The sequence below is a fragment of the Hirundo rustica genome, chromosome 24, assembly GCF_015227805.2.
Source record: "Hirundo rustica isolate bHirRus1 chromosome 24, bHirRus1.pri.v3, whole genome shotgun sequence".
Taxonomy (NCBI): domain Eukaryota; kingdom Metazoa; phylum Chordata; class Aves; order Passeriformes; family Hirundinidae; genus Hirundo; species Hirundo rustica.
This window is the reverse complement of record NC_053473.1, coordinates 753,525-808,134: the sequence shown is the minus strand read 5'-3', so window position 1 is coordinate 808,134 and position 54,610 is coordinate 753,525. Positions and strand designations below refer to the sequence as shown.

Genomic DNA, 54,610 nt, shown 5'->3' with positions numbered 1-54,610 from the left:
GGCTCCAGGAGAGCTGGAGAGGGACCTTGGACAAGGGCCTGGAGGGACAGGACAAGGGGGAATGGCTTGCACTGCTGGAGGACAGAGTTAGATGGGATATTGCTAAGGAATTCTTCCCTCTGAGGGTGGCGTGGCCCTGGCACAGAGTGCCCAGAGGAGCTGTGGCTGCCCCTGGATCCCTGGAAGTGTCCAAAACCAGGCTGGACAGGGTTTGGAGCAACCTGGGATAGTGGAAGGTGTCCCTGCCTGTGGAAGGAGCTGGTTCTAAACCTTTCAAGCCAAACCAGTCTGTGGTTCTATGAGGTACTCACGTTTCACATGTGGTGGACCCCAGAGAGGCCAATTCTACTGGAGGCCTGGTGAAAGCCAGGAGGAAATGCTGGATTTGGATTTTGGAGGGCCACATAAAGATGTAGGTTAGAAGGGACCAGCAGAAGACTTAACTGCAAGCTCCTGCTGAAGGCAGGGCTCCGAAGGTCAGGTTGATCAGAGCATTTGGTATCCACTCAGGTATGGAACCCTCTGAGGATGGAGGTCCCACCACTGTGGATCTTGTCACAGCATTGTGCCACACAACACTTAAAAAGGTTGTTTCATCGCTGGTTGGACCCTGGCACAGCTCCCAGGGCAGTGGTGGAGTCACCATCCCTGGGGATGTTCAAGAGACCTGTGGATGTGGCACATGGGGACGGGTTAGTGGTGAACATGGCAGTGCTGGGGGAGTGGTTGGAGCTGACGATCTTGTGACCTGGGAGGGCTTTTGCAGCATTAATGATTTGTGAATCCCTAATTTTCCTGTTGTGCCCCTGTGCCTGATGTCTCGTGGCCTTTTGCCAGGCAGGGCCGTGTCTCCCTTCTCCACAGCCCTTCTCTGGACAGTGGAAAACTGAAGGCCTCTTTCCTCCTGCCTGGTGGGTCTCTGCTGAGCTCCCAGCCCCAAAGGTCCTGGGTAAACCATGTCCCAGGACAGGGATCACGCCCTGAGGGTTTGCCCTGGGTGCCACACACCTGTTGACCCTGCACTGGTCTCTCAGAGTGGCTTAGGGAGTGACAGAGACCACCGTGGGGACACCAGGATGGGATCATGGGGTTGCACATCCCAACAGAGGCACGAGGTGGGCTGGAGGAGGTGGCAGTGATGCCTAAAGAGGTGACCTGGAACAGAGGCTGGACAATGTTAAAGGAATAGTAGGTATTTGTTAAAGGCCTTCAAAGGATACACCTTGGGCAGTACAAGAGCCTGGCCAAGGCTCTACCCAAGATGGACACCCAGTCACGAGTCCTCACACTTTTATAAGTTTTTGTCTATTTACATATTGGTGTTAATTGTCCAATTACGGCTTCAGATTATGAAGTCCCTTCCTCCCAGCTCTCCTCAACTCTCTGTTGTTTGTACTTTTTGGGCCTGAAGTTGCAAAGGTGTCCTTGGGCTGGAAAAGGATTGTTTTGTCTAATTACACTGTGAAGAAAACCTGCTAACACTTTATATGAAGTTCAGAGTTACACACTAAGGCAGCACAGAATCTGGAAAATATGAATGCTAAAGGCATCAATCAGACATGGCCCAGGAGAAGCAGGGTGGGACTAGAGGTGCTTTTTGGGCATCTCCTGCCTGAGCTGCAGTGGAACAGCTCCAACCATCTGCTACCCTCTGCTGATGGGCGAGCACGGAGGGCTCAGCCACACGTGTGTGCTCACCTCTGCCCAGGTGTTGTCCAGCTCCCCCCCGAGGCAGCAGAGCCGCGCTGTGCCCAGCTGCTCCCACCCCTTGGGGACTGCAGCCTGGGAAAAGTGCTGTGGCACCCAAACTGCTCCCGGAGGGACAAACCAGGGGTGGCCAAGCACCCTGGAGCCTGGAGGTGATGACACCACTTGAGGGGTCAGACTAGGGTGACATCCCCACCGAGCCCCGTGGCCAGCAGGGCTGTGCGAGGAGATGTCATCCTGCCACTGTGGGGATGTCACCTTGGGGCAGGGCTGAGCCCAGCAGCCTGTGACCTGCCCTAAGGGCGCTGTGTGGGTGGGATGAGCCGTGGGCAGCCCACGGAGCAGAGCCCTTGGCTCACCCACAGCCTGGCACAGCAGGTCCTGCCGGGTTTGCTCAGGGTAGGAGCTGCCGTGCCCCCCCGGGCAGCCTGGCAGGGTGAGACCCCTGCCTGGTGTGTGAGAAGGACGTTGTCAAAGCTCCTTCACACACAGGGCTGCAGGACCATCACCTTCCCTCGGTGCCTAGTGCCTGGAGAAGCAGTGACTGCGGTGAGTAGAGGGGCGGGGGTCTCGGACAGAGGTTGGCAGCTCTTGGCTCTCCCCCGGGCTGTGAGGATGGCTGGCAGCTGGAGGGTGAGCCAGAACTGACATCGCGGCTTACCAGAGCAATGACAGTCCTGAAACTACTCCCCCCGAGCTCCCAGGGCTCAGCATCCCTGGAGCCGAGCGTTACCCGTGCGTGGGAAAACAGCCTTGGAGAGGAAACTCACACGTTTGCTCTGCTCCTTCTGAAGTGCTGGGGTGCTCAGGGTAACCTCCAGGGCCGCCTGACGTCAGGAGCCCGGGTCTCCTGGGACACCCGGGATCCCTGCCAGCGTGGCGAGGTTGGCCCCAGGGAGCACGAACCAGTTCCTGGCTCCGCCAGCCGCCCTGCCCTCTTAATGAGGGATAATGAGGTGCATCTCATCAGCGCTGCAGACTTGCCCCTCGGCCACGGCGGCTGCCGGCAGAACCCCGGGCAGGGAGGGGAGTGATGGAGGGGCTGGGGCAGGAGGGACTCCAGCCGGGGGCTCTGCGGGGCTGGGCTCTGCGAGGAGTGCATCAGTGGGGTGGGCACTGGGACAGCGTGCCAGGGAGCCAGGGGCTGATCCAGCCCCCAGCAGTGACTCCGGCACATTCCCGGGGGGATTTCTTCCTATTGCAGACCTCGTCTGGGTGAAGGACCCACACTCAGCGTTTGCAGGGGCACATTCAGCTGCCCAGCCGCCTGTGCCTGTCACTCGCCCTGGCAGCGCACGGCCAGCACAAGTCCCCAGATGTGTCCCCCGGCAGCCCGGCCCGGCCCGGGAACCCCTCGGTGCCAGGCGCTGGCACGGGAACAGACGGTGCTGCGGTGGCCGGGAACGAGACGGGCTGGAAAGGAGACGGTGTTTGGCTGCAGGGGGAGGGAGGATCAGGCAGTACCAGGCTGCGCTGCCCCGGCCCCGCACCACGGCTCGTTCCCCCTGCACAAGTCACACGAGGCTGGGGGATGCTGCTCCTTGCTGTGGGACAGCCCGGAGGCCTCGAGTCCCTGTCCCGGGAGCTTTGAGAGATGGGAGCTCTGTTGAGGTTGTGGCCCAGCACCCTTGGGTGGGTGGCTGAGAGGGTGGGTAGCTGTCAGGGGTGTCCCCATTGCTGCTGTCTGGCTGGTGCTGCACGCACAGCCTACCGTCCCAGCTGGCACTGCGCCCCAGAAGCTCCTGCCCTGGCACTGCGGCCCATTGTGCCTTCTTGGCTGGCACTGCAACCCCCAGCCCCACAAGCCTGGTGGCACTGCACTCTGTACCCCTGCCCGGCTGGCATTTTACGCAGTCGGCCCTGTGCCCCACAGCCTGCTGTCCCCACCAGCGCTGCACCCCATAGCCCTGTGCCCGCGGTGCCGCACCCCCAAGAGCTGCTCTCCCACCTCCAACCTCCGTCCCGGCACCCCGGGCTGTCGTGCAGAATTCCCCCAGCCCTGCCCCATCCCACACCCTGCCTGTTCACACCGAGACCCTGAGGCGACGCCCGCCCTCGGGCACCCCGAAAGCTCCTCCCGGGTGAAGCGGGGCTGCGCCGGGCCTGGCCGGGCTTCGCCTGGGCGTGAAGGGAGCCTGAGCGCAGGAGGGGCCAGGCGAGGCGGCAGGAATGCGAGTGGGAGAGCGGCCGGGCAAGTAGCGACAGCTCCTGGGAGCGCGGATCCCACACGCGGCTCGGGCAGGGAGCGGAGCCCCGGCACGGCGCTGGCGGCCGGAATGGGGCACCCCACGGTTCAGCCCCTCTGAGAGCCGGAGCGCAGGACGGCGAGTCCCCGGGCACGGCGGCAGCACGGCCGCCGCGGGGGTCCCGGCCCCGGGGAGCTCGGCTCCGGCGTGGAGCGGCTGGAATTCCCCCGGCGGGTAATGCCCGGCCGGGCCGGCACGAGGTGCTGAGCATCCCGGGCGGGCGGGGAGCCGCGATGACCCCCGAGAAGGTGCTGAGAGAGGGGGTGCTGGAGAAGCGAAGCGGGGGGCTGCTGCAGCTCTGGAAGAAGAAGCGGTGCCTGCTGACGGAGAAGGGGCTGCAGCTCTTCGAGCCCAAGGGCTCGCGGCGCAAGGAGCTGAGCTTCGCCCGCATGAAGGCCGTGGAGTGCGTGGAGTGGAAGGAGAGGCACATTTACTTCACGGTGGTGATGGACAACAGCCTCGAGATCGACTTCCGCTGCGCCCAGGAGGACCCGGGCTGGAACGCCGAGATCACCATGGGGCTCGTGCGCTTCAAGAACCAGCAGGCGATGCAGGAGGTGCGCGCCCGGCACAGCTGCCGAGCAGGTACCGGAGCCACCGTGGGTCAGGGAGCAGGCTCAGCCCAGGATGAGGTCCCTGGCTGCAGGTTCCCATCCCTGAGGAGTTTGGGGAATCACAGAGGGGGTCCCATGGACCGGGGTGGGTCTGCAGGTTGCTGTTCCGATGTCCCCCTGCACTGGCTGGGACATCCATCCCAGGGGTTTCGCCTCTCCGTGTCTCTGGGCAGGGACTTTCTAACATCCTCTCTCTGTCTGGGGTGTCCTGAGGGATACGCGGCCCTTTGCCATCCTGCCCGTGGGATGGGGTGGGGATGGTGTCCGGCCCCGCTCCCCAGTCCCCTCAGGATGCCCCATGTCCCAGCGCTGGCCGAGCGGGTGACGGGAGCCTTCTCTCTGCAGTGGTGCAGCTGGACGCCGCCCCGGTGGGACAGCCCAGGGAACCGCAGCTTCCCAGGAGTCGGATGGAGATGGCCCTCGGCTCGGCAGGCGCTGGGGAGAACGGGATCCCTGCGGGCAAGTGAGGTCACGGCTGCGCAGCCCGGGGATGACGGTGGCCCCGGGGAGGCCGGTGCTGGCGCTGGCTCCCCCCGTGCCGGGGCAGGACAGAGGCACCGCAGGAGCTGGGCTGGAGCAGCCACCTCCCCTTGGCACGGCGGGGCAAAGGACAGGGCAGGGGGTGACATCCCTGCCCGGGGCCCCACCACCCTTCATTCTGCTGACGTGTGCAGGACCTTGGTGCACTGGTGGGGACCCCAAGCCTCTCCTGCAGGACAGGGGATGGATGAGGCTATGCCCGAAGGATCCGTGCCACAGGGAGCTCTGTCCGTGTGACAGTGACACTGGGACAAACGGATGTGGCTGGGTCCCCATTTTAAAAAGGGCCCGGGGAGCTGCTGCTGCAGCAGGGACCCCTCAGCAGGGCACTGAACCAATGGTGGGGTGACACAACGTTGCTGCTGGACATTGTCTCACCCTGGGATGTCCTTGGGCTGTTCGGAAATGCTGAGGACCACAATTCTCTGTACCAAAATTTTCCTTAAACAGGACTTTCAACTTCTTACCCTAGCGTTGCTTTGATTTGTGGGACCCCACAGGGCACGGGAGAGCACGAATCCTGCACAGAGCCTTGCCAGTCATGATCCCTAAACCAGCATCCCCCAGTCGGGCTCCAAAGGCCCCCACTGGCACCCCGAGGCTCCCTGGTCACCAATCCTGCTGTGCCCGTGTCCCGAGGGCTTCCCATGGCGGTTTGTGTGCCGGTGATGTGGGAGCAGCACTGTGGCTCTAGAGCAGGGAAGGGATGGCTCTGTCCCGACAGGCAGCGCACACAGCAGCACTCGGAGCCACCGGCGCGCTCCGCAAGCCGGAGCCTGAACCCAGCCTGGGGCCGCAGGCGCTGCAGATCCTGCCGGAGATTTCCCGGCCGCGTGGGAATCACAGAGCACCGTGTCCTTATGGCCCCAGCCTGCACCCCAACCTGCACCCCAACCTGCACCCAACCTGCACCCCAACCTGCACCCCAACCTGCACCCAACCTGCACCCCAACATGCACCCCAACCTGCATTGCAACCTGCACCCCAACCTGCACCCCAACCTGCACCCAACCTGCACCCCAACATGCACCCCAACCTGCATTGCAACCTGCACCCCAGCCTGCACCCCAACCTGCACCCCAACATGCACCCCAACCTGCATTCCAACCTGCACCCCAGCCTGCACCCCAACCTGCACCCCAGCCTGCATCCCAACCTGCACCCCAACCTGCATCCCAGCCTGCACCCCAACCTGCACCCCAACCTGCACCCAACCTGCACCCCAACCTGCACCCCAACCTGCACCCAACCTGCACCCCAACCTGCACCCCAACCTGCATCCCAGCCTGCACCCCAACCTGCACCCCAACCTGCACCCAACCTGCACCCCAACCTGCACCCCAACCTGCACCCAACCTGCACCCCAACCTGCACCCCAACCTGCATCCCAGCCTGCACCCCAACCTGCACCCCAACCTGCACCCAACCTGCACCCCAACCTGCACCCCAACCTGCATCCCAGCCTGCACCCCAACCTGCACCCCAACCTGCACCCCAACCTGCACCCAACCTGCACCCCAACCTGCACCCCAACATGCACCCCAACCTGCATTCCAACCTGCACCCCAACCTGCACCCCAGCCTGCACCCAAACATGCACCCCCAGCCTGCATCCCAACCTGCACCCCAAATGCACCCCAACCTGCACCCCAGCCTGCACCCCAGCCTGCACCCCCAGCCTGCATCCCAACCTGCACCCCAACCTGCACCCCAGCCTGCACCCCCAGCCTGCATCCCAACCTGCACCCCAACCTGCACCCCAGCCTGCATTCCAACCTGCACCCCAACATGCACCCCAGCCTGCACCCCCAGCCTGCACCCCAACATGCACCCCAGCCTGCACCCCAACCTGCACCGCAACCTGCACCCCAGCCTGCACCCCAACCTGCACCCCAACCTGCATCCCAGCCTGCACCCCAACCTGCATCCCAGCCTGCATTCCAACCTGCACCCCAACCTGCATCCCAGCCTGCACCCCAACCTGCATCCCAGCCTGCACCCCAGCCTGCACCCCCAGCCTGCACCCCAACCTGCACCCCAGCCTGCACCCCAGCCTGCATCCCAGCCTGCACCCTAGCCTGCATTCCAACCTGCACCCCAACCTGCACCCAACCTGCACCCCAGCCTGCACCCCAACCTGCACCCCAGCCTGCACCCCAGCCTGCACCCCAACTTGCACCCCCAGCCTGCACCCCAACCTGCACCCCAACCTGCATTTCAGCCTGCACCCCAACCTGCACCCCAGCCTGCATTCCAACCTGCACCCCAGCCTGCACCCCAACCTGCACCCCAACCTGCATTCCAGCCTGCACCCCAACCTGCACCCCAACCTGCACCCCAACCTTCACCCCAGCCTGCACCCCAACCTGCACCCCAACCTGCACCCCAGCCTGCACCCCACGGGGCCGAGGGCAGCGCCGGGTGGCTTTGGGGACGCTGGCGTGGCCGGAGCCAGCTCACTGTGCAAGGCCAGGTTCTGCAGAAACAGGCACTGCGGGGTTTCCACCCAGCCAATGCACCTTGGCCAGCTGATCCTCGGAGCTGCATTTACCCCGACCCCCCCGGGGGACAGGGGGGGCTGGGGGTGCAGGCTGGGGGTGCAGATGAAGCCGGACCCAAACCCTGCACAGACGGAGCTCTGCACCATCCCAGTGTCATGACAGGGACAGGGGGACTCCGGGGATGGTGAGACCCTCCACAGGACATGCTGCAGGTGTGGTGCCCTGTGTGGATAAGCCCCAGACAGGTGTCAGGAGGGAATGGGGTGGCCAGGAAGGTTCTGGTGCTCATGCAGCATTTCCAGGGCAAGGATCATTGTCCTGGGGTTTCCCCTGAATCCCCAGCTCCCAGAGTCGGGGGATTCAGAGGGGCTCAGTCAAAGCCGTGTGAGCATCCCAAGCTTGTGCCGTGGTGAGTGCGAAGGTGGGGAGAACAAGGGGATTCCCAAAATTACCAGTTTTATCCAGTGTGACTCCTTTTGTTCAATTTTTTCTGCTCTCTTGCTCCCTGTAAATAGATATTTTCTGTTTTCCATCTGCCAGCAAGGAACTGGTAGAGAAAATGATCAAGGAGGGTGTGTAAGCACCAGCCCTGGCTGTGGCACATCCCCAGGCACTGATGATGAGGCAGCAGAGAGGCCACGGTACCTGAGAGCTGGGGAGAAATTCAGACAGACAGTGGAGGGAGAGGACAGTAAGAGAACACAAATCCCCATGTCAGAGTTTCAGGTCCAGGCATGGGGAAAGTCAAGCTTTTCCATCCTCATCCTGAGTACATCATCCAGGCCAACATACATCCAGGGTCCCTGCCTGGACCCCATATCCCCCAAGGACTTTAGAGCTCCCCAAGCCTCCAGGTTTGGGAATTTCTCCTGAGCAGACACTCACACCTGCCTGACCCACCCTCAGTTCCCAGCCTGACCCTGGGGCAGGGGCTGGGGGTCAGAGCCCAGGCAGCAGTGTGGGGATGGAAGTTGTGGTGGCTTCACCCCTGGAAGGGCTGAATGGAAAAGTCACCCCGAGACTGAAAACCCCATAAACAGCCCAGAGACTCGGCAGGGAGTGGGGTAGGGCCAGAGGCTGGAGCACCAGGGACGTGGTGCCGGCACATCCCAGGCTGGAAAGCAGGAGAGGACCCACGGGAAGCATTCCTAATGCCCCCGGAGGTGGGGAAAGTGAGGCACAACATGGGCATGGGGTGGGTTTGTGGCCCCTCAGCCCCTCCAGCACACAGGCTCCAGTGGTGAGGAGGGGCTGGCCAGACCCCCCGGGCCCCCAGGGAGAGCCCCAGAGAGGAGAGAGGTGCCCTGGAGCACCCAGAGTTCAAAGACAGAGCCTGAAAATCTGGCTCTGCTGCTCCCAGCCTGCCGTACCCCCGCTCCAGCAGCGCTCCCCACACTTCTCTGAGGGTGCCCTGGGGCTGAGGCTGCTCTGGGGAGCTGCCCTATGCCCCCCACCCTGAGCAGGGGCTCTGCCAGCACCCACGGGGACTGGCACCCTCCCTGCAGCACCACGAGAGTGCCTTGGGTGCAGAGGAGTTTTTTCCACCTAATGACATCCCAGATCTGGCTTTGGGATCAGTTTGGGGCTGGCTGGACACCCTGAGTGCCAGGGAGGGCATTGGGGTCACAGTGCTGAGACAGGGAGGTGCAGCCTGATGGTGCCAATGCTTTTGTCAGGTGGGACCATGTGTGGGACCTCCTCCATCCCCAGGTGCCCTGTGGAGAGCCTGGCACTGCCCTGCTTCTCCTGGGATCGTCCCTGGGCTTGTGGGTGGTGCCTCTTTAGATTTAAAAAACAAAATAAATCTCAGCTGTAGCAAGTAGCACTCTGCTTTTTGGCTTTAAGTCATCTGTCCCACTTCCTCCAGATGCTCCTAAAATGACGTCATTGTTGACCACCTTTAATTACCATTCCTAATTCACTGGATTTTGGGTTGGGACCCAGCATGTGCCCAGAGCTCTGCTATGTGTGTGTGTCCACGCTGCAGGGGAGCAGAGGCCAGGATGCCCCAGCACTGCTGTGGGGAGCTTGGCCATGTCCAGTGAATCCTCCTGCATCCAGGTGTGGAAGGAATTAACTCTCCTTGTGCCGCAGATCTTGGGGTGCCAAGGGGCAGGGGCTGCAGGGGTTACACAATAATTCCCCAACCACAGGGTCCTGCTGGAGGGTCTTGGGCTGGGTGTCCCAGGGGGCTGAGGACTGTGACTGTGACATTCCCCAGCAGCAGAGCTGAGGTGGTGGGAGCCCATGGAAGGGCAGGGACTCACCAGGAAGAAACAAAACCGGGGCCCAGACATTTCCGGAGCTGCAGGGGGAACAACCAGAACACAGAACATCCCAGTACCTGTCTGTCCCCCATCATCCCCGAGCACTGGGTGCCTCTGGGGGTGGGGGGTGGCCCAGCCCAGACCAAAGTGGATACTGAGATGTGTCTCCGAGACAGATGTAAAGCTCTGCAAACACCTTGAAAATGTCCAAAAACTCTGTCAGGGTCCCTGCCTGGGACAGAAATTTTGGATTATTTGGAATAGTCTTTTTTTTTTTTTTTTTTTTTTTTAATGTAGAATGATTTGCCTTAGGCTGGAAACCAGCCTGGGCTTTGTGATACTCAAACCGACATTGCTGCTGAGCCACAGCTGCCACTGGCACAGAACAGCCCAGATCCTGGCAAGAAGAGCCCACAGGATCAGCACCGGGAGGGTTTTATCTATCACTGGCAAAGCCATTGAAAGCTTATAGTCTTCAGCAGGTGGCTCGGCTCCATTTCAGTGATGCCTTTCCACTGGCCCAAAGCAGGTAATTCCTCCTTATTTAGCAAAGCCTTTTCCACGTGCCAGGGGCATGAGGCAGGGGCCTGTGCTGTTCCTGTGCTGCCCCTTGATTTTGGGGAGCCCTCCTCAGCTTTGGCGCCTTCTGCAAACATTTCAGGCCTCCCCAAAGTATTCAAGCAGAGAAAAACAAACTGTCCATGATATTTCTAGAAGTGGAAGGTGCTTCTTGCATTTTGGGATCATCGTCCTGCTTTGGCATCCAGTCCCAGGGTTGGCTCCAGTGGATTTGCTCTCTGAAGCCAGTGGGGAGGGTGAGTCCTGTGCCCATGGGTGAGGGGCTGGCATGGGCACTGTCCTGAGTTGCACCGGGCCCAAGGGGGTGTCCAGAGCTCGGGGTTCCCAGAATAGGGGGCTGTGTCTGCAGGAACAGGACGTGGGGCAGCACATCCCAAAGGGATGAGAAGCCTCTGCCCTGCCAGGCAGTGGGAAATGGGGCTGATGCAATGGGGTGCAGATCAGGAGGGTAGATAAACTGGAAGAGGTCTCTCAGCCCCATGGGGAATATTTGGGGTCTGGCCTGGGGCTGTGCTGGTTCCCAGGCTGGGCTGTGATGATTATCCAAGCTCTGGCCCCCTTTCCATGTCAGGCCATCCCCCAGGTTTGGTGGGGCTTGTTCACAGATGCAGCAGGGTGAGGAAATCCCACCACGGCTGCAGAAGGCATCAGCTCCTAGAGAAGCATCCCAGGAGCTTCCACTGCACTGTCACCAATCCACAGAGAATCCACGGGTGGGACTGGAGGGGTGAGAGCTGCCAGATGATCTGCAGGAGAAACACCTGGGGGGATGATTTCTCAGGAAAAGTCCCGTGGTCCTTCATGATTTCACTGCCACCTGACCCTGCAGCCTTGCAATCACCTGGCTGAGGGTGTGACCTTGCTGTCCCCTGGTCCCTGAGCTGTCCCACAGAAGGAAAACCTTCTCCCACGCCATGGTGAGTCTGTGGGGCATCATCTATCCCAGCCCTGGTGCAGCTGGGGGTCTCCTGTCACCCCCCAGTGCTGGACTCTGAGCACAGCAGTGAGGGGGGATGGATGTGAAGATGAGTCCCAAAGGACACCAGAGGCTCAGCTCTCATTTCTAAGCCTGTCCTGGATGCTCTGGGAGCTGTTGTCTTTGTGAATTCCATCGGGGTTGATGGAACGAGGAGAGTGGTTGAGAGAGGGTGAGGATAGGATGGGTGGGAAGGTTCCAGAGGAGGGGAAGAGATCCCTCCAGCATTGCTTGAAGTCCATTTCTTCAGGGAGATTGGCCTTCTGTGGGGCAGCTGAACTGCTCGCAGCAGTCAGATCCCTTTGCATTTGGAATCTAAAGACCTTGAGGAGCCAGGGATCATTGGGCAGCTCTGGCAGCCCCTGCTGTGGATGTGGGGCTGCTGCACCAACACCCTCCAGGGACTTGGAATGTCCAGAGGGGGAAAATGCCCAATCCCTCTAAACATGTGCCAGGGGCTCTCCTTGTAAGAGACTAAACACAGGTGATCTGCAGATCGCAGGGACATTCAGGGACAAGCAGCTGTCCCTGGGGACCTGGTCCTGGCTGGGTCTGACCTCCCCATACAGCTCTCTGGGAATTTTCTGTTGGCATCCACCCCCTTGGTGGCAGCCCATGGAGAACCCTTCCCTTCAAGCAGTGGCTCCCAGTAACAGGGGGATTGTAGCACTGATTTGTAGCAGCAGCAGCACATAGACAAATCACAGAATCACAGAATAGTCTGAGTTGGTAGGGAACCACAAGGATCATTGAGTCCAGCTCTTAAGTGAATGAGGATCAAACCCATGACCTGAGTGTTATCAGCACCCAGCTCTGACCAACGGAGCCAATCACAGATATATTTTTATTGTTTTGCTCTGAATTTGCCCTCAGCACTGCTCTACCCCATAGATTTCCAGCCTCATCCTTCCCCCCCCCAGCAGCTCAGAGTGGTGTCCAAGGCCCAGGCGGCACCTGATGAAACAACTCCTCACCTGAGGGCAGCTCCCTGTGGTTTGTGAGCCAGGGGTGGGGATGGGCACTCAGAACGTCCCCTCTGTGTCAGCTGGGGAGGAGGGAGGGGAGATCTCGGTCCCTTGCCAGTCGCTCTGTGCAGCCCCCATGGCAGAGCCGGGACTTTGAAACCCATGGGAAAAGCCCAAATCTATGGCTCCCGTTGCCCCATCCCTCTCCTGCCCCTTCCTCCTCCTCACTCCGGGTCCCAGCAGAGGATGAAACCTGAGACTGGAGCAAATGGCATCCCAAGCAGCCCCCGCCCCATCCCCGCAGCTGCGGGAATGCAGCGCCTTTGTCACGGGCTAATTTTGGCTCCTCTGTGCTCGGAAAACAATCCCAAGGCATCCGGGAGGAAAGATGCTGGAGGCCTGGCCCCACGGGGGCTTTTCCTTTTAAAGGTCTAACGGGGCTGGATAAAGCCTCCTCCTGCTCGGGGGTGAGAGCAGATCCTGTGCGCTGGCCTTTGGAGCCAGGGAAGGCTCCTTGCAGGGGTCCCGGGGGTGCCTGGATGCACGAGGGTTTCTCCCCTGGGACCTGGTGCAATTCACACGAGGGTGGCACTGCCACTGCCATCGCTGCTGTCACCCATCTCCCACCAGCTCCCGCTGGTGTCCAGGCAGGGGGAAGGAGCCGGGAAGGCTCTGCAGGATGGGGGCTGTCTGTGCTCCCCACCGTGGGAGCTGCCCCGCTCCTGCAGCTGTGTGTCCCTCCCGGCCATGAAAGCCCCAGGATTAACATGCCAGGCATTGTCCCTCCTGGGCCCCATGTTGGGAATTGTTTGCTCCTAATTTTGTCCCTAAAAATATCCTGGGGAACAGGTGTTGCCCGCCCTGCAGTCCTTGTCATGCAAAGGGACACTGGCCAAGGGGTGTCGTGGGGGGCAGTGGGGGCAGGCAGCGGCTTTTTAACTTTTGCTTTTCTTGGGGAAAACCTCAGGGCCTGTGAGGGGCTGGGAGTTGCTTGAGCATGCCAAGCTGCAGTGCTGTGCTGGGTGAGCGGGGCTGGTCCTTGTTAAAGAGGGGACTGCGCCCTCCTTGGTGCCCACCCCACCTGGCCTGGAGTGTGACCCCACATGTGCTGGTGTACTCCATCACCCTGCAGCAATGCAGCCCGGCCTGCTGAGGTTCACTGTCCTTCCCTGGTGGCTCTGGTGGCTCCCAGGAGACCCCTTGGCCCGTGCTGTCCTGGGTGTGCCCCATCATGCAGGGGTCAGCACGGCAGCAGCTCCCAGGCTGTTCACACCCCCTCCCCTGCCTTTTCCAGCATCGCTGGAGCTCTGGCACACTGGACAGACACAAGGCAGAGGCACCAGGAACCACCCCATCCCCATGGCATCACCAGCACTGGGCAGCCTGAGCTGTCTGTGTGTCCCAACAACCCACGTGTGAGCAGGAGCTGCCCGAGCTGGGGCATTCCAGTGCCCAAGGGGCTCCAGGAGAGCTGGGGAGGGACTTTGGACAAAGGCCTGGAGGGACAGGACACAGGGAATGGCTCCCACTGCCAGAGAGCAGGGTTAGATGGGATAGTGGGGAGAAATCCTTCCCTGTGAGGGTGCTGAGGCCCTGGCACAGGATGCCCAGAGAAGCTGTGGCTGCCCCATCCCTGGAAGTGTCCAAGGCCAGGTTGGACAGGGCTTGGAGCAACCTGGGCTAGTGGAAGGTGTCCCTGCCCATGGCAGGGGTGGGACTGGATGTGCTTTAAGGTCTCTTCCCACCCAAATCAGTCTGGGATGGTTCCCATGCAAACAGCCCTGGAATTCTCCACACTGAAGGGGGGTCGTGGGTGCTCTGGGACATGAGTGCAGTGACACATGGGTGACCTGTGTGTGTCCCTGTGCTCCAGGCGGTGCCCCAGGTGTGAGCAGCAGTCCCAGCACTCCCGGGGCTCGCAGCAGATGCCTGCAGAGGAGGGGATTTGTGCTATTTTTACCGACCACTTGCAGGCGGCGCTGGGATTCAATACCCCCCGCTCGGCTCCAGCCCCGGCAGAGCGCGGCTGTCCCAAGGCCAGGCGTCACCTCCCTCCTGCACAGCCAGGTAGGACACTGCCCCTGCCCCTGCCCCTGCCCCGTGTTCTCCTCCGGGTGTGCCGGTGGTGACACGGGCACGAGATCCCCGGCACTGGCACATGACAGAGAGGAACCCCCAGCACGTGAATTTGCCTGGATTTCTTCCCCTCTCTGAGGTGGATCAGACATTTCCTCTGCTCTTGGAGAGAGGATTGGTGGTGCTGCAATGGGGACAAAGACTTTGGAGCTGATATTTGCCTGGTTTTTTCCCAAAATGGGGCTGTTTGGGGAGCACTTGGCTGAGTGTTCCAGCCTGGCTCACTGGTGGGGGTTCAGGGTGGGAACAGCGTGGAGTTGTAGTAGCTGGGAGAGTGCTTGTGGTTTGTCTTCAGCCTCCTGGGATGGGGGAGGATGTCGGCATTCACCGTGTTTGGGTTTATGGGACTATTTCTTTTAAGGATTTCCATGTTCCAGTGGTTCAATTAGCTTTATAAGCTTTTCACAGCTGGGACAGTGCAAACAGTGCAGAATTAGCTTGTCCAGATCCTCTCGTCCCCATCAAGGTGGGACAATGCTCATGGATGCTCCAGATCCGGCTGGAATCCCAAAGTCCTGGCACTGGGGATTGCTCAGTGGCACAGCTGAGTCCTTGCTGTTGTTTGGAAGCCAATTTAGGGCTGTTTGGCCCTAAAATGTGACTGACCTTGGTAGAGGTCATGAGCTTGAGGTGTGGCGTGGATCCCACCCGAGGAATGCCGGGCTCTGCTCCAGCAGGGGACAATGGAAACGCTGAGGGTCTGCACCCAGCCCCCATCAGCTTCAGGGAGAGAAAAGCTCCTCTGCCACCCCGAAATAAACTGGGGGGCAGCAACTGGGACCCAGCCTGTTGAAGGCACCAGTGCTGCTTGGTGTCCTCTGGGATGTTCATCACAGTAAAACCCTCCAAAATGCAGGAAACAGGATCTGTCTGATGTGGTTTGAGGACAAAGAAATTCCTGTTCTTGAGATTTTTCCTTGTAAATCCAGGGATCTGGATTCGGAGGCTCTGGGGGAGAAGATTCCTGCTGGGATTTTATTACATTCCCCCCCCTCCCAACTCCATTTATTCAGGACACGTCTCTGGCTGAGCTGTGGAGGCATGGGGAGGGAACAGGGGCAAGGGGAGAGAGCCAGGAGGTGCCCTGAGATTTGCCTGGCACAGGCTCCACACAAACCTGGGAGCAGCTGTTTGACACCAGCTTTTCATTTCCCCCAGCATGAATCTTTGGGGTCTAAAGCAGTTTCCAAATTTTGGCCGATGCAAAAGGATCAAGGCAAAAAATCCCAGCTTTTCCATTTCACTCCTAAGGAAAAGGACTAAACACACACCTGGAAAATGCTGTTTGTTGGTATTCCCCCCACATTTTTCTGCTGCTTGGGCTCACAGGGTGCTCAGCACAGGAGCAGTCAGCAGGGTCAGAGCAGGGCCAGGGAGCAGCATGGGCTGGAGCAGATGCCAGGGCTTGGAATTACCAGACAACCTAAAAGAGGAAACCCTGAGTATTTCACCTGGAAGGTGGCTGCTGAAGGAACCTGCTCAGCTGTGGGCTCTGGCTCAGAGAGTCCCAGGATGGTTTGGGTTGGGAGGACCTTAAAGCCCGTCTAGTCCCACCCCTGCCATGGGCAGGGACACCTTCCAGTAGCCCAGGTTGCTCCAAGCCCTGTCCAGCCCGGCCTTGGACACTTCCAGACATGGGGCAGCCTCAGCTTCTCTGGGCATCCTGAGTCAGGGTCTCAACAGGGAAGGATTTCTCCCACTCTCCCACCTAACCCTGCCCTCCAGCAGTGGAAATACATTTTCCTTGTCCTGTCCCTCCAACCCCTTGTCCCAGAGTTCCTCTCCTGCTCTCCTGGAGCCCCTTTAGGCACTGGCAGGGGCTCTCAGGTCTCCCTGGATCCTTCTCCTCTCCAGCCTGGACACCCCCATCTCTCCCAGCCTGGCTCCAGAGCAGAGGTGCTGCCCTTTACTCGGGCACTCACCGCATGGCTTTTGGCTCTGCCGTGCCTGCCCTCGCCCACGGGAGCTGCGGTACAGGGCTCTCTGAACCGACACAGCGGGGGGACCCCCGAGGCCCCCCCATTTCTCCTGAGATTTTCAGCCTCCACCCCTTGCCTCGAGCCGGGGCGGGTGAGGCCGCCGGCGGGCGAACAGCTCGGGAAAAGCTTGGGAAAAGCCCGGAGGAGCAGGAGCCCGAGCGCTGCAGGGCCGGCTGGCGGCACGCTGGGGCTTGCCCGAGATGCGGTCAGGTTTTCCCGGAGCCCCGCGGCTCGTCCGTGTTCCACGGGGATGGAGGCGGCGGAGCCGCTCCCTCCGCCGACAGCGCGGGGCAGCAGCGCACCTCGTCACCGCTCCCTCGCTGCCTCCTGGCTCCCTGCGCCTTTGGGATTCGCTCCTTTGTCTCAGCTTCTTGCCCTTTCTTTGGCAGGGAACAGCACACGCCGCGATGCCAGAGCCGTGAGTAGCCGGAGTCCCCTCGGGTCCCGTAAAGCCTCGCCCGGCTGCGCTTGTCCTTTGGGGAGGATGGACGGGGAGACCCTGCCCTGCCCCAGGCCTCTGTGCCATTCCCCGTGCAAAAACCGTCTCTAAATGCAAACTGTTCACCCTTCCGATGTCCCAGTCCAAACCTCGGGGCTTTCCTAGATCCCAGAATGCAGAGCTGAGGTGGGGGCAGCGCCCCTGGCTTTGCTGAGGCTCTCTGGAGCGCACTGTACAAACACAACACGTTCCCTGCGAGCAGAGAAGGGAGCAGCTCCCTGTGAAGCTTTCCCGGAGCAGTGACACAGGGATGTCCCAGTGGGAGTGGGGAATGAGGGTGTCTGACCCACCTGCCACTGAGCTGGGGTTGGCACCATGGGCACGGTGCCAGCTCACCTGTCACACCCGAGTGACATTTTGGCTTTCTTAGTTGTGGCCCTGAGCTCCCACTGCATTTCCAGAGGGCACCTTCTCCTCAGAGCTGGCTCACGTGCTGGTGGCAGCTGTGAGATACAGAAATAAAGAACCCACTCCAACCACACGAGATGCTTCCCTTGACTGTCCCCTCTTTTTTACTCTCATTCATTGATGCTTCCTCTGTTCTCTTCTCTTGTTTTTTCTGCTCCTCCCTGGCTGCTCACCTGCCTGCAGGGAGGTAAGTGCCTTTCCCTTTGGGAGACACCTTGGTGCTGCTCTGCGTTTGCTGCGCGTTTGTTTTCAAAGGGTGTTTTCTTTCCCTCCCCTTTCCCCTAGAGAAAATCCAAGATCACAGCCTCACGCAAACTCTTGTTGAAGGTGAGTCCCGAGGGCTGGAAACTCCCTGGGGTTTGTCTTGCTGGGGAAAGGAGCCGGGCTGGAGCGCGTGGTCGGTGGGACAGGGGATAAGAGCAGCTCAAGGACGGGCTGTGGGGAGCAGCTCCCACCCCACCTTTCTCTTCTCACTCATGTGGGATTTGTGGTCCAAACAAACCTCCCCTGCGCCGAGGCGGGGAGAGACCCCCGCACCTTTCAGCTCTGAAGCCTTAGCCCGTTTTTGCTTGCAGCACAAGCCTGGGAGCTCCCCGGGCCCTGGCTTGGGATAAACATTCCCTGCCCCGGCAGAGCCAACTCAGCAGCACGGCCCCCACAGCCCCCGGGGCCCCACAGCAAAGCTGGGGGGAGCCTTTGATGTGTGTTTGGGGGCAGCAGGGCTGGCACTAGACTGTCCCATCCTACAGACGTGGTGAGCGGCTCAGGGGGAGCCTGGGGCCCGTTCAATTCGCACTTCTGCCATTTCCTTGTGCTCCCAGAGTTTGATGCTGGCCAAAGCCAAGGAGGAGTGGGATCAGGAGATTGTGGACAAGCAGGCGGAGAAGGAGAGGTACCTGTCTGAGAGGGTCACTCCGCTGCACACCAGTGGGCTCTCCTTGAGCCAGCTCCAGGTACTCCTCAGGCCCGAGGGTGGAGTGAGCTCCTTGGGAACATGGAGGGGCCTTGCTCACTGCTCTCCTGTTTTCCTGGTCCCCAGGACCTGTGCAGGGAGCTGCACGAGAAGGTGGAAATTGTGGATGAGGAGAGATACGACATTGAGGCGAAATGCAACCATAACACCCGGGAGGTAGGGAGGAGGACGGGCCGGTTCCTTCTGGAAACTCCCTCCCAGTGCAGCTCTGGCCTCAGTGGAGATGTGTCGTGCACCAGGCTGAGCTGGGATGTGGGACAGGCACCAGGGTTATCTCAGGGCTGGTGTTTGCTCTGCAAGGTTCATCCCTGCCCAAGGGAACTCGAGCTGTCCTTGGGGTCCACGGGGAGGTTCCTCGCTGTCCTGGTCACCCCTGTGGGTCTGAGAGCTTCTCGTGGTACAACTGCCACCTGAGCAGGCTGGGCCCAGCCCTTGGCTCTGCTCTGAGCGTGGCTGGGCAGAGCCTTGGTGGGAATGGTCCTGCAGGAGAGGTGCAGACCCCTCTGGGGTTCGCTGCTGGCAGAGTCTACTGCTTCCCACAGGGGCTCTTTGTGCAAGGCAGCCAAGCAGTGACCTCCTCCTCCTCCTCTCCTGCCCCTGCAGATCAAGGATCTGAAAATCAAAGTTCTTGATCTCCGAGGGAAGTTCAAGCGCCCTCCCCTGCGCCGGGTTCGCGTCTCGGCCGATGCCATGCTCAGGGCTCTGCTGGGCTCCAAGCACAAGGTGTCCATGGATCTCAGGGCCAACCTGAAGTCTGTCAAGAAGGAGGACACGGAGAAGGTGGGTGACTCCTCTGGAGGCTGGAGATGGACACACTTCCTAGGGCTGCCCTTGCCCTCCTCCTTGCCCTGTGTTCAGCCTTGGAAAGAGCCTCGTGAGGCCGTTCCCATTGTGGGATGTTGTGGGACCGCGCAGGACCAGTTTGGCTGGGCCAGGCAACTGGTGGATGGCAACATGCGAGATTTAGGGCTGTGTCTGCGGTGCTCTTCCTTCCCAGAGTGTGTGGGGGTCTCTCACCTGGGCCCCCTTGGCACCACTGCTGAGCTGCACATGCAGAGTCTGATCTTTGATCTTGCAGGGAGCCAGGAGAGCTCCTGTTGGGCACAATCACACCCAGAAAACTCCCTGGGAACTCCCAGGGAGCTCCCAGGCCCAGATTAGATAAAAGAGAGCAGCCCAGCACTTGGCCAAGGATAAATGCCCCACTTCCCACCAGCTTGGCAGAGGTGTGAGAAGGGGAGGTTTCGATGCCAGCGATGCCCAAAGCTGCCTGGGGTGTGCAGGAGCCCCAGCACTTGGAGCTGTGCCTCATCCCCAGCTACAACTGGGCACCCCTCTCCCCAGAGAATTTTCAGCAGCTCCTTCCAGCTCAGCAGATTGAATGAGAATTGGATGAGCAGAATTGGATGAGAATCCCAAATTTCAGCTGTTTTTCCATTGTCCCCCCATTGTGGTATAGCACTTTTCCAGCCCTTTGGACAGAAAACTGCGCTTACCGCCCTGGGCACCAGGTGGAGAACGGATCTGGGTTTGTTCTAGATGTGGTGAGACGGTGTTGGGACACAGCTTGTAATCTACAAATGCTGGGGGTTGGCAGAGCAGACACCTGGGCACACTCCCAGAGCTGCTGTCACCTGCCCAGAGCTGCTGTCACCTCCCCTGTCTGCTCTGGAAGTGTCTGCCAGGCTCCCACTGTCACCAACAACTCCAGTCCCCACCAAAGGCTCAGAGAAGGTGGAGGTGGGAGGGCGAGGCAGGAAGTGTTTTTACTTCAGTAAAAAACATTTGCCCCACTCTGCTGGTAGAAACCCAAAGTCCCACGAGGTTTCTTCCTCCTAAAGAAATCTTTCTGGGATGATTGAATGAAACTTGGCCAGGCCCTGAGGAGGGGAGTATCCACATGGGTCCTGTGGAGATCAGGTCGCTGTTTGCCACCTCCCCAGGCAGCTCCTTGTGCAGGGACACGTGGCACAGAGACAGGGACCTTGCACGGGGGCAGCTGAGCCCCCCAGCTGAGGGCTGTGTGCAGGGGGAGGGACGGGGCAGGGCTGCCAGCCCCTGATGGCCCAGCCCTGTCCCTCCCGCAGGAACGCCCCGTGGAAGTGGGCGACTGGCGCAAGAACGTGGAAGCCATGTCGGGCATGGAGGGGAGGAAGAAGATGTTCGATGCTGCCAAGTCCCCCACGGGGCAGTGAGAGGTAGGGCCGGGTCCTGCTCCCCCTGCTGCCCCTCAGCCTCCTGGGCTGTGCTTGGAGAGATGCAGGAATGCCCCCACTCCCTACAGGAAAAGGCAATTCATCCCTATGTCCCACCCCACTCCTGGGGGTGGGGATCTGTCCCACACCTCCCTGCTGTGGGGTCCCTGCCAGTCCCTCTCCTCTTCTCCTGGGTGTCCCCTCTGGGTGTGCTGCCTGTGCCCCCTCATCCCCTGGGCATTGCTGGCACCACTGTCGGGCTGCTGGCAGCGGCCAAAGCTGCCCCTCTGCCCCTCTGCTGTTTGTTTCCCACAGGAGCACTGGGAAGAAGACCATCCCCATCCCTGCTGCCAGCCTGCCCTCACTGCTCCTCTGTCCCTTTGTTCCCTTCCCTGAATTCCCACTGAGCTGAAACACAAGGACAACGGTGTGGGAAGGAGACCCGAGCTTCTTCCTTCCAGCAGTGCCCTCAGCCCCGCTCCTGCACATTGTCCTCCCTCCATCAGCCCAAGGGCCACTGGCCACCCACCCCTCCCAGCCCTCCAGAGACACCCCAGAGGCAGCTGCTGCTCCCCCATTCCCCGTGCCTGGCGGCTCAGCCTGAGATGTGTCACCCCGAGATGTCCCTGTATTAAAGGACGTGTCCTGGGCCGAGGTCGTGTGGGCTCATCACTGGGAGAACTCTGCCCAGGGCCAGCTCACCCTGCAATGTCCCCACTGGCACCCAGACACCGCACTCGGGGTCACACAGGCTTTGGGCTCATCCCTTCCAGCCCCAGGCTGCTCCTCGTGTCCCAGCGGCTCTGCTGAGCCCCCAGGGCCTCAGGGGTGCAGCAGCTCCCCAGCCACCAGGCTGGGTGGATAGACCTGCCTGTTCTCCAAGCCCACTTCTTCTCTGGTTTTGGAAAAGCCTTCAGAGCTCTGGACACCAACTCCTTCACCAGCTGGCCACCACAAGCACTGGAGCTGTGGCAATTGGGCCAGCTCCATTTCGAGGCTTAATTCCAGAGCCAAATCCATATTTCAGGCCAAACCACCCGTGCTTCCCCCCCAGCCCAACCATTTCCTGTGTCACAGCCCCCCAGACTGCAGCTGGGAATGTGTCAGCTCATTCTGGAGCAGGGCTGGAGGCGTGAATTAGGGAGAATTCAGGCTACATGGGGTCTCCTGGCTGGGGGCACTGCAGGAGACGCTCAGCCCCCACACACAGAGCCTGCTCTTGGTAGTTACAGCAGTGCCTTGCCCATGCTCCCAGGGCGTCCAGAGGAATTGAAGCATCCACAGATTCCAGCCCACACCGCCCCAGGGTGTGTTGCAGCACCCCCCATCCCTTTGGAGTCAGCCTGTAAAGTGCAGAAAATGCAATAAACTGGGAGCAAAGGGCAGGTTCCTGACAGAGCTGGGAGGAAACTGCATCAAAAAGTGCGTGGGCTCCAAGAGAGATCAACCTTCCCAGGAAAACACTGCTTCCCTAAAGAAAGAGATGGGAAAGGATGGCCCCACGCAGATGACTCCTGCAGGACTTCCCACAGCAGCCTCATGGCTGGCAGTGGGAGTGAGGGAGAGGCTTTGGGAGGTGGGTTTGGGTTTGGGTTTGGGTTTGGGTTTGGGTTTGGGTTTCGGTTTGGGTTTGGGTTTGGGTTTGGGTTTGGGTTTGGGTTTGGGTTTAGGTTTGGGTTTGGGTTTGGGTTTGTCTTCAAGCCAGCTGAATTCCTCTGGCGTCACATCCCTTCCTTTGGCCAGTTCAGTGATACTGAGCCAAGCTGCTCACTGTCCCTGGGCACAGAGGGTGAAGGAGGAGACTACTGGGGACACTTCTCTAGCCCGGCCACCCCCAGTCAAGGCTGCCACAGCACCCTGCAGCTCCTTCATGGAGGATTCAAAACTCATATGCAAACTCTTCCCCAAATCAGGAATGGATCAGAGGAGGCTGCCACTGGAACATTTGCTCCCCGGGCTCAGTCTTTGGGATGCTCAGTTCTCGTCCTTCCACCTGACCCTCCATCCTCTCAGCATCCTCCTGCAGGACTGGAGCAGTTGCATGGCACACAGAGCCTTTCCCACTCATTTTTCATATTTTCAAGCTTAATTTGTCCAAGGAGCTGCAGCCTAGCAGGGTGCCAGGACTTCTTTGTCCTCATTCCAGACACCCCAGGACAGGTCCCAGGCAGGCCCAGCGCTGGGAAGTGTCTCTGTCTCGGCCAACAGCGGTGACGCAGCTCCCAGAGGTGACCGGAGATGGTGGTGACACCCCAGGAGCTCCATGGCCCAGCCTGCCCCACACTGGAGGCAGAAGGTTTTGGTTAGCAGCTCAACCCTCCAAGCTCAGCGCCCAGGTGGGAGCAGTGCCGAGGTCTGAGATCCTGGCAGCTCTCCGGGAATCCCCAGAGGGAACTCACACAGGTCCTGGCAGAAGAAGAAAGATGTGCAGGGAGAGTTAATAACTGTGACCTGACCAACTGGTAGAGCTGGAAAATGCACGAGAGGTTTTGTGGAAACAAAGCCTTCTTCAGGCCTGGAATAGAAGCAGAAAATAGCACAGCAGGGGCTGAGAACAGTTCTCTGAGCTTAGTACAATTATGCTAATTTGGTAATTTAAAAAAAAAAGGAGCGGAGTTTGTGGGGTGGGGAGGGATGGAAGGGAGATGAAAGGCCATAGGGGTGCTCGGTGCTGTTCCCCAGGCCCTGGTCAGTGCCGGGCACTCAGGCTGTCTCTGTCCCTGTCCCTGTGCCCAGCCTGCCCTCAGATCCTGCTCACCCCAGACTGCTGCAGAGCCAAACCCGGGGGCTCCTCAGGGTGATTCTGCAGCCCCAAAGGCTGCCAGGTGTGCTCAGCAATGTCCCAGGGCTCTCATGCCCTTGTCATGGGCTGCAGGTGGCTTCGTGGGGCCACCTTGTGTTTGAGATTGAGTGGGGAGAGAAAAAGCTACTCCCAGAATTTTCCCTCCACAAGATTCCCTACTTTTTCAAGGTATAATGCTCCCCAGACACTGGGTCCCATTTTCATCCCTCTCTGGTGGGACACCACACTGACTGCCATGGGAAAACAAAACTTTACAGATTTCAGTTTTATTAGGAACACAGAAGTGTGGGGGGAAGAGCTCATTTAGTGGGACTGAATCTCCAGGGGAAGATCCAACAGTCAGCTCTGAGCTCTCCTGGCTGGATCAGGGACTGGGATCTAAGTCTTCATCTCTGCTCTGGAGCTGCTCCTGTGGCCCTGGACCGGCTGAGATCCCAGCTCTCCCAATGGCAAAGGGAAAGGCTGAGCCTTTCATCTGGGGATGCACCTGGCTTCCCTCATCCCACAGCTCTGCAGCCCCATGGTTGTTTCTCTCCCAGGTGCCAACAACCTCAGTTTCTGCTCACTGAATTAGAAAGTACATTTTTACTGAAAGTTTAGCCCCGATCAGGGACTCACAAGGCTGTTCTCAGGGAGAGAGACTGATGCTGGAGGAGTCACTGGTGTCTCTTTTGAGAAGAACTGGAAGCAAGCCCTGTCTCCTTGAGCTGAGCAGTGTCCAGTCCCCACTGTCCTGCAGTTTGTTCCACTGCAGCCTAGACTCCCACAATAAAGCAAAGCAAAGCACTAGAATCTTAAAATTACAAAATTTCATATTAAATTAGACAGCAGGAAAAAAAAAAAAAAGTGTGGACTTCGAAAACATCCCTCCTTGTTGGTTGTGACGTGGTTGCTTCCAAGTTACTGGGGCTGTGAGCTCCTTGCTGACCAGTCATGCTCAGAGACACCTGAACTGTGCCCAGATACTTCCCTGAATATCTGCAGCTCAGCTGGAGGCTGGAGGGGGTGAAGTTTATTCCACGGCCTCTGCAGCATCTTGCCCTGCACAGGCTGCAGTCCCTGAGGTGAAGGTGAAACATCACCCTGGGAGCCCTGTGGGCTCTGGATGCAGGATCAGACCTCATGGCAGGGCCATAGCACAAGCCCCTGTCACCCCTGACTCGTCAGGGCTGGTCCTGTGTGTCCCCCGTGGTAAAAAGGAAGGAATTTTCCCCTCCTGGAGCCTCCCAGGCTCAGGTGCTGCAGCTGCAGGGAGGAGCAGGGCTCAGGGTGAGCAGTGCTTATCCCTCGTGTCCAGCTTCCTTTGCTGGGCCTGAGCCCTGTCCCTCACTGCTCACAGATTCCTCTGGAATCACAACCAGTTCTGGGGTGCCCAGGGACAGGACAAGGGGCAATGGCCACAAACTCAAACAAGAAGTTCAACCTCAACATGAGGAAGAATTTCATTCCTTGGAGGGTGCAGAGCCCTGCAGCAGCTGCCCAGGGAGGGCCTTGAGTCTCCCTCTCTGGAGATATCCCAAGCCCACCTGGACATATCCCATGTGACCCCTGCTCCAGGTGACCCTCCCTGGGCAGGGGGTTGGACTGGCTGATCCCCAGAGGTCCCTGCCAGCCCCAGCCACGCTGGGGTTCTGTCACTCCCCGTGCTGTGAGGGTGCAGTTGTCGTGGGCACAGGGAGCTGTGCCTTTTCTGTCCATCACCTGGGGAGTTTGAACTGACATCACTTTGGGGGGACGTCCCTCATTTGCCGTCGTTAGATCTGGAGTGTCACAGGGGTGGCATCTCATGAGGAGGCCAATCTGCAGGGAATGGAGTGGGAACCTGAAAGACAATGAGGCACCGTGGTGGAATTTCTGAAGCAAGATTTTTGATAAAACACTAAATCCTAAAGGAAAAAAAAGCCCTCTGGTAGCTGGTGCTAGGCAGTTCAGACAGTGAATATTCCTTTCCTAGGAATATTTCCTTTCCTAGAAAAGGCCGTGGTTTTGTTGGTTCAATTTCTGAGCAAGGATCAATTCCAGACCCTTCTACAGAGCTCTGTGTACCATCACACACACCTCCCGAAAAGCTGAATACATTTTAGAGGGAAGGAGAGCCCTGCACCATTCCAGAGCCTACAGAGCACCATCCCAGGGATGCAGGGAGACCTCCAGCTCCTCCCAGAGCTTTTAAATGCTGGTGGGACCTCTGGGAGCTGTAGCATCTCTGCAGTGCTGGGATGGAGGCGAGCAAGAGTGAAAACCTCTTTTCCTGGCCGTGGAGCCCCAAGTCCCAGCTAAGGAGGGAGACCTGGAGAGAAAATGCTGCTCCACCATGGCAGAGGAGCAGGGATGAGCCTCAGAGACAGGGAGGAGCTGAGCCTTGGCTGAGGGACCGCACAGCACAAGGGATGGAGGTGGAGGGTTCATGGCTGGGCCCTGGGAGAAGCTGAGGAATGCCATAATTGCAGCACAGTTGTGGAAACTGGGAGCTCTCCACCACCCCATAGCCAAAGAAACAGGCTCTGCACTGTGATGAGGCACAGGACCCTGTTCCCAAGGGAAAAAACAGCCCTGCTGAAACTGGTCCAGCTCCTTAGAGGGTATTAATGAGTTCTGCTGCTCACACCAGGGAAGCTCTGGGCTCCTCCTCAGGCTGCTGCAGCTCCCCTGGGCAGAAGGGGAAAGAAAGGGAGAAGAGTTTGGCCCTGGAGCTTCCCTGCTCAGGGCACATCCTGCAGCTCTGCTCCCTTGGCCATGAGCACAGAGCCTTCCCCTCGGGGCTGTGGGTCTGGAACAGCAGATGGGATAGCCTGGAGAATGGGGCAGGTCTGGATGAACAGCAGCCTGGTTCTCTGGGCATCCCTTCGCTCACAGACTCATCTCTGCCTGATTTCATCACCCTCAGCTCTGGGCACCTGCAGCTTGGGCTGTGCTCTGAGGATGAGCACAGGGTGGCCTAAATAACTTTGTTAAAGGAAATCCGGTCTGACAAAGTGACTCTTGTTTGCTAAGGACATCAATGAGCCTGTGGATAAGAGTGACCTGGGAGACAAGTATTTTGCTGGGTTTCCAGAAGCAAAGACCTTAAGGTCAAGCACAGCTCAGAGGGAAAGTCCAAACAGAGCTAAATAATCAACCAGCAGAGAGAGAACACTAGTGAGCTAGCAAACTGCTGCTAATTCCTGTGATTTTGTGACAGCAGAGGGAAAGATTGGTGATGCAGACGTTCAGACAGATCTGGCAGCACTTGGAGTTTGGGGACAAAGTGGCCAAAGGAGGTTTAGAAGGGTATGAAGTGACATACAGGGGAAAAATGCAGCATGACTTCATCTGTGAGATGAGGGGCTCTGGGCTGGCTTTCCTTGGGAGTGAAATTTTGGGGTTATGGTGGACATGAAAAGACGTGAGGAACATCAGGGAAAACAGGAGTTCCATGGCAGCCCAGCAGGACCCATCCAAGACAAAGGAGGATATTTCCAGCAGCGGGGAATGAGCCTTGGGAACTTCCTGCTGAAGGATATTTTCTCTGCTGACCATTTTCCTGGGCATGAGGGAAACAGGGCAAAACCACGGAGGAGAAACCCTCCGATGGATTTTGAATAAAGAGGAAACTCTGTTCCGCTCCAAAGGTTTCTGAGCTGCAAATAAAGGCCCAGGAAGGGGCAAGTGTCAGCGAGGCTCATCCTCTGCCTAATCCCCAGGCACTAAATGCCCATCTAGAATTTCTTCAACTTAATAACCAGAGGAATTGCAGACTGGGAGGTTTTATATTCCTTTGCCGTGTAGATCCTAGCTGGGGGTGTTCTTTCACTGCCACGTTCAGCCTAATCCTTTGGAAAACCCTGCTAAGTCCTGTGCTCCAGTGCTATCCTTTGGCAATGAGTTTTGCGAGTGCCCTGCTCGCTGTGCATTAATCACAGGGCTTTTATTGCTCTAGAGGAGCTGCTGATGCTGGACTGCTATATATAGTCTGTCAGCAATTAGCAGGATGCTTGCAAGGTTATTTAAATATTTTTTTTTCCCCTTATGCCACAACTAACTGGATTCTCTGTATATATGAAAACACTTGAAAGACGAGTGATTACTGCAAGAAGAAAGAAAAGCAGAGAGCCAGCCCTGCTCGGAGCGGGCGGCTCTTTTGACGGGGCTATCTTCTAGAAATGGGATTTTAATCAGGAACCTTTGATTAAAATAGTTTCTCAGGTCATGGCACACCCCTGTGGGCTGGAGGCGTGCAGGGCCCAGCCCAGCCTCACAACCAGTTCCTGGGGATGGATCTCACTGGGAGCAGAGGTTGGACTCAAGGGGTCCTGGATGAGATTTCCCGCAGGGAATAGTGCCTGGCTGCCCGAGCAGTGGGAGCACTGGGCTCGTGGCCATGCCGTGGGGAAGTCCAGGCTGGGACCCGTCTCTGCTGTGCCTGGGACCCCGTCCAGCCCTAGGACAACCCCCATTCCCCCCCTAAAGGCAGCTCCCCCTTGGCTTCACACCTGCCCTTGGCAGGAGGGGCTGCCCTGTGTAAGGGTGGGGGTCTCCGGGCACAGCCAGAGGGGGTGATGGGTTTGATGGGCTGGGTCCAGGTGCGGGATGAGCCTGGGCACACAGCTCCTCTCCGGCACGGGGCTTCAGCACAAAAGAATTGGATCCCCCCGTGCTCCAGACCCCTCCCCGTGACTCTGTGAGTGCTGACTGCTGCAGCAAAACTCATAGGAGTGGGAAGACCTCGACAGCTCCATCCGAGACATCTAGAAAGGTCTGGAAGGATCGGGGGACCCCTCCCAAGCTCTTTGGAAAGCGCTGGACTGCGCCCAGCCGGAGGTGTTTTAATGACTGTTTTGGATCCCCGGGAGCCAACCTCCTCCCACTCAGCCCGGGGTAATTCACCTCCTCCGCCGGGCTGCAGGAGTTGTTGACTGGTGGATTGTGGCTGGTAGAACAGGTTCTCTGCAGGGAGTTGTCTCCGAAACCCTGGGAGACGTGGATGGCCCGAGCCGCGGGTCCCGGCTCGGAGCCTGGCAGCGAGGAGAGCTCTGGTTTTGCGTGGCACTGCTGGGCAGGGCGGCTCTCGCCCCGCGCCGCTGGCACACAAATCACAGCCCTGCCTGTGTCAGGTAGATAAGGAACCATGTGATGCAGCTGGTGGCAGGCAGGGTAAAGGTGCACAGGGAAATAACCTTGCAGGGAGTTCCTCCCTCTTCTCGGGGAGCAGAGTCTCCGGCAGCGCCGATCCCCGCGGCTCCCAGGGCACCTCGGCCTGGATGCCTGCTCAGGTTCTGGGGGCTCTCTGAAACTCCCGGGAAGCAGGAATGTCCTTCAGCAGAAGGAACTGGTCCGATCTCTCCAGGTAAGAGCTGTGGATTAATGCTTAACCCTTTCCACTGCCGGCAGGGAGGGGTGAGGGGGGGCTGCTGGTGGCCGAAGGGGTTTGGGGAGGATGGGAAGAGAGGGCGGCTGCCTTGGGAGTGTTGGTTGTTGTTTGCAAAGGTGTATGTCAGCCCCACGGAGAGCTCAGCGCCGCCGGAGTTTCTTGTGGCTGGGCAAGATCAGAGGCGTTTTTGTTTCTGCTGCCAGGGGAAGCCGAGCCGGGCACAGGAGAATTGCCCGGATAAACATTCTCACCCCACGCCGGATACATTTTGGGACTGTTTCGCCTTTCTTTGGGGAATAGACTGTCCGGGCTGTGCCTCCAGATTTGCTCTGAGCTGTCTGGGGGCGTTTCCAGTCCCCCCGTGCCCATGCAGCCCCCGGGTGCGTGTCCTGCTCTGCCCTGCGGCCGCTGCAGCCCCTGCAGTGCTGAGCAAGCCCTGATTCAGCGGCAGTGACGGAGCAATGCCTGAGCCATCCCCGCAGCACCGCCAACTCCCTCGGCCCTCCCAAAGAGTGATCCAGAGCAGGGGAGGCTCCTGGGCATCCTGGGGTGGGGCAGGGTTTCACACGAGGCTGGAGCAAGGTGGGAGCAGCCCTGACCCCCTGCAGACCCCAGGGCAGTCCTGCCAGCTTCAGCCATGCAGGAGCAGTGATGGAAACTCAAACAGAGCCACGCTGTCCCACAAATCAGAGCAGGAATCCTGGTCCAAGACTTAATCTGGCTCTGAGACTTAATTGCAAATCTCAGTACTGGGTGTAAGAACGGGGAATTCACAGAATCGCAGAATGGTTTGGGTGGGAAGGACCTTAAAGCTCATCCCGTTCCACCCCCTGCCACGGTCTGGGACACCTTCCATTATCCCAGCTTGCTCCAAACCCCAGCCAGCCTGGCCTTGGGCACTTCCAGGGATCCAGAGGCAGCCATGACTTGGCAGCCTGTGGCAGAGCCTCCCCACCCTCACTGTGAAAAACTTCCTTATTTTAGTTGAGACCCCACTACTTGGAGGCCACCAGCTCTCAGCTGGCTCTGCTGTGGGTGGGACAGATCCAGAGGCCATTCCAGTCCCGTCCAGATCCATCTCCTCTGAGCCACGGACCTACCCCAACACCAGCCCGGCTGGGTCCTGCACCCTGTGTGCTTCACAGCCCTGGGAGGCATTTCCTGAGCTCCCCTGAGATGAGGCAGCACTGAAACAGCAGAAATGTCAGAAAGCTCTGCACTAATCATCGACAGGGCAGGAGAGGACAAGGCAGGGACACTCGCCAAAGTTTTTTTAGCTATTCCTTTGTGTTAAAAAACGTAAGATGGCGAAAAATAAATCCCTCTTTGAAAAGAGGAGGGAAAGATTGGCAGAGCATATCCATAGCCTGGTGGGTGGATCACTTAATTACAAATCACTGCCTGTGGAGGAGCTGCCTGTGGATGGTGCCAGGTTTTGTGCTGCCTCAGAAGGAGCCGCGGTAATTCAAGGCAGGAAAATCCCATTTTCACTTTGAAGGAGACTGCCCGTGAAAAATCAAAGCAGTTCCCAGTCATCACGAGGATTTAGCCTGGCATTAGCACTCTGTGCTGTCACCGCGCGAGGGACAGGAGCACGGTGGCACCGGGATCTGCATCCCCCAGCCAGTAACAGTGCGGCTGGGAATGGGCGTGCAGGGATCGATGTGTGTGCAGGGATCGATGTGTGTGTGCAGGGATCGATGTGTGTGCAGGGATTGCAGGGATCCCTGTGCATGCAGGGATCGCTGTGTGTGTGCAGGGATCGCTGTGTGTGTGCAGGGATCGCTGTGTGTACAGGGATTGCAGGGATCGCTGTGTGTGCAGGGATCGCTGTGTGTGTGCAGGGATCGATGTGTGTGTGCAGGGATCGATGTGTGTGTGCAGGGATCGCTGTGTGTGCAGGGATCGCTGTGTGTGCAGGGATGGCTCTGTGTGTGCAGGGATCGCTGTGTGTGCAGGGATCGCTGTGTGTGTGCAGGGATCGCTGTGTGTGCAGGGATCGCTGTGTGTGTGCAGGGATTGCTCTGTGTGTGCAGGGATCGCTGTGTGTGCAGGGATCGCTGTGTGTGTGCAGGGATCGCTGTGTGTGTGCAGGGATCGCTGTGTGTGCAGGGATCGCTGTGTGTGCAGGGATCGCTGTGTGTGTGCAGGGATTGCTCTGTGTGTGCAGGGATCGCTGTGTGTGTGCAGGGATCGATGTGTGTGTGCAGGGATCGCTGTGTGCATGCAGGGATCGCTGTGTGTGTGCAGGGATCGCTGTGTGTGTGCAGGGATCGCTGTGTGTGCAGGGATTGCAGGGATCCCTGTGCACGCAGGGATCACTGTGTGTGTGCAGGGATCGCTGTGTGTGTGCAGGGATCGCTGTGTGTGCAGGGATCGCTGTGTGTGCAGGGATCGCTCTGTGTGTGCAGGGATCGCTGTGTGTGCAGGGATCGCTGTGTGTGTGCAGGGATCGCTGTGTGTGCAGGGATCGCTGTGTGTGCAGGGCTCGCTGTGTGTGCAGGGATCGCTGTGTGTGTGCAGGGATCGATGTGTGTGTGCAGGGATCGATGTGTGTGCAGGGCTCGCTGTGTGTGCAGGGATCGATGTGTGTGCAGGGATCGCTGTGCATGTGCAGGGATCGCTGTGTGTGCAGGGATCGCTGTGTGTGTGCAGGGATCGATGTGCGTGCAGGGATCGCTGTGTGTGTGTAGGGCTCGCTGTGTGTGCAGGGATCGCTGTGTGTGCAGGGATCACTGTGTGTGCAGGGATCGCTGTGTGTGCAGGGATTACTGTGTGTGCAGGGATCGCTGTGTGTGCAGGGATCGCTGTGTGTGCAGGGCTCGCTGTGTGTGTGCAGGGATCGCTGTGTGTGCAGGGATCGCTGTGCGTGCAGGGATCGCTGTGTGTGCAGGGATCGCTGTGTGTGTGCAGGGATCGCTCTGTGTGTGCAGGGATCGCTGTGTGTGCAGGGATCGCTGTGTGTGTGCAGGGATCGCTGTGTGTGTGCAGGGATCGCTGTGTGTGCAGGGATCGCTGTGTGTGCAGGGATCGCTGTGTGTGTGCAGGGATCGCTGTGTGTGCAGGGCTCGCTGTGTGTGCAGGGCTCGCTGTGTGTGCAGGGATCGCTCTGTGTGTGCAGGGATCGCTGTGTGTGCAGGGATCGCTGTGTGTGTGCAGGGATCGCTGTGTGTGCAGGGATCGCTGTGTGTGCAGGGCTCGCTGTGTGTGCAGGGATCGCTGTGTGTGTGCAGGGATCGATGTGTGTGTGCAGGGATCGATGTGTGTGCAGGGCTCGCTGTGTGTGCAGGGATCGATGTGTGTGCAGGGATCGCTGTGCATGTGCAGGGATCGCTGTGTGTGCAGGGATCGCTGTGTGTGTGCAGGGATCGATGTGCGTGCAGGGATCGCTGTGTGTGTGTAGGGCTCGCTGTGTGTGCAGGGATCGCTGTGTGTGCAGGGATCACTGTGTGTGCAGGGATCGCTGTGTGTGCAGGGATTACTGTGTGTGCAGGGATCGCTGTGTGTGCAGGGATCGCTGTGTGTGCAGGGCTCGCTGTGTGTGCAGGGATCGCTGTGTGTGTGCAGGGATCGATGTGTGTGTGCAGGGATCGATGTGTGTGCAGGGCTCGCTGTGTGTGCAGGGATCGATGTGTGTGCAGGGATCGCTGTGCATGTGCAGGGATCGCTGTGTGTGCAGGGATCGCTGTGTGTGTGCAGGGATCGATGTGCGTGCAGGGATCGCTGTGTGTGTGTAGGGCTCGCTGTGTGTGCAGGGATCGCTGTGTGTGCAGGGATCACTGTGTGTGCAGGGATCGCTGTGTGTGCAGGGATTACTGTGTGTGCAGGGATCGCTGTGTGTGCAGGGATCGCTGTGTGTGCAGGGCTCGCTGTGTGTGCAGGGATCGATGTGCGTGCAGGGATCGCTGTGTGCGTGCAGGGATCGCTGTGTGTGCAGGGCTCGCTGTGTGTGCAGGGATCGCTCTGTGTGTGCAGGGATCGCTGTGTGTGCCAGCACGGCCGGGCTGTCCCACCCGGGGATGCTCCCCGGCCGCTCCCCGGCCTTCCCCAGCCCCGTCTCTGCCGGAACCAAGCGAGGCATCGCAGCTGCCCAGCCGCGGGTCCGATCGCCGTGGAGGCTGCTCGGCTGCGGGGTCAGCGGGAGGGAAGGGCAGCACTGCCCTGTCCCTGTCCTGTCCCCAGCCCTGGGCTCCCAGCCGGGCTCTGTTCCCCCGCCGCGCTCCCCTGCCCCGAGCAGGAAGAACAGAAGCCGCAAACGCTGGCGGGGGGTAAAGCGGATTAATTTATGACCGGCTGTGATTACTCAGTAACTCGGAACCAGCCGCGAGTCCTCGCCGTAACGCGGCTCTACCGCTCTGACTTTGGCTAAAAGTCAAATTCACGGCAGAGCCTGAGCCTGCGTGACGCTGGACGGAGCTGGGATGAGCTCCCGGGATGGATCCTGCGCAGAGAGGCTCTGTTGGGGTGCCGGGAGCTCCAGGGGGTTCCCTGCAGTGTTTGTGGCTGATCAAGGGATCGTGTTGGGGGAGATGAACCTGGCTCTGAAAAGCTAGATCCAGCCAATGAAAGTATTTTCCAACACAGTTCATGCGCCGGCACAGCGGGTGGGCAGGTTTGGCACAGAGAAAGGATGGCAGAGCTGGTGTTTTCCAGACAACTTTTTATTCCAAGTGGCGTTTTATTTAAAAAACAAAACAAGCAAAACAAAACAAACAACCCCCCCCAAACAACAACAACGAACCCCGCCCCCCCCCCCAAAACAAACAAACAACCCCAAAACAAAAAGCCATCAACAACCCACATTTGGCTTGTGAAAAATAAAATGCTCAAAGATTATTCCAAACCTTGTCTTTTTGGCTCAGTCTGTGATTATAAACAATTCCCAGTCCAGGCACACGCAGGGGGGAAGAGGAGCCCTGCCAGCCCCATCCTCAGGCACAGCCTCTCAGCAGTTGCCTCCAGCCTCTCATACTTTTGCATTTGAGGCTTTTTGCTCTATAAAAATTAAATTGCCATCTCCACAACTTGGTTTTGGCCTAAAATCTTGTTTCATAGTGGTTACCCTTCCAGTTTGTGTGGTTGAGGTCTGTGTGCTAGCTCAAGGGTCCTGGCCCGGCTCAGTTAGGTTCAATATCCTTCTCCCTGAAGGTTAATTTAATATAGGGATTCCTTTGAAATGAGTGCTCCCTCCAGCAAAAGAAAATGAGAGTTGGGAAGTGAAGCGCTTGCTTTGGGAAGGGCCTGCATCAGCTGGGTGGAGTGAGAGCAGTTTGGGACACTTGGCTCATGCTGGCAACCCTCTCCTCCAGCAAGGTGACTTCTGTCAGCCCTTTGTCCTTGCCCAGGGTGTAGCAGCTTGTTTCTTGTCTGGCACCAGGGCTTCAGGGTGCCCATGCAGGGCACAGCCTCTCCATGTCCTTGTGTTTTGTCCCAAACAGCCTGGCCAGGCAGAGGACCCTGGAGGATGAGGAGGAGCAGCAAAGAGAGCGCCGGCGAAGGCACCGCAACCTGCTGTCGTCCACATCCACGGATGAGGAACCTGCCAGCCCTGCCAAAGACACCAGCCCAGCTTCCAGCAGGTCTGTGGGGTCCTGCTGGCATTGGCCTCACCCCTGACACCGAGCCCTGGCAGCTGCTGCTGCGCGTGGTGGGAATGGCTCCTGGCTGAGGAAGGGTTCAGCTGTGGGAAGAGCTGTGCTCCAACCAACAGCCCTTGGGAGGAGGGACGGGCTCCCCGGGAGGAGCACGAGTGGGGCTGTCTCAGGTGGGCTCCCCCTGGCACAGGAACAGGAGTGCTGGGGGTGGGCTGGTGCCAGGGCCGAGCTGGGGTGGGATCTGCAGCAGGTGCCCAGCTCAGCAGGGCAGGAGAGCAGAGCAGGCAGAGCTGGCTGTGCTGCCCCTCCGGACCTCACAGTGACGCTGTGGGACCTTTGCTCAAGTGGGCATCTGACCCAAAGGGTTTTCCAGCGGTGCTTCCAAAGTCCCTGGCTGCAGGGAGCTGGGATTTGACGTGCTCTGGGATCAGGCTGCCCTTACACAACCTGACCCACTCTCTAAATTTATCCTGGAAGTGTCCAGTATGGTTTGTGTCCACAAGGAGACTCCCACTCCAGAGGTGTTTCTGTGTTTCAGACAGGATGGAGTTAGGATTGGGGTGGATCGGGCTGGGCATGACTAAAATGAACCAGGTGGGAAGGACTAGTTCCTCTTCCCTGGTGCTGACACAGGCTGGCCATGAGGTGACTGCAATTCAGGAGGAGGGAAAGTGTTATCCCATCTGCTTCCCAGTCCTGGCACAGCCTGCCAGGAGCCCTTCTGCCCCTTCCCAGACCTTGTGCCTGTTTGCCCAGGGGAAGGAGGGGAAACAGCTTTTCACAGGTCGTGTTGGGACTGTGGGTGGACCTGCCAGAGCAGATTGACTTCCAGCCAACACTTCCCACTTAAAGCTGGTGGGATTTTTCCTAGTCCAGTGAAGAGACACAGCCACACTTCTTATCCAGCACATTGCCCTGAGCCTGGATCTCCTTGGCACAGGACTTGGTGGGTGCTGGTGTCCTGGGACAGGGCTGCGGAAATGTTTCATCTCTACATCAAAAAGGAAAAAAGAATTTTAATGCAAACTTTTTCTCACACAGCTGATCTGGGGTGATTGGGATGAGAGTGGCTGCAAGCCCTGGTCTGCAGAGGACCCCAGGATGTTTGTGGGGTTTTTATGTCCCTCCCCAGAGCCTTTTGCTTCACTTGCAGCATGAAATCCACCCCTCTAGCCCCAGATGCTGAGGTTGTCATCCCATATTATCCCTATCCCTAGACCTCCATCCCTGGTGAAGCCGCAGTCTCCGGAGGATGGGGAGGAGCGAAAGCTCTCGGAAGGGATGAAGACACAAGAAGGGAGAAGGACAAGATGCCTCCCACCCACGTCTGAAAAGCTGAGGCAGGAGAAGGAGCAGAAGGAGCCAGGGGAGGGAGAAAGCTGCCTGGAGACAGGGTCACAGCCCCGCGGGAGGCAGGAGAGCAGCCGGGCTGCAGAGCCGGCCCAGGAGACAGCCAAGGGCAGAGGGGCCCCAGCAGGAGACAAGAACCTGGAGCCAGCCTCTGAGAGGAAGGTGGTGGTGAGGGCACGGCTCCAAGACAAAGACCAAGGAGTGTGGACTCCTCGGGGGGAGCAGAGGAAGGAGGTGAAGGAGCCGCCGGAGGTGGGGAGCTGCCGGCTCCGGGAGGTGAAGATCCTCACCAGGGTGGGAAACCGCTGCACCGAGGAGAAAACCTCAGCAGTGACCTCATCTCTGGAGCAGCAGGTGAGAAGGAACGGATGGGGCACCAGGCTTTGGGGAGAGAGCTCCTGGATGCTGGGAGGACCAGAGAGAGGGACAGCCCAGCAGTACCAAAAGGAGGGAAATCAGACTTGAAGGATTTGGAGGGATGTTTTTCTGAGGGCTGCAAAGCACTAGGTGGTGGACAGGGTCCCACTGCCCCCCTCCCCTCCCTGGTCTGTGCTGTCCTGATCAACTTCTCCAGCAAGTCCCTCTGACTGTCATCATGGTGACACTGAAGGGCCATTTGGGACTCTGTATGCCCAATTGAGACAGGAAAGATCTGGAGGATTTTGATCTCAAACTCAGTTCCCATCCTCACTGCTCAGCTTCTGCACTTCAGTCTTCCCTGCAGGCTCTGCAGGGATGCATCTGATGTCTCCTTTTTCCTCAGCAGCCATCCAGGAACCCCTCAAAGCAGGTAATCCAGCTGTCCCCTCCCCGAGATGAACCTACAGAAAAGCCAGATCCTTCTCCCACTCACGTCACCTTCAGCAGCTCCATCCGACGGGCCAGCCCAAGAACCGTCTCCTTTCGGGTAAGAGCTAAAGCAGGTGGGGAAAGGATTCCATTGAGGCGGTGGAGGCTGGGGGGAAGGAAGGATTGCTTTGGCCTCTGGGTTACGTGAGCAGAGCCTGTTCCCAGAAGTGTGTTCAAAATTTACCTTTGGTTTGGGTTTGGGCAGTTCTGCTTCCTTCTCCCTGTTCTCCTTCTCCGTGTCAGACTGAAGGCGTGTGAGGATGAACATGTCCAGTTCATCTACCTTGTGCTGGCCAGAAAACTCATGGGAAGTGACAAGAAAACAGGGAGCTCATTGTCCTCAGAATTTCCAGTGTCACAGGAATTACCATCCACCTTCCAGCCTTTCCAGTCTTATGTGAAAGCACAGGATAAAAATAACATCCATCCTCTCTCTCATCCCATGTTACAGTCTGAGAATATATTTCATTTCAAAAGAGGTCTCTGGAATAAAGTAATTGAAGAGGCTGGGAAAACCAAGAACTGCCAAGATCCTCCCTGCTGTGAGTCAGGGCTGACTGGCTACACTTGATTGACTTCCATGAGCTTTTATTGGGAATAAAACTGTTATCACCATAGAGTGTCTGGGGAGCTTTGAGATATGAAATAAGCTCTGGTGTGGGTGCAAATGCAGCTTTCCTGGGGGAGATCAGTGAGATAGTGCTTATCTTGGATAACCAAAGTTCACTGCAGGATCTCCTCTCCTTGTGTCTTGCAGATCATCTCCAGGAAGCAGAAAGAAGAGAGCCAAAGCCCTCTCACAAGGAGGTCAGCCCCTCTCATCATGTTGGGTGTTTTTGGTCCTGCTGGGCAGGAATTGCCACCCTTTGTTTTCCAAGGGAGGAGGAGGTGATGGGTCTGGCAGGCCTGGCATAGATCTGCTGGACATTGGTCCCCAGGGTGCTGGACTGGGCAGGCAGTGATGCTTGGCAAGGGACAGGACAATGTCCAACGTGCAGCATGCATCTGAATGAGATCCTGGAATCACAGAATGATTTCAGTTCCAAGGGAGCCTGAATATCTTGTTCCAACCCCTGCAATGGGCAGGAACATCTGCTGCTCTCCCAGGTTATTCCAATATCCCCCAGCAAGCCCCAACTCTCTCCTGTCACGTAGTTCCATGTTGGTGCCTGTGTCTGCACAGGTCCCATCCGTGGGACATCAAAACAGGTCTGTGAGCAACCTGACGTGGCTTTGGTGACCAGATCCGAGATGTGTCAGTGTTCAGTGTGGCCCTGGAGGGGGGGTGGCACACAGAGATCTCGGTCACTAGCAGGGAATGGACTGCTTGGTTCGCCTGGCAGAGAGATGCAGCAGTGCCTGGGTGGGATGGGGCCTTCTCCTGCCAAGTGCAGCTCCCCAGGACCATGAGCTGAGTCCCAGGAGATGCTGATGGGGCTGGTTTTAACTCTTCCCTCGTCTTCACCAGCGCGAGTCTGAGGGTCCCAGGCAGCAGCAACACCATTGGGGAGAAGCTGGAAAAGTACAACTCGGCTGTGCAGGTACCACAGACCCTCGGAGGGATGTGTGGGGAGATAGAGGGGGTGGCCTGGAGCCGAGTGGGGAGGGGAGGGCCTGAGCTGCACCAAGTACCAGAGCTGATGGGGATGAAGGAGATGGTCTCAGGTGGGAAAAAGGGGTTGGCCTCAGGGTTTTAGGAGCAGGGGCCCTTGGAGGGGGTGTGGGGATGCTGCCTGGCCCTGCAGGGAGGGGATGTCCTTTGGAGAGGGTCTGGGGGCGCTGTGCTCTCTTGGGGGAAGCGCACAAGGCTGTGAGCCGGTGATGGGCGGGGGGACCCACGGGGCTCAGGGTGCGAACCAGAAGCTGGACTTTGCTTTTCACCCCTCGGGGTGCAGCACAGCCCTGCCGACGTGCCTCTCTCTCCCAGCGCTCGGAGGGGGTGAAATCCTCCGTGCCTGTCCAGAAGAGTCGCCTGCTCTCCTCGGAGGGGGTGGCGAGCAAGCGCAACTTCTTCGAGGGAAGCGCTCCCAGCAAGGCGGAGCCGGCTGCTGCCCGGAAGGTGAGGCAGGAGCTGCGCTGAGCTCCCGGCGGGTCTGTGCCGGGCCAGGCACCGGCTTTGGGGCAGATCTGCCCCTCTTCGGACACCGGGCTCAGCCTGGCAGGCTGCCGCTGGGATTGGTGGGAGCCGGGTCCCAGGGCTGCGCTCGGGCACCGGAGCTGCCCCGGCGCTGTGCGGGTTCCTGCCGAGCGCTGGAATTTGAGGAGCTGGGATGGAGCCAGGGTGTGGGCCGGGCTCTGTCTGCTGCAGCTCCGCTCAGTCTCCCTGTGCCCTGGGGACCGGGCCGGGTTACATTCGTGCAGAGGGAGAGCTGCTGCTGTAACCCTGGTGTCCCTCCGTGTGCCACAGGACAGCCTGAAGATCCCAGGATCGGTGACATCCCGCATTAATCTGTGGATCAGCCGAGCTCAGGAGCCTGCCAAGGAGGAAAACAGCAAGGTACCACCTTGTGTCAACTTCAAGTGAGAGCCCTGAGACCAGGCAGTCCCGCTGCGCCTCAGGGCGGGGTTGGAGGGTGAATTAACCCTTGGCTGGACCTGTTAAAGGGTTTGAGAGTAGTTTAGCCAGGTTTGGAGGTCTCAGAGCTGCAGGGCCACCATAACGAGATATCAGGGCTCTACTTGTTGCTGTGTCCTGACTGTGAACCCCAAATTCCTAAGACAGCCAATTCCAGCCCGTAGTGGGTTGAGAGGGAGCAGGAGGCAGCGGGGTGCATGTCCCAGGACACGCAGGGGTCCCTGACCCTGCCCCCCCAGCATGATCCTATCTCTGCCATCCCATCTGCTCTGTCTGGAAGAGCAGCTCTGCCTGGAGGCCAAGGGAGAGGAGCTGTGTGCTCGGCCCCTCAGCTCCGAGGGGCTTGGAGACCTGTGTGTGCTTGGAGAGGTCCTGGAGCCATCTGCACCCCCACATGAAACCAGCCTCCAAAAAGAGGGGGGCTGGTGGCTGTAGGTGCAAAGTGCCCAGGGGGACTCAATGGTCATCACTTGGCCACTGTGGCTACTTTCTGGACATGTGCAGGAGAGGGACAAGAGAGCTTTTGGCCCCAGGGTGGTTTGGTGTCTGTGGAAAGGAGGGGCTCAGCAGGTCCTGGGCAGGTCTCACTGCTCACAGCAATGGAGGGCTTTGGCCACTGCTTGTGGCAGCCAGCTGGCCCAGGAGCACAGCTCCAGCCTGGCCCTGCAGCCAGGGAGATCAACACTGCCCAGACATGTCCATGCAGCTGTGCCAGCAAAGGGTTTGCTCCTGGAGTCACTCCTGCAGCTTCTTGATCAGTTCTCCTTTAACTGTACCTGCTTCACTTCTGTGGCTGGAGCTGCACTTGGCTCTGGGGGTCTCACAGGTACAGGATCCCAAAGCTGGTGGTTTTACCTGGGCATTGTGTGCTTCAGGGTTTGGATACAGTCAGACCAAGGCAACGCTGCACATGATGCATGGGGAGAACTTTCTCATGTCACTTCTGACTCTTCTGTTTGCAGGAAATCCGGAGAATCAACAGCTTGGCAAAGCGAGACGTCTGGATAAAGCAGCCTGGAGACACCTCTGGAGATACCAAAGTAATTATGGAGCTGCTCTGAAACCTGGTGCAGCCTCTGAGGCAGGGGCAGAGCCAGGAGACTGGGGGGAGAGGGGATGTGGGGGTCATCAGGACCCTGTGACTTTGGGGAGTCAGCAGGAGGGGACAACTGGAGGCATCTGTAAGGGAAAGAAGAACTCTGGTCTGGGAGGAGAAGGGAATTGGCCTGTGATGGGATTTTGGGGATGCCTGCCTGCCCCTTCCCCTGCTGGGGACAGCCGCTTCCTGGTTAAAGAGCTGCCTCTGGGGTGACTGCAGCCTCGGGCACAGCCTCAGTAGTTCCCACTTTCTTTTCCAGTTGCAGTGATACCAGCTGTGGTATCAGACCATCTGGGAAAAACTGGTTTGCTCCAAAGATCGAAGCCCAGCCCAACCCAACCGTCCAGCAGCCACTGCCACGAGTCCCCCGTGCCATGTGTGGGTGCAGCCCAGGTCATGGGGTCCTCTGCTTGTGGCATGGGAAGGAAGAAGCCTGGAAGAGTCTCCCTGTGCCCCTCGTCCCCACTCACTGCCTGTCTGGGGGTGTCCAGGCCTGCAGGCTCCCTGCAGATGCTGAAGGCAAACTCCTGCCTTGTTTGCCCACCACATTTTGCTGTTCTGTTCCTGATCTCTGCCTGTGCCCCGGAACTGCCCTGGCAGAGGGGATCCCCCACACAGCTCCCTGGCAGCTGGAAGATGCCAGTGGGGCAAGAACCTGTCTGGCCAAGGGAGTTCCAGCTGCACATCCAGGGACCAGGTCCGTCCCTGCTACCTGGGGCAGGTGGGGCAGGCAGGTGTCACTGCCCTGCCAGGCTGTCACTGCCAGAGTGACCCAAGTAGGGGCTGATGTTAATGAAGTCACACGAGCGCTCGGAGATGTCCCATGGAAGAAGGGAGGACTTGGCCCTGGTGTTTCCTTCCACATGCAGTTGAACCAGAGACTTGTCCCTGTCCCTGCCATGCCCTGCCCCTGCAAGCAGTGACCCTGGATCCAGTGACCCAGGGAGGGTGAGCTGGCCCTGGCCATGGGCACAGCCCTGTTGGGGGTTTCGTGGAGCTGAGTGCCCTGTGCTGGGCCTCATTTCCCTCTTGTGTTTCCTTCTGAGCCCTTTGCTGTGCAGCCCCTGATCCTGCATTCCCTGGGCTGCTGAGCCCACCCAGCAGGAGTGGGGGATGCTCTCTTGAGGCATTTAGGGTGGCTTTAGGGTGCCAAGGGCAAAGGGCTCAAACTCTCCTATTGGGGCCATTCTTAGGGTTTGGGTTGTGCCTTTAGCAGCCGCTGTGGTGACGAATTCAGTGTGGGAATCTGCTGCTGCCCCTGGAGCTGCTCCTGCTTGTCAGGCTTGGAAAGCTTGGGAAAGGACTTGGGTTTCTCTGTGCCTTTTTTTTTTTTTTTTTTCTAATAAAAATTGCTCTTTCTAAGATGCTCTTGGTCTGGGACTGGAAACCGTTCCCTTCCCTTCTCCCGATGAGGGTAAAATAGGGAAAACCCCAAATCAAATGTGTCCTAGGGGGTTAAAAACAGACTCTTCCCTTCTCCTTGCAGCAGCCCGGGCTGGGAGCAGCGGCTGCGGGAGCGGGGCCGGAGCTGCCGGGCAGGGTCTGCTCCTGGCACTGGTGACAGCGCTGCCTTATCAGCGTCCCGGCCCCGGTGACAGCTGGGCTGGCTTGTGTCAGCCCCTCGGGCACTCACGTATCTCGGTCCGGAGGGTTTAAAATAGCAAATCTCTGAGGCCACACAATAGCTTGGGCTTATATGGGCTCCTGGGGGGGAAGGGGGAGCGGCGGAGGGGGCCGGGGCCGCGGCTGCCGAAATAGCAGCTCACAAGTGTTGCATTCCTCGCTGGGCGCCGGGCGCATTCCTGCGGCGCTGCCCGCCCCGGGGTGGGCGCTGGAGCCCCCTTAAAGCCTCCTGCCCCAAAGAGCCTTTCCCAGACCCCGCCGGCTCCCCGCACTCCCCGGCACCACCGGCGCTCAGGTAGGGCTGGGGCGGCGCCCGCCCCTCCCGGGGAGGGATGCGCTGGATCCAGGCCCGGGAGGGAATCGGCTCCGGGCTCGGGGGGACCCCCGGCCGCTCTCTCCGGGGTGTTTTATGCCATTCCCATGCATAAAGCGTCAGGAGCCTCTCCAACGGGTTGTATTTGCAAATTGTCCTTTGAACCACCGCGATGGGTGCCCAGGTGGCTCAGATGGATTTTGGCCGCCTCGGTTCCGGGGAAATCTCCCGGATCCCCATTCCCTGTGTCTCTGCAGGGGACAGCAGGGATGTTGTGATGCCCGTGGCCAGCCCCCCCAGGCCAGGGTGGGGTTAGGGATGAGATGCTCCCGTGCCTGGTCCGACGCTGCCAGGCAGGGACGTGACCCATTCCTGGAGCACATGGTGGGAAAGGAGAGCTCCATGTCTGGGCAGCCTGGAGGAAAGTACTGAACTCGGAACTACGGAGGATTAACTCGGCCCCAGAGCTGTGAGCAGCCAGCCCTGAGCTAAAGGATAGGGGGATTTCGAGGAGTGTGAGGAATATCTGGATTGTTTAACACAGAGCAAATTCTGGGAGAGTTTTTGTCGTCAGTGCAGTATTTCCTCTTTATCTCTGTAATGTCTGCTGGGTTCTCCTAATTCTACCAAATCAAGATTTCCAAGCTTTAATGAGAAGGCTTATGTGTTTCTGTGCAGAGGATGCATAAATATTTCCTTGAGCTGCTTTTTCTCTTGTGCATCCTCTTAACAGTGCTGGATTTGTTGCTGTTCCCTCAGCTATGTGGGATCACAGGGCAATGAGAATGCAGGACAAGGCTTTCACACAGTTGGGACTGGGAACCCTCTTCTCCCGTGTGATGAAATTATTGTGTGGAGCCTTGGCCAAACTCGGGGCATCAGGACCATGCTGAGCCTGAGGGAAAAGTGGGATTTGATGTTCGTGGGGAAGCAGAGATCCTGGGGATGGTGCTTAGAGCCAAGCCCCGGACCCCTCACAGGAAAAGGAACAGTGACAGCAGGAGCAGGCGGTGATCCCAAGGCAGATGAGGCTGAGTTCTGCTTTTATTTGTCTCCAAAAAGCACCTTGTGAATAACAGTGACATTAGAGACCCTCTGGAGCCGTGGTTATGCCAAGGTTCCTCTCCTGGAATGCCCCTTTTCCATGCCTGAGCATTCCAACCCTGGATCCAGCATCTTGAATAAGCACTCCTAAGGCCTGTCCTACCCATCCTGGGTAATAAATGCTCGACAGATGTAGCCAGGAGCAGTTGTTCCCAGACTCTGGGCAGCAGGAGCAGGGAAGTCTTGCTGCTCTGGGAACAGGTGGTTCAGCACATGGAGGTTATTTATTTCCAGAGCTGCCTTGCATCGTCCTGTGGCATCTCAGCCCTGCCGAGGGCTGGCACGGGCAGGGAACAGGGCTGGGCTGGGCCTGGGGCTCTGAGCTGCTGCAGGATGCCCAGGGATGGGGCTGGTGGGTGCAGATCTCACAGTGCAGTGCTGGATGAAGGTCAGATGAGGTGAGATGATGAGCAAAGTCCTCCTGAGCACAGCTGGGAGGAAGACAGATGAGCTGGGAAGGTGAAAAGCTGTTTCTGGAGGAGTTTTAGCCCTAAACCCAGGGCTAAACCACAAAACCAGGCTGTAAATTATTCCTTGTATCTAACAGGGGTGAAATGCTCCTGCTGAGCCCAGGCTGCCACTTTTACAGCAGTTCTGCACTTGGAGGGCTGGGAGGGTTTGCTGGGGCCTTGTGCTGTGCCTGGTGCAGGGCTGTAAATCTGAGAGAAGGGATCATCCCCGAGCTAGGAACAGGAACCAAAACAAGCTGAACACTGCCATGGGGCGATTTTCCTGTCCCCTGAGCAAACACAGCCCCTGAGAGGGCTGGGCCAGGGGGGCTGAGTGCCCTGGATGTGGCTCCTGACAGAGTTATCGGTGTGACAGGGGGCTGTGTCCAATCTCCTGCTCCTGTTTGGGGCAAGCTGTGATCCAGGGGCAGGAGGGGGGAAGGCGCCTTATCTCTGCTGAGATAACGCTGTCACAACCTGACTGGGGACAGCTGGGAGCTCCAAGTGCTTTGGAGAGAGGCAGCATCTCTGTGTCCCTGTCCTGGTGCTGAGGGACAGGCTGTGCTGGCCCTTATCTCACTTCTAACCCTCGCTTTTTCCGATGCACCTCGAGCTCTGCCAGAGAAGCAGGGATGTCAGACACGGAGGAGGTCACCGAGGAGTACGAGCAGTAAGTGGGGTGGTTTGAACCCAGTTTCTTTCTCCCTGTTCCCACTTTCCCATGGCAGCATTGCTTGGAAGTGCTCTCATTGTTACCCCAGCACCCACCATGGACCCCCAGCCTGTGCCCCTCTGCCTTGGCAGTGCCTGACCCCAGCAGCGGGAATTTGTGTTGGGAGCTGCATCCACACCCACGGGCAGGACGAGGATGGTTCTTACATTAAGAATGCTGCAGTCTAAATCTGTGAGACAGAGATGGGAAAACCCGAGGCCACCAATCTGTTGCTGATGGGGTCCTGCTGCCACACCCAGAGTATCACCCTCCAAGGCCCAGATCTGAGAGCAGCTTCTGCTGCTGGAGGCTGCTGGGCCAGGAGACACATCCTGGAGGGATGGGGTTGGGGTTATAGGGGCGAGTTCAAACACAGCTCCCACTTCTCATCCACCAGCAGAAAGGGGACATGAATCCTCTGGTGTTCCAGTGCCACACCAGACTCATGTGTGTCACCACTCTGTCTCCCTGGGACAGGCTGTGCATCTCCTCCATGGTAAGGGAAGGACCTGGGGGCAAAAGTGGGATGTGAGATGCCCATTTCTGGGATTACAGGCAAAGGTCGCTCATCTTCTCGTGCTGCAAAATGTGTCAAAGTGCCAGTCCAGACCTTTAGCCCTGCTCCCCACAGCCTGCAGGGTGACCTGGGCCTTGTCCCTGTCCCCACTGCCACCACAGCAGCCACCCAGCAGCCCTGGCCCTGTGCTGTGAGAAAGGGGAGCCAGCCTTGAGGAAATCCCAAACTCACCTCAGCCTCACTGATGGGCCCCGTTCCAGCAACTCAGTGTGACTCTGTGAATTCCTGTTGTGCTTTGCAGGGAGCAGGAAGGTAAGAGGACATGGAGCACCTGCAACTGCCCTGAAGCCAAAAGCTGATCAAAGAAATTCCAATAACCTGAGGCTTCTTTTCCTTCTCTCTGGCCGTGCCCTGTGTGCTCTGTGAAGAGGAGTGCGTGGAAGAAGGTAGGAGTTGTACCTGCAAGGACCAAGAGCCAAATGCTGGGGCTTCAGTGATTTGCTGGAGGTGTGGGGATTGTCTCCTGGGCTGCAATGGGCAAATCACATCCAGGAAAGGCAGATGTGACCATGTCTGAGATGCCTGCCCTTGAAACATCAGTAGGAACAAAACCAGTCTGAATTTTCTCAGGATTTTTTGTCAGTGATCCTTTGACTCAAACCAGAGCTGGCAATGCTGGCCATGGGTGCTGGCAGAGGTGTGATCCCAGTATCCCAACAGGAGCTGGAGCCTCTGCCGAACGTGTGACAGTCTCATCCAAACTCAAACTTCCACCTGCCTCAGCCCAGCGGAGACACAACCCTGGGCCAGGAGCTGAGCTGGGCTGGGCTGAGCTGGGCTGAGCTGAGCTGGGCTGGGCTGGGCTGGGCTGAGCTGAGCTGAGCTGAGCTGAGCTGGGCTGAGCTGAGCTGGGCTGGGCTGGGCTGGGCTGAGCTGAGCTGGGCTGGGCTGGGCTGGGCTGGGCTGGGCTGAGCTGAGCTGAGCTGAGCTGAGCTGAGCTGGGCTGGGCTGGGCTGAGCTGGGCTGGGCTGAGCTGAGCCTCTGGCTGCTCCAGGGCACTGCCAGGCAAAACACCCTCAGAGTAAAAGCAAGAGGTGCAGGGGAAGCCTCTGCAGTGCTCGAGTCCTCATCTCATGCATGCCAAAACTCTGACACCCAACTAATCCCTGTGCTTATTCCTTCCCTCCTCCCTGGCTCAGAAGAGGAAGAATGGCTAGAGGAAGACGACGGTAGTTATTACACCTTTCATTATTTCCTCTCTCTGCTCTTGGGAAAAGTCGTGGGTCGATGTGTTCTGCCTTTCCCTGGCTGGGGAATGGTTTTCTTTCATTCTTCCACTTCTTTCTCTTCTTCCTGCGCTCCATCCATGCCCTGCTGTGCTGTGTGTCCATCCACTGTCCGCGCTTTGTTTCTTATATCTGCCAGCCATGGCTTGCTGTCTTTGCTGTCTGTCTTTGCTGTCCTCTTTTTCTTCCCTCCTGTCTGGCCGTGGCACGAGTGTCCCCAGGGCCTGCGGGCACCGCATCACTCCGGCTCCCGTGGAGGAATCCTGTGGGGACGCTGCTCCCTCCAGTGGAAAAAGGCTCCAGCAGTGTCACACATGAGATTGGGAAGGTGCCAGGGGCGCGTCCTCAGCCGCTCCTGGAGTTCACTGCCAGAGCAGAGCAATAGAAATTCCTCCTTCCTTCCTGGGGTGTGAGGGAATGGGAGCAGGAGAGGGAATGAGGGACAAGCCAGGAGGTGGCGATAAATCCTTCAATTTCGTTAATTTTGGGAGTTTTTGCCCTGAGCAGCTCCTGGGTAAGGCTAGGGAGGAGCGCTTTGCCTAGGGAGCCGCCGCTCCTTTCCTGCGGCTGCGGCTCCCGCGGGTCTCTCCGGGCTCTGCGCCGCAATGATCCCGAAGCAGGAGCTGCAGGGAGCTGCTGCCCTCACCCTGCCCGCTATTCCACAGGTCAGGAAGAGCAGGTAGAGGAGGCAGAGGAGGAGACCCAAGAGAGCAAGGCAGAAGGTGAGCGGGGGCTGTTCCGGGGAGCTCCCGTGCCTGGGCTGGGCTGGGCTCTGCTCCAGGGGATTCCAGCTGCGGGCTGGGATGCCCCAGCCTGGCTGTGACCCGGGAGCATCACACAGAGGGGCAGCTGTCCCCCAGGCCTGGTGTCCAGCAAGGGGATGTCAAACTGAGATGCCCTGCCCTGCTCTGTCTGGGCCCTACAAGCATGGAGACAATGGTGTTTGCTGTGTCCAGCCCTCTGAAATAATGCCAAAAATGGGCCAAGCCTGTTTCACCAGGGGTCCATTGCCTTCGGGGGGGGGTCTGGAGCTGGGATTGAGCTCGGATGTGTCTGATCATCAAAAGAGCGCTGGATTTCATGAGGTGGCTTTGGGGCATGTTGTGTGTGCTGTCACTGCTGCTGGGGCAGGCTCAGCCCCCAGCTGTGACCCCGAGTCAGGGTGCTGGGGCCCCTCTGTGCTGGGGGTGTGACTGCCCTCATCCAGGGGTGCTCACGTTCTCCCATTGCTTTTCAACAGAGCAAGAAGATGAAACTAAAGCAGCAGGAGAAGGTAAAGTGGGAGAAGAGGAGAGATGGGTTTGGTCATCCCAGTCCCCTGAGACACTGAGCCCTTGTAATGGGGTTTTGGCTGAATTTATTTGCTACCGGAGGGCTGATCTGTGGTAAATGGGGCAGAGCTGCCCTGGCCACATCCCCCAGCAGGACAGGGACAGCAGGAGGGATGGATTTCTGCTGCCTCGGGCAGAAATTCAGTCAAAATACAGCAGGAGAGGGAGGCACTGCTGCTTTTCTATCCTGAGCTCCTGCAAAACTTGTCCGCATTGCTCCCAGAGAGGACCTGAGGCTCTCCTGGCCACCCTGTGAGTGAGGGATGTCCCTCAAGGGCCTGCTCTCCCCCCGTTCATCCTGCAGGGGTGGAGCCGGGGTTTGCAGTGGGGACAGGCATGGGAAAGAGGGGGACAGCTGCCCCCACAGTGTCCCTGGGCAGGACTGTCCACGGGGACACAAAGCATCGTGTTTTCCACAGGTGGAGAGGGAGACCGGGAGCAGGAGCCCGGGGAAGGTGAAGTATCACCTTTGTTCCTTCTGCCTGGGTGGGGGGTACCAGGTGCTGCTCTGCTCAGCCAGCAGCGCCAGCTGTGCCTCGGGCACAATGTGTCCTCTGGCAGAGGGCTGGCACCTCACCGCGGGGGGATTGTCCCTGCTGCTGGGAGAGAGGGAGGGCTCGGCTCAGGGCGGGGGTTGGGTCAAAGGGTGACAGGAAACCCCTCGGTGACACTGACCTTGTCTTTCTGTCCTGCTCCTGGGACCTGCAGGTGAATCGAAGCCAAAACCCAAGTAAGTGTAGCAGCTCCCTGGGGCAAGGTCTGAGCTGTGCCAGGGCAGAGGCTCCGTGTGACAGTCTGGTCCATGAAGGGCAGGGCACAGGGAGCCTCCAGAGCATGGGAGCAGGGTGGGACTGGGACATGGAGAGAAGAAGGGAGAGGAACAGGCAGTGAAATATGGACCGTGAAGGGGACCCTGGGAATGAGGTCTTTAGGCACTTCTGAAGCATTTTGTATGTTCCTTGGGAGAAGCTCTGTGACCCTGCAGGTGGCAAAAATGTGTGTGTGTGTGTGTGAGCATCCCAGCCTGGGACACTGAGCCTAGGCTACGGCTGGCATGAGGTGCACACTTCCAGGAGTGCCAACATTCCAGGGCCTGAGCCCCAGGGAGCAGGATTGTGAACCATTGCCAGAAACATGGAGGGTACTCCTGGCCCCCTGGGATCTGCCCTCAGCCATCATCCCTTCATCCCTTTGTGCCCCTGCTGAGCATCTCCTGCCCTCCCTCAAGCCCCGCAGGATGAGAGGATCCAGCTGCCTGAGCCAGGTCACACCACAGCACACGGTGCCCTTTGGGGAGCTGCCAGCTCAGGGGGCCTGGCAAAGGGCCTGTGCCACATTGTCTGCAGCTTGCAGAGTTATTCCAGCCATGCAAGCACCTTGGAGTGTTTCCCAGGAATGCCGCAGGTCTTCCTCTGTGGCTGCCCAGCTGGCACCTCCAGCAGGATGCATTGCACTCCCCATCCTCCAACTGTGCCCACTCTGCATCCCTGGGGACTGTGGGGCTCAGGGGGGAGGGTGGAATGGGTGAAAGGCACGTGCTGTCCCAGATCTGCTGCAGCCCCAATGTGCTCCAGCTCACCTTCCATTGCAGGGTCTTCATGCCCAACCTGGTGCCTCCCAAGATCCCAGATGGTGAGAGACTGGATTTTGATGTAAGTTGTGCCCCAGCTCCCACGCCTGGGGGTGCTGCTCTCCCGCTGCTCCCCTCAGTGTCTGGCAGCTGCTGGAGCTCTGGCTGTTTGTGTCTGGTGCAGGACATTCACCGCAAGCGCATGGAGAAGGACCTGAACGAGCTGCAGGCCCTCATCGAAGCCCACTTTGAGAGCAGGAAGAAAGAGGAAGAGGAGCTCCTGTCCCTGAAGGACAGGATTGTATGTGTTCAGCCTTCTGCTCTCTGGCTCTACCCTGTCCCTGTGGGCACTCAGCGACTGTCCCTTTCCCACAGTCCTGGCAGTGCTGGGACATCCCTGACACTGCAGGACAGAGCCAGAGGGTTGAGCCACATTTTGTGCCCCAGTGCCTGTGAACCATAAAATTCCCTGAGCTGGGGGGGACCCACAAGGATCAGTTCCAATTCCTGGCCCTGCACAGACACCCCAACAATCCCACCCTGTGCAACCCTGAGAGCATTGTCCAAACACTCCTGGAGCTCCGGCAGCCTCGGGGCTGTGCCCATTCCCTGGGGAGCCTGGGCAGTGCCCAGCACCTCTGGGGGAAGAACCTTTCCCTGATACCCAGCCTAAATCCCCCCTGGCACAGCTCCAGCCCTTCCCTTCTGTCCCTGCTCACCGGGATGCCCCTGGTGTTGTGCTGTGGTACCTGATGCAGATGCACCTCTCCACGGGGTCACTGTCCTCAGGCTCCCTTGGAGCTCTCAAGTTTCTTGGGGTCAGGGATGTGTTCCTTGGAGCAGAGAGGATGCAGATTCCCTGCGGTGTCCATGCCAAGGTCCCTTCCCTGTGCAGGAGCAGCGGCGAGCGGAGCGGGCGGAGCAGCAGCGGATCCGCAGCGAGCGGGAGAAGGAGCGCCAGGCCCGCATGGCCGTGAGTGTCCTCTGGAAATGCAGCCTGGGGACGCTGGGGCCACGACCTGTGTGTCCATCCACCCGCTGCTCACCCGCTTCTGACCCCGGCAGGAAGAAAGAGCTCGCAAGGAGGAGGAGGAGGCGCGGAAGAGGGCGGAGGAGGAGGCACGGAAGAAGAAGGCATTCTCCAACATGCTGCACTTTGGGGGTTACATGCAGAAGGTGGGACCCTTCCAAAGGGGGCTGGGATGGAGCCGCTGCTGCTCCAGGGAAGGGCTCAGCCATGGGCTGACCTCATCCATGTGACACTGTGGGGTTTCTGGGCAGGAGAGGGCAGGGAACTGCTCTTGGGTCAGGGGTTACAGGGCCAAAGTGAGCTCAGCTCTGCTCTGCGGATGTGCAGCTCCAACCTTGCCTCAGGGCCAGGGATTGGGATGGTGACAAGGACACGGTGTCTTGTCCACTATTGTCAAAATGTCCCCACGGACCTTATGTGCTGTCAGGAGTCCCAAAAGCTGAGGGTGTTTGGTGCAGAACCGGGGATGGGGGAGAGCAAAGGCTGGGCAGACTTCCTTCTCTCCAGTGGACTGATGGTTTCCTCAGTCAGAGAAAAAGGGTGGAAAGAAGCAAACGGAGCGGGAAAAGAAGAAGAAGATCCTCAGTGAGCGACGGAAGCCCCTGAACATCGACCACCTCAGCGAGGACAAGCTGAGGTGAGCACAGGGAGGGATGGCCAGGGCAGGAGCCCTGTGCTGGGTCCCAGCTCCTGGGCAGGATCCCGGGCTGGACACGGCTCCCTGGAGCTTCCAGCGGAGGGGGATGGCACAGCTGGAGATGGGCGGTGACACCCTAGGGGGCACGGGCTCCAGGGCAGTGCAGGGCCACCACGGCCAGGCTGCGGCTGATGGCACCAGCCATGAGAGGGAGCCAGGGTCACACGGGTGGCACAGGCATGTCCTGAGGAGCCAGGGTCACACGGGTGGCACAGGCGTGTCCTGAGGAGCCAGGGTCACACGGGTGGCACAGGCGTGTCCTGAGGAGCCAGGGTCACACGGGTGGCACAGGTGTCCCCATATGCACTGACCTTCCCCGTGGCTCTTGTCCCTGGATTCACTGCCCAGATAACACTTCCCTGTCTGGGAGCCTCCAAACAGGGAACAGATGAGGGGTTGGCATCAGTGCCCCATCCCTGCACTGAGCTCCCTGGGAGCCACAGCCCTTCCCTGCACTGTCCCCAGCTGGCTCTTCCTGTAGGGACAAGGCCAAGGAGCTGTGGCAGAACATCCATGACCTGGAGGCTGAGAAATTTGACCTGCAGGAGAAGTTCAAGCGGCAGAAATACGAGGTGAGCCCCAGGGCCTCTGTGTATTGTCCACCCTTTGTGTTCCTGACTGCTCCTTTTGATGAGCTGGGGTGTGCAAGTGATCTCCCAGCTCCTGGGGACCTGGCACCACCACAGGGCAAACAGATCACAGGCCAGGCAGGATGGAGCTCTGAGCAACCTGGAACAGTGGAAGGTGTCCCTGCCTGTGGCAGAGGGTGGAATGAGATGGGCTTGAAGGTCCCTTCCAACCCCAACAATGCTGGGATTCTGGGATTCTAAAACCCACGGAAAAGCTGCTGGGGTAAAGGGAGCAGTGAAGCATCTTCACTCAGCCCTTGTCCCCAGCCTGGGGCATCTTTTCAGACTTCACTGTCCAAATGCAGCTTTTACTGACAGACCTCACCATCCACCTGCAGTTTTTTCTCGCCAGACCTCACCACTCACTATTTTTTCTTGCAGATCAATGTCCTTCGAAACCGCATCAGTGACCACCAGAAAGTGTAAGTGGCTGCACATCCCTCTTCCATCTCCTGTCCTTCCAGATCCAGCTCCCTGCTCCCCAGTTCCCCCCCATGGATCTCTCTTGCTGAACCATCTCCTCCCCTTCCCCCTCTTGCCTCTGGTCTTGCTGGTGCCCGGCGTTCCTGGCCCTGCAGGTCTGCCCCAGGGACCTCAGTCTCTGCCCCTCTGCTCCTGGCAAACCTCCATGGCCTCCCAGTGTCACCAGCATCCCACCCCCCAGAGACCTCAGCAGGGGATAGTCCCCAGCAAGACCCCACCTCTGCATGGGAGGCCTTGTGTCCTGTGGGGTCCTTACAGTCTCCAGCCACCCCATCCCTGCAGGGGCTCTACCCGGCATCTCAGGAAGCTGCTGGAGATCCCAGCTTGTCTAGTAGGGGAAGTGTGGGGTTTGTGCAAGTCCACAAGGCCAGAGGAACCTATTCCCATGTCCATGTTCCCTGCACATGACTGGGGAACCCTTTGGAGGAGGGTGGAGAGGGTGTTTAACCCCTACTCCCATGAGCACTGCAATGCTCTCACATCCCCATCCCACTTCCCCCTCATGTGCGAGGTGCTCAGCCCACCCCATGTGTCAGGGGCAGAGTCTCCCACTTGCTTACACCAACTCTCTCTTCTCTCCTGCCTCACCATGGCGTGACCCTGCAGCAAAGGGTGAGTACAGGCATTTCTGAGGGCTGTGTGTGTCTGTGCATGGTTGTGCGTGTCCCTGCACATGTGCTCTGTGTGTGTGTGTGTGTGTGCCCCTGCACATGTGCTCTGTGTCTGTGTGTGTGTCCCTGCACACTTGCTGTGTGTGTGTGTGTCTGTGTGTCCCTGCACATGTGCTCTGTGTGTGGGTGTGTGTCCCTGCACACTTGCTGTGTGTGTGTCTGTCTGTGTGTGTCTGTGTGTGCATGTCCCTGCACAGGTGCTGTGTGTGTGTGTGTGTGTGTGTCTGTGTCTGTGTGTGTGTGTCTGTGTCTGTGTGTCTGTGTCCCTGCACAGGGGCTGTGTGTGTGTCTGTGTGTGTGTCTGTGTGTGTGTGCATGTCCCTGCACAGGAGCTCTGTGTGTGTGTCTGTGTGTGTGTGTGTCTGTGTGTCTGTGTGTGTGTGCATGTCCCTGCACAGGTGCTCTGTCTGTGTCTGTGTGTGTGTGTGTCTGTGTGTCTGTGTGTCTGTGTGTCTGTGTGTGTGCATGTCCCTGCACAGGTGCTCTGTGTGTGTGTGTGTGTGTGTGTGTCTGTGTGTGTGCATGTCCTTGCACAGGTGCTCTGTGTGTGTGTGTGTGTGTCTGTGTGTGTGTGTCTGTGTGTCTGTGTGTCTGTGTGTGTGTGCATGTCCCTGCACAGGGGCTCTGTGTGTGTGTCTGTGTGTGTGTGTGCATGTCCCTGCACAGGGGCTCTGTGTGTGTGTCTGTGTGTGTGTGTGTGTGTGTCTGTGTGTCTGTGTGTGTGTGCATGTCCCTGCACAGGTGCTCTGTGTGTTCCTGTACCTGTCCTGTATGTGTCCCACTCCATGTGTGTTGCAGGGACACCGGGACCCCAGGGCAGCAGCCGGGCTCAGGGGTGAGACAATCCCAAGGACTGGCAGCCAGAACTCCCCGTGCTGCCCACCCAAACCTCCTCTGTGTTGCCCTGTGCCCAAGCAGTGCCCGCTCCCCCTGTGCTGGTTAAGGGGAGCGAGGGGCTGGGTCCTGAAGGATCCTGCAGCTGCTTTTATCCCTCTGCAGCCACAGATGCACCTTGTCAATTCTTCTTGGAGTCATTCCTGGGGGGGGAGGAGCATGGGAAGGAAAAGACGGATCCTTAGAATCTCCTGGCAGCTGCATGAGTTTGTTCCCAGAGAGTCCTAGGACACTTTGACTCAGGTCCCAAGATTTACCAGGGGCAAGTGAAGGTCATCTGCCCCCAGGGCAGTTTTCAACAGGAAAAGGCTGCAGGACCACTGACAGCATCCACCTCATCCTCCTTGTGTGGTTGCTGATGCCTTTTTGCACATGCTTTTCCTCTTCCCTTGCAGATCCAAGGGTGCCCGTGGGAAGACCATGGTGGGCAGCCGATGGAAGTAGAGGCTCAGGGGGAGAGGAGGCCGAGCCCCAGGAGCTGCAGTGGCTGCACAGAGCCCTGGCTGCAGGAATGGGGGCTCCAAGGGGCAGAGGCCTCACGAGGTTCCCATCTCCACCCCGCAGTGGTGTTGTGTCTGTAAATAAAGAGGTGGTGAGGGCGCATAGGTGTGGTCTCCATCCTGAGGCTCTGATCCCACAGGACACAGCACAGGCTCAGCACAGCTCGAGGAGTTGCCCACCTGCTCCTTGGGCTGTGAGAGGTCACAGCAACCACCCAGGAACACCCAAGTAACTGTCCTTGTGCCTCCCAGCATAATCTCAGCTACAGTCCTTGGCAGGTTTGGTGATAGAGCTCAGTGGTCTGAGCTGCTTTTCCTGCTGCACTTTGGGGCAGTTCTCATCATGGCCTCTTTTGTTCTTTTTTCTGCTTTTGCTGTACCAGAGCCCCACTTGATCCTCTCTGGTCACAGCTGGCCCTGTGGGACACCATGGACAGGGCTCTGCTTCCACCTCTTGGCTCATGGAATAGTCACTAACTCACCTTCTAGGCGATTTCCATTCCTATTTCCATCTCTTGCTAAAGGCTCTGACCAGCTGTTTGCCTCCTCTGCATGTTACTGACAGCATGCAATGAAGCCTTGAGATAAAGCTGCGT

The 54,610-nt window shown here is 58.6% G+C and overlaps 4 protein-coding genes across 5 annotated transcripts; all 4 read left to right on the top strand.

The window, feature by feature from the left end:
* Positions 1-4,094: 4,094 nt before the first annotated feature.
* Positions 4,095-5,554, top strand: PHLDA3 (pleckstrin homology like domain family A member 3). Its single transcript, XM_040085690.2, has 2 exons — positions 4,095-4,538; positions 4,913-5,554. The coding sequence occupies exons 1-2, from the start codon at positions 4,187-4,189 to the stop codon at positions 5,032-5,034; spliced, it is 474 nt and encodes a 157-aa protein (XP_039941624.1). The 5' UTR covers positions 4,095-4,186; the 3' UTR covers positions 5,035-5,554.
* Positions 5,555-14,320: 8,766 nt separating this feature from the next.
* On the top strand, positions 14,321-21,662 carry TNNI1 (troponin I1, slow skeletal type). The gene is given in 9 exon segments (XM_058423456.1): positions 14,321-14,389; positions 14,392-14,497; positions 16,900-16,928; positions 17,703-17,744; positions 18,239-18,370; positions 18,457-18,546; positions 18,994-19,170; positions 20,478-20,588; positions 20,901-21,662. Coding segments are annotated over 8 exon segments (753 nt in total). The 3' UTR covers positions 20,586-20,588; positions 20,901-21,662.
* Positions 21,663-28,531: 6,869 nt separating this feature from the next.
* LAD1 (ladinin 1) lies at positions 28,532-41,514 on the top strand. 2 transcript variants are annotated; one of them, XM_040085594.1, is made up of 10 exons: positions 28,532-28,714; positions 34,177-34,317; positions 35,550-36,036; positions 36,449-36,589; positions 37,289-37,338; positions 38,000-38,072; positions 38,459-38,590; positions 38,939-39,028; positions 40,069-40,146; positions 40,465-41,514. In XM_040085594.1, exons 1-10 carry the CDS (start codon positions 28,677-28,679, stop codon positions 40,471-40,473), a joined length of 1,239 nt encoding a protein of 412 aa, XP_039941528.1. In that variant the 5' UTR covers positions 28,532-28,676; the 3' UTR covers positions 40,474-41,514. The 2 variants fall into 2 exon arrangements, with proteins under 2 accessions (XP_039941528.1, XP_039941527.1); XM_040085593.1 differs by having other exon boundaries at positions 36,446-36,589.
* A 2,774-nt stretch (positions 41,515-44,288) lies between these two features.
* On the top strand, positions 44,289-52,580 carry TNNT2 (troponin T2, cardiac type). Its single transcript, XM_058423514.1, has 15 exons — positions 44,289-44,364; positions 45,225-45,235; positions 45,352-45,369; positions 46,875-46,931; positions 47,450-47,482; positions 47,960-47,995; positions 48,249-48,270; positions 49,132-49,192; positions 49,295-49,411; positions 50,006-50,083; positions 50,176-50,286; positions 50,668-50,777; positions 51,319-51,409; positions 51,848-51,888; positions 52,556-52,580. The coding sequence occupies exons 1-15, from the start codon at positions 44,327-44,329 to the stop codon at positions 52,563-52,565; spliced, it is 834 nt and encodes a 277-aa protein (XP_058279497.1). The 5' UTR covers positions 44,289-44,326; the 3' UTR covers positions 52,566-52,580.
* The last annotated feature ends 2,030 nt before the right edge of the window (positions 52,581-54,610 follow it).

What these genes read in the sequence shown, in the direction of transcription:
- LAD1 (XM_040085593.1), top strand. Translation starts at nt 28,677, where the DNA reads ATGTCCTTCAGCAGAAGGAACTGGTCCGATCTCTCCAG. An exon ending in AACTGGTCCGATCTCTCCAG is followed by an intron (nt 28,715 to 34,176) that starts GTAAGAGCTGTG and finishes TGTCCCAAACAG; the next exon opens with CCTGGCCAGGCAGAGGACCC. An exon ending in CAAGAACCGTCTCCTTTCGG is followed by an intron (nt 36,590 to 37,288) that starts GTAAGAGCTAAA and finishes TGTGTCTTGCAG; the next exon opens with ATCATCTCCAGGAAGCAGAA.
- PHLDA3 (XM_040085690.2), top strand. Translation starts at nt 4,187, where the DNA reads ATGACCCCCGAGAAGGTGCTGAGAGAGGGGGTGCTGGAGAAGCGAAGC. An exon ending in CCGGCACAGCTGCCGAGCAG is followed by an intron (nt 4,539 to 4,912) that starts GTACCGGAGCCA and finishes TTCTCTCTGCAG; the next exon opens with TGGTGCAGCTGGACGCCGCC.
- TNNT2 (XM_058423514.1), top strand. Translation starts at nt 44,327, where the DNA reads ATGTCAGACACGGAGGAGGTCACCGAGGAGTACGAGCA. An exon ending in AACTAAAGCAGCAGGAGAAG is followed by an intron (nt 47,483 to 47,959) that starts GTAAAGTGGGAG and finishes TGTTTTCCACAG; the next exon opens with GTGGAGAGGGAGACCGGGAG. An exon ending in TGTCCCTGAAGGACAGGATT is followed by an intron (nt 49,412 to 50,005) that starts GTATGTGTTCAG and finishes TTCCCTGTGCAG; the next exon opens with GAGCAGCGGCGAGCGGAGCG.